Below are 72,089 nucleotides of genomic sequence, written 5' to 3'. Positions count from 1 at the left end.
TTTTTATAGACCTATTAGGGGGTCCGCAAACGCCCCTTATGTATTTTGTTCAGCAAACCGGAAGAGGGTACTTGAATGTATGTAGTAACCCGATCTCCGTATAAACGTGGTTCAACGGATAAGACCGCGTGCTAGTGATTTACGCCTCAAGCGAAGGGGTTCAGGGTCGAACCCCGGAAGAGGTCAAATTTTCTAATTTTATACATTTTTTGCTTTTCTTTTTTTCCATTATATTATTTATTTAATGTGTTTTTCGATATATTAAAGGATCCTATATGTAAAAAATAATTTTTTCTTGATCGAAAAATTTCAAATAATGCTTAAAAACTGGAAAAATCCCGGAAAATTAGTTTATTTATATTATAATATTTTTTTTCGCACCTTTTACAATATTTTCAAGAAAGTTTAGCATCCGAAATGTGTTCTATGTTTAAAATCTAGCGTCTTTCTTTTTGAAAGAACGCATAAAGGAATAAATAATAAAATAAAATAAAAAGGCGGGAAAAAGGTTCAAATTTCAAGTCCGTATAACTCCCTTTAATATGAAGTTATAATTTTCAAATTCGGACGGAAAGTTGTCCTCTATGAGCCGCACCACCCTACAAAGAAAATTTTTTATAGACCTATTAGGGGGTCCGCAAACGCCCCTTATGTATTTTGTTTAGCAAACCGGAAGAGGGTACTCTAATCTATGTAGTAACCCGATCCCCGTATAAACGTGGTTCAACGGATAAGACCGCGTGCTGGTGATTAACGCCTCAAGCGAAGGGGTTCAGGGTCGAACCCCGGAAGAGGTCAAATTTTCTAATTTTTTACATTTTTTGCTTTTCTTTTTTTCCATTATATTATTTATTTAATGTGTTTTTCGATATATTAAAGGATCCTATATGTAAAAAATAATTTTTTCTTGATCGAAAAATTTCAAATAATGCTTAAAAACTGGAAAAATCCCGGAAAATTAGTTTATTTATATTATAATATTTTTTTTTCGCACCTTTTACAATATTTTCACGAAAGTTTAGCATCCGAAATGTGTTCTATGTTTAAAATCTAGCGTCTTTCTTTTTGAAAGAACGCATAAAGGAATAAATAATAAAATAAAATAAAATGGCGGGAAAAAGGTTCAAATTTCAAGTCCGTATAACTCCCTTTAATATGAAGTTATAATTTTCAAATTCGGACGGAAAGTTGTCCTCTATTAGCCGCACCACCCTACAAAGAAAATTTTTTATAGACCTATTAGGGGGTCCGCAAACGCCCCTTATGTATTTTGTTCAGCAAACCGGAAGAGGGTACTTGAATCTATGTAGTAACCCGATCCCCGTATAAACGTGGTTCAACGGATAAGACCGCGTGCTAGTGACTTACGCCTCAAGCGAAGGGGTGCATGTTCGAACCCCGGCAGAGGTCTATTTTTCTAATTTTTTACATTTTTTGCTTTTCTTTTTTTCCATTATATTATTTATTTAATGTGTTTTTCGATATAATAAAGGATCCTATATGTAAAAAATAATTTTTTCTTATTCGAAAAATTTCAAATAATGCTTAAAAACTGGAAAAATACTGTATAATTAGTTTATTTATATTATAATATTTTTTTTACACCTTTTACAATATTTTCTCGAAAGTTTAGCATCCGAAATGTGTTCTATGTTTAAAACCTAGCGTCTTTCTTTTTGAAAGAACGCATAAAGGATAAAATAATAAAATAAAATAAAAAGGCGGGAAAAAGGTTCAAATTTCAAGTCCGTATAACTCCCTTTAATATGAAGTTATAATTTTCAAATTCGGACGGAAGGTTGTCCTCTATGAGCCGCACCACCCTACAAAGAAAATTTTTTATAGACCTATTAGGGGGTCCGCAAACGCCCCTTATGTATTTTGTTCAGCAAACCGGAAGAGGGTACTTGAATGTATGTAGTAACCCGATCTCCGTATAAACGTGGTTCAACGGATAAGACCGCGTGCTAGTGATTTACGCCTCAAGCGAAGGGGTTCAGGGTCGAACCCCGGAAGAGGTCAAATTTTCTAATTTTATACATTTTTTGCTTTTCTTTTTTTCCATTATATTATTTATTTAATGTGTTTTTCGATATATTAAAGGATCCTATATGTAAAAAATAATTTTTTCTTGATCGAAAAATTTCAAATAATGCTTAAAAACTGGAAAAATCCCGGAAAATTAGTTTATTTATATTATAATATTTTTTTTCGCACCTTTTACAATATTTTCAAGAAAGTTTAGCATCCGAAATGTGTTCTATGTTTAAAATCTAGCGTCTTTCTTTTTGAAAGAACGCATAAAGGAATAAATAATAAAATAAAATAAAAAGGCGGGAAAAAGGTTCAAATTTCAAGTCCGTATAACTCCCTTTAATATGAAGTTATAATTTTCAAATTCGGACGGAAAGTTGTCCTCTATGAGCCGCACCACCCTACAAAGAAAATTTTTTATAGACCTATTAGGGGGTCCGCAAACGCCCCTTATGTATTTTGTTCAGCAAACCGGAAGAGGGTACTTGAATGTATGTAGTAACCCGATCTCCGTATAAACGTGGTTCAACGGATAAGACCGCGTGCTAGTGATTTACGCCTCAAGCGAAGGGGTTCAGGGTCGAACCCCGGAAGAGGTCAAATTTTCTAATTTTATACATTTTTTGCTTTTCTTTTTTTCCATTATATTATTTATTTAATGTGTTTTTCGATATATTAAAGGATCCTATATGTAAAAAATAATTTTTTCTTGATCGAAAAATTTCAAATAATGCTTAAAAACTGGAAAAATCCCGGAAAATTAGTTTATTTATATTATAATATTTTTTTTCGCACCTTTTACAATATTTTCAAGAAAGTTTAGCATCCGAAATGTGTTCTATGTTTAAAATCTAGCGTCTTTCTTTTTGAAAGAACGCATAAAGGAATAAATAATAAAATAAAATAAAAAGGCGGGAAAAAGGTTCAAATTTCAAGTCCGTATAACTCCCTTTAATATGAAGTTATAATTTTCAAATTCGGACGGAAAGTTGTCCTCTATGAGCCGCACCACCCTACAAAGAAAATTTTTTATAGACCTATTAGGGGGTCCGCAAACGCCCCTTATGTATTTTGTTTAGCAAACCGGAAGAGGGTACTCTAATCTATGTAGTAACCCGATCCCCGTATAAACGTGGTTCAACGGATAAGACCGCGTGCTGGTGATTAACGCCTCAAGCGAAGGGGTTCAGGGTCGAACCCCGGAAGAGGTCAAATTTTCTAATTTTTTACATTTTTTGCTTTTCTTTTTTTCCATTATATTATTTATTTAATGTGTTTTTCGATATATTAAAGGATCCTATATGTAAAAAATAATTTTTTCTTGATCGAAAAATTTCAAATAATGCTTAAAAACTGGAAAAATCCCGGAAAATTAGTTTATTTATATTATAATATTTTTTTTCGCACCTTTTACAATATTTTCACGAAAGTTTAGCATCCGAAATGTGTTCTATGTTTAAAATCTAGCGTCTTTCTTTTTGAAAGAACGCATAAAGGAATAAATAATAAAATAAAATAAAATGGCGGGAAAAATGTTCAAATTTCAAGACCGTATAACTCCCTTTAATATGAAGTTATAATTTTCAAATTCGGTCGGAAATTTGTCCTCAATGAGCCGCACCACCCTACAAAGAAAATTTTTTATAGACCTATTAGGGGGTCCGCAAACGCCCCTTATGTATTTTGTTCAGCAAACCGGAAGAGGGTACTTGAATCTATGTAGTAACCCGATCCTCGTATAAACGTGGTTCAACGGATAAGACCGCGTGCTAGTGACTTACGCCTCAAGCGAAGGGGTGCATGTTCAAACCCCGGCAGAGGTCTATTTTTCTAATTTTTTACGTTGTTTGCTTTTCTTTTTTTCCATTATATTATTTATTTAATGTGTTTTTCGATATAATAAAGGATCCTATATGTAAAAAATAATTTTTTCTTATTCGAAAAATTTCAAATAATGCTTAAAAACTGGAAAAATACTGTATAATTAGTTTATTTATATTATAATATTTTTTTTACACCTTTTACAATATTTTCTCGAAAGTTTAGCATCCGAAATGTGTTCTATGTTTAAAACCTAGCGTCTTTCTTTTTGAAAGAACGCATAAAGGAATAAATAATAAAATAAAATAAAAAGGCGGGAAAAAGGTTCAAATTTCAAGTCCGTATAACTCCCTTTAATATGAAGTTATAATTTTCAAATTCGGACGGAAAGTTGTCCTCTATGAGCCGCACCACCCTACAAAGAAAATTTTATTATAGACCTATTAGGGGGTCCGCAAACGCCCCTTATGTATTTTGTTTAGCAAACCGGAAGAGGGTACTCTAATCTATGTAGTAACCCGATCCCCGTATAAACGTGGTTCAATGGATAAGACCGTGTGCTAGTGATTTACGCCTCAAGCGAAGGGGTTCAGGGTCGAACCCCGGAAGAGGCCAAATTTTCTAATTTTTTAGATTTTTTGCTTTTCTTTTTTTCCATTATATTATTTATTTAATGTGTTTTTCGATATATTAAAGGATCCTATATGTAAAAAATAATTTTTTCTTGATCGAAAAATTTCAAATAATGCTTAAAAACTGGAAAAATCCCGGAAAATTAGTTTATTTATATTATAATATTTTTCTTTCGCACCTTTTACAATATTTTCTCGAAAGTTTAGCATCCGAAATGTGTTCTATGTTTAAAATCTAGCGTCTTTCTTTTTGAAAGAACGCATAAAGGAATAAATAATAAAATAAAATAAAATGGCGGGAAAAATGTTCAAATTTCAAGACCGTATAACTCCCTTTAATATGAAGTTATAATTTTCAAATTCGGTCGAAAATTTGTCCTCTATGAGCCGCACCACCCTACAAAGAAAATTTTTTATAGACCTAATAGGGGGTCCGCAAACGCCCCTTATGTATTTTGTTCAGCAAACCGGAAGAGGGTACTTGAATGTATGTAGTATCCCGATCTACGTATAAACGTGGTTCAACGGATAAGACCGCGAGCTAGTGACTTACGCCTCAAGCGAAGGGGTGCAGGTTCGAACCCCGGCGGAGGTCTATTTTTCTAATTTTTTACATTTTTTTCTTTTCTTTTTTTCCATTATATTATTTATTTAATGTGTTTTTCGATATAATAAAGGATCCTATATGTAAAAAATAATTTTTTCTTATTCGAAAAATTTCAAATAATGCTTAAAAACTGGAAAAATACTGTATAATTAGTTTATTTATATTATAATATTTTTTTACACCTTTTACAATATTTTCTCGAAAGTTTAGCATCCGAAATGTGTTCTATGTTTAAAACCTAGCGTCTTTCTTTTTGAAAAAACGCATAAAGGAATAAATAATAAAATAAAATAAAAAGGCGGGAAAAAGGTTCAAATTTCAAGTCCGTATAACTCCCTTTAATATGAAGTTATAATTTTCAAATTCGGACGGAAAGTTGTCCTCTATGAGCCGCACCACCCTACAAAGAAAATTTTTTATAGACCTATTAGGGGGTCCGCAAACGCCCCTTATGTATTTTTTTTAGCAAACCGGAAGAGGGTACTCTAATCTATGTAGTAACCCGATCCCCGTATAAACGTGGTTCAACGGATAAACCCGCGAGCTAGTGACTTACGCCTCAAGCGAAGGGGTGCAGGTTCGAACCCCGGCAGAGGTCTATTTTTCTAATTTTTTACATTTTTTTCTTTTCTTTTTTTCCATTATATTATTTATTTAATGTGTTTTTCGATATAATAAAGGATCCTATATGTAAAAAATAATTTTTTCTTGATCGAAAAATTTCAAATAATGCTTAAAAACTGGAAAAATCCCGTAAAATTAGTTTATTTATATTATAATATTTTTTTTTCGCTCCTTTTACAATATTTTCACGAAAGTTTAGCATCCGAAATGTGTTCTATGTTTAAAATCTAGTGTCTTTCTTTTTGAAAGAACGCATAAAGGAATAAATAATAAAATAAAATAAAATGGCGGGAAAAATGTTCAAATTTCAAGACCGTATAACTCCCTTTAATATGAAGTTATAATTTTCAAATTCGGTCGAAAATTTGTCCTCTATGAGCCGCACCACCCTACAAAGAAAATTTTTTATAGACCTATTAGGGGGTCCGCAAACGCCCCTTATGTATTTTGTTCAGCAAACCGGTAGAGGGTACTTGAATCTATGTAGTAACCCGATCCCCGTATAAACGTGGTTCAACGGACAAGACCGCGTGCTAGTGACTTACGCCTCAAGCGAAGGGGTGCATGTTCGAACCCCGGCAGAGGTCTATTTTTCTAATTTTTTACATTTTTTTCTTTTCTTTTTCTCCATTATATTATTTATTTAATGTGTTTTTCGATATAATAAATGATCCTATATGTAAAAAATAATTTTTTCTTATTCGAAAAATTTCAAATAATGCTTAAAAACTGGAAAAATACTGTATAATTAGTTTATTTATATTATAATATTTTTTTTACACCTTTTACAATATTTTCTCGAAAGTTTAGCATCCGAAATGTGTTCTATGTTTAAAACCTAGCGTCTTTCTTTTTGAGAGAACGCATAAAGGAATAAATAATAAATTAAAATAAAAAGGCGGGAAAAAGGTTCAAATTTCAAGTCCGTATAACTCCCTTTAATATGAAGTTATAATTTTCAAATTCGGACGGAAAGTTGTCCTCTATGAGCCGCACCACCCTACAAAGAAAATTTTTTATAGACCTATTAGGGGGTCCGCAAACGCCCCTTATGTATTTTGTTTAGCAAACCGGAAGAGGGTACTCTAATCTATGTAGTAACCCGATCTCCGTATAAACGTGGTTCAACGGATAAGACCGCGAGCTAGTGACTTACGCCTCAAGCGAAGGGGTGCAGGTTCGAACCCCGGCGGAGGTCTATTTTTCTAATTTTTTACATTTTTTTCTTTTCTTTTTTTCCATTATATTATTTATTTAATGTGTTTTTCGATATAATAAAGGATCCTATATGTAAAAAATAATTTTTTCTTATTCGAAAAATTTCAAATAATGCTTAAAAACTGGAAAAATACTGTATAATTAGTTTATTTATATTATAATATTTTTTTTACACCTTTTACAATATTTTCTCGAAAGTTTAGCATCCGAAATGTGTTCTATGTTTAAAACCTAGCGTCTTTCTTTTTGAAAGAACGCATAAAGGAATAAATAATAAAATAAAATAAAAAGGCGGGGAAAAGGTTCAAATTTCAAGTCCGTATAACTCCCTTTAATATAAAGTTATAATTTTCAAATTCGGACGGAAAGTTGTCCTCTATGAGCCGCACCACCCTACAAAGAAAATATTTTATAGACCTATTAGGGGGTCCGCAAACGCCCCTTATGTATTTTGTTTAGCAAACCGGAAGAGGGTACTCTAATCTATGTAGTAACCCGATCCCCGTATAAACGTGGTTCAACGGATAAGACCTCGTGCTAGTGATTTGCGCCTCAAGCGAAGGGGTTCAGGGTCGAACCCCGGAAGAGGTCAAATTTTCTAATTTTTTACATTTTTTGCTTTTCTTTTTTTCCATTATATTATTTATTTAATGTGTTTTTCGATATATTAAAGGATCCTATATGTAAAAAATAATTTTTTTTTGATCGAAAAATTTCAAATAATGCTTAAAAACTGGAAAAATCCCGGAAAAATAGTTTATTTATATTATAATATTTTTTTTCGCACCTTTTACAATATTTTCACGAAAGTTTAGCATCCGAAATGTGTTCTATGTTTAAAATCTAGAGTCTTTCTTTTTGAAAGAACGCATAAAGGAATAATTAATAAAATAAAATAAAATGGCGGGGAAAATGTTCAAATTTCAAGACCGTATAACTCCCTTTAATATGAAGTTATAATTTTCAAATTCGGTCGAAAATTTGTCCTCTATGAGCCGCACCACCCTACAAAGAAAATTTTTATAGACCTATTAGGGGGTCCGCAAACGCCCCTTATGTATTTTGTTCAGCAAACCGGAAGAGGGTACTTGAATCTATGTAGTAACCCGATCCCCGTATAAACGTGGTTCAACGGATAAGACCGCGTGCTAGTGATTTAAGCCTCAAGCGAAGGGGTTCAGGGTCGAACCCCGGAAGAGGTCAAATTTTCTAATTTTAAACATTTTTTGCTTTTCTTTTTTTCCATTATATTATTTATTTAATGTGTTTTTCGATATATTAAAGGATCCTATATGTAAAAAATAATTTTTTCTTGATCGAAAAATTTCAAATAATGCTTAAAAACTGGAAAAATCCCGGAAAATTAGTTTATTTATATTATAATATTTTTTTTCGCACCTTTTACAATATTTTCACGAAAGTTTAGCATCCGAAATGTGTTCTATGTTTTAAATCTAGCGTCTTTCTTTTTGAAAGAACGCATAAAGGAATAAATAATAAAATAAAATAAAATGGCGGGAAAAATGTTCAAATTTCAAGACCGTCTAACTCCCTTTAATATGAAGTTATAATTTTCAAATTCGGTCGAAAATTTGTCCTCTATGAGCCGCACCACCCTACAAAGAAAGTTTTTTATAGACCTATTAAGGGGTCCGCAAACGCCCCTTATGTATTTTGTTCAGCAAACCGGAAGAGGGTACTTGAATCTATGTAGTAACCCGATCCTCGTATAAACGTGGTTCAACGGATAAGACCGCGTGCTAGTGACTTACGCCTCAAGCGAAGGGTTGCATGTTCGAACCCCGGCAGAGGTCTATTTTTCTAATTTTTTACATTTTTTTCTTTTCTTTTTTTCCATTATATTATTTATTTAATGTGTTTTTCGATATAATAAAGGATCCTATATGTAAAAAATAATTTTTTCTTATTCGAAAAATTTCAAATAATGCTTAAAAACTGGAAAAATACTGTATAATTAATTTATTTATATTATAATATTTTTTTTACACCTTTTACAATATTTTCTCGAAAGTTTAGCATCCGAAATGTGTTCTATGTTTAAAACCTAGCGTCTTTCTTTTTGAAAGAACGCATAAAGGAATAAATAATAAAATAAAATAAAAAGGCGGGAAAAAGGTTCAAATTTCAAGTCCGTATAACTCCCTTTAATATGAAGTTATAATTTTCAAATTCGGACGGAAAGTTGTCCTCGATGAGCCGAACCACCCTACAAAGAAAATTTTTTATAGACCTATTAGGGGGTCCGCAAACGCCCCTTATGTATTTTGTTTAGCCAACCGGAAGAGGGTACTCTAATCTATGTAGTAACCCAATCTCCGTATAAACGTGGTTCAACGGATAAGACCGCGTGCTAGTGATTTACGCCTCAAGCGAAGGGGTTCAGGGTCGAACCCCGGAAGAGGTCAAATTTTCTAATTTTATACATTTTTTGCTTTTCTTTTTTTCCATTCTATTATTTATTTAATGTGTTTTTCGATATATTAAAGGATCCTATATGTAAAAAATAATTTTTTCTTGATCGAAAAATTTCAAATAATGCTTAAAAACTGGAAAAATCCCGGAAAATTAGTTTATTTATATTATAATATTTTTTTTTCGCACCATTTACAATATTTTCACGAAAGTTTAGCATCCGAAATGTGTTCTATGTTTAAAATCTAGCGTCTTTCTTTTTGAAAGAACGCATAAAGGAATAAATAATAAAATAAAATAAAATGGCGGGAAAAATGTTCAAATTTCAAGACCGTCTAACTCCCTTTAATATGAAGTTATAATTTTCAAATTCGGTCGGAAATTTGTCCTCTATGAGCCGCACCACCCTACAAAGAAAATTTTTTATAGACCTATTAGGGGGTCCGCAAACGCCCCTTATGTATTTTGTTCAGCAAACCGGAAGAGGGTACTTGAATCTATGTAGTAACCCGATCCCCGTATAAACGTGGTTCAACGGATAAGACCGCGTGCTAGTGACTTACGCCTCAAGCGAAGGGGTTCAGGGTCGAACCCCGGAGGAGGTCAAATTTTTTACATTTTTTGCTTTTCTTTTTTTCCATTATATTATTTATTTAATGTGTTTTTCGATATATTAAAGGATCCTATATGTAAAAAATAATTTTTTCTTGATCGAAAAATTTCAAATAATGCTTAAAAACTGGAAAAATCCCGGAAAATTAGTTTATTTATATTATAATATTTTTTTTTCGCACCTTTTACAATATTTTCACGAAAGTTTAGCATCCGAAATGTGTTCTATGTTTAAAATCTAGCGTCTTTCTTTTTGAAAGAACGCATAAAGGAATAAATAATAAAATAAAATAAAATGGCGGGAAAAATGTTCAAATTTCAAGACCGTATAACTCCCTTTAATATGAAGTTATAATTTTCAAATTCGGTCGAAAATTTGTCCTCTATGAGCCGCACCACCCTACAAAGAAAATTTTTTATAGACCTATTAGGGGGTCCGCAAACGCCCCTTATGTATTTTGTTCAGCAAACCGGAAGAGGGTACTTGAATCTATGTAGTAACCCGATCTCCGTATAAACGTGGTTCAACTGATAAGACTGCGAGCTAGTGACTTAAGCCTCAAGCGAAGGGGTGCAGGTTCGAACCCCGGCGGAGGTCTATTTTTCTAATTTTTTTTTTCTTTTTTTCCATTATATTATTTATTTAATGTGTTTTTCGATATATTAAAGGATCCTATATGTAAAAAATAATTTTTTCTTATTCGAAAAATTTCAAATAATGCTTAAAAACTGGAAAAATCCCGTATAATTAGTATATTTATATTATAATATTTTTTTTACACCTTTTACAATATTTTCACGAAAGTTTAGCATCCGAAATGTGTTCTATGTTTAAAATCTAGAGTCTTTCTTTTTGAAAGAATGCATAAAGGAATAAATATTAAAATAAAATAAAATGGCGGGAAAAATGTTCAAATTTCAAGACCGTCTAACTCCCTTTAATATGAAGTTATAATTTTCAAATTCGGTCGGAAAGTAGTCCTCTATGAGCCGCACCACCCTACAAACAAAATTTTTTATAGACCTATTTGGGGGTCCGCAAACGCCCCCTTATGTATTTTGTTTAGCAAACCGGAAGAGGTTACTTGAATCTATGTAGTATCCCGATCCCCGTATAAACGTAGTTCAACGGATAAGACCGCGTGCTAGTGATTTACGCCTCAAGCGAAGGGGTGCAGGGTCGAACCCCGGAAGAGGTCAAATTTTCTAATTTTTTACATTTTTTTCTTTTCTTTTTTTCCATTATATTATTTATTTAATGTGTTTTTCGATATATTAAAGGATCCTATATGTAAAAAATAATTTTTTCTTATTCGAAAAATTTCAAATAATGCTTAAAAACTGGAAAAATCCCGTATAATTAGTTTATTTATATTATAATATTTTTTTTACACCTTTTACAATATTTTCACGAAAGTTTAGCATCCGAAATGTGTTCTATGTTTAAAAAATAGCGTCTTTCTTTTTGAAAGAATGCATAAAGGAATAAATAATAAAATAAAATAAAAAGGCGGGAAAAAGGTTCAAATTTGAAGTCCGTCCAACTCCCTTTAATATGAAGTTATAATTTTCAAATTCGGACGGAAAGTTGTCCTCGATGAGCCGAACCACCCTACAAAGAAAATTTTTGTAGACCTATTAGGGGGTCCGCAAACGCCCCTTATGTATTTTGTTTAGCTAACCGGAAGAGGGTACTTGAATCTATGTAGTAACCCGATCCCCGTATAAACGTGGTTCAACGGATAAGAACGCGTGCTAGTGATTTACGCTTCAAGCGAAGGGGTGCAGGGTCGAACCCCGGAAGAGGTCAAATTTTCTAATATTTTACATTTTTTGCTTTTCTTTTTTTCCATTATATTATTTATTTAATGTGTTTTTCGATATATTAAAGGATCCTATATGTAAAAAATAATTTTTTCTTGTTCGAAAAATTTCAAATAATGCTTAAAAACTGGAAAAATCCCGGAAAATTAGTTTATTTATATTATTTTTTTTTCGCACCTTTTACAGTATTTTCACGAAAGTTTAGCATCCGAAATGTGTTCTATGTTTAAAATCTAGCGTCTTTCTTTTTGAAAGAACGCATAAAAGAATAAATAATAAAATAAAATAAAATGGCGGGAAAAATGTTCAAATTTCAAGACCGTCTAACTCCCTTTAATATGAAGTTATAATTTTCAAATTCGGTTGGAAATTTTTCCTCTATGAGCCGCACCACCCTACAAAGAAAATTTTTTATAGACCTATTAGGGGGTCCGCAAGCGCCCCTTATGTATTTTGTTCAGCAAACCGGAAGAGGGTACTTGAATCTATGTAGTAACCCGATCTCCGTATAAACGTGGTTCAACGGATAAGACCGCGAGCTAGTGACTTACGCCTCAAGCGAAGGGGTGCAGGTTCGAACCCCAGCGGAGGTCTATTTTTCTAATTTTTTACATTTTTTTCTTTTCTTTTTTTCCATTATATTATTTATTTAATGTGTTTTTCGATATATTAAAGGATCCTATATGTAAAAAATAATTTTTTCTTATTCGAAAAATTTCAAATAATGCTTAAAAACTGGAAAAATCCCGTATAATTAGTTTATTTATAATATAATTTTTTTTTTACACCTTTTACAATATTTTCACGAAAGTTTAGCATCCGAAATGTGTTCCATGTTTAAAATCTAGAGTCTTTCTTTTTGAAAGAATGCATAAAGGAATAAATAATAAAATAAAATAAAATGGCAGGAAAAATGTTCAAATTTCAAGTCCATCTAACTCCCTTTAATATGAAGTTATAATTTTCAAATTCGGACGGAAAGTTGTCCTCTATGAGCCGCTCCACCCTACAAAGAAAATTTTTAATAAACCTATTAGGGGGTCCGCAAACGCCCTTTATGTATTTTGTTTAGCAAACCGGAAGAGGGTACTTGAATCTATGTAGTAACCCGATCCCCGTATAAACGTGGTTCAACGGATAAGACCGCGTGCTAGTGATTTACGCCTCAAGCGAAGAGGTTCAGGGTCGAACCCCGGAGGAGGTCAAATTTTTTACATTTTTTGCTTTTCTTTTTTTCCATTATATTATTTATTTAATGTGTTTTTCGATATATTAAAGGATCCTATATGTAAAAAATAATTTTTTCTTGATCGAAAAATTTCAAATAATGCTTAAAAACTGGAAAAATCCCGGAAAATTAGTTTATTTGTATTATAATATTTTTTTTCGCTCCTTTTACAATATTTTCACGAAAGTTTAGCATCCGAAATGTGTTCTATGTTTAAAATCTAGCGTCTTTCTTTTTGAAAGAACGCATAAAGGAATAAATAATAAAATAAAATAAAATGGCGGGAAAAATGTTCAAATTTCAAGACCGTCTAACTCCCTTTAATATGAAGTTATAATTTTCAAATTCGGTCGGAAATTTGTCCTCTATGAGCCGCACCACCCTACAAAGAAAATTTTTTATAGACCTATTAGGGGGTCCGCAAACGCCCCTTATGTATTTTGTTCAGCAAACCGGAAGAGGGTACTTGAATCTATGTAGTAACCCGATCCCCGTATAAACGTGGTTCAACGGATAAGACCGCGTGCTAGTGACTTACGCCTCAAGCGAAGGGGTGCAGGTTCGAACCCCGGCAGAGGTCTATTTTTCTAATTTTTTACATTTTTTTCTTTTCTTTTTTTCCATTATATTATTTATTTAATGTGCTTTTCGATATATTAAAGGATCCTATATGAAAAAAATAATTTTTTCTTATTCGAAAAATTTCAAATAATGCTTAAAAACTGGAAAAATCCCGTATAATTAGTTTATTTATAATATAATTTTTTTTTTTACACCTTTTACAATATTTTCACGAAAGTTTAGCATCCGAAATGTGTTCCATGTTTAAAATCTAGAGTCTTTCTTTTTGAAAGAATGCATAAAGGAATAAATAATAAAATAAAATAAAATGGCAGGAAAAATGTTCAAATTTCAAGTCCATCTAACTCCCTTTAATATGAAGTTATAATTTTCAAATTCGGACGGAAAGTTGTCCTCTATGAGCCGCTCCACCCTACAAAGAAAATTTTTAATAAACCTATTAGGGGGTCCGCAAACGCCCTATATGTATTTTGTTTAGCAAACCGGAAGAGGGTACTTGAATCTATGTAGTAACCCGATCCCCGTATAAACGTGGTTCAACGGATAAGACCGCGTGCTAGTGATTTACGCCTCAAGCGAAGAGGTTCAGGGTCGAACCCCGGAGGAGGTCAAATTTTTTACATTTTTTGCTTTTCTTTTTTTCCATTATATTATTTATTTAATGTGTTTTTCGATATATTAAAGGATCCTATATGTAAAAAATAATTTTTTCTTGATCGAAAAATTTCAAATAATGCTTAAAAACTGGAAAAATCCCGGAAAATTAGTTTATTTGTATTATAATATTTTTTTTCGCTCCTTTTACAATATTTTCACGAAAGTTTAGCATCCGAAATGTGTTCTATGTTTAAAATCTAGCGTCTTTCTTTTTGAAAGAACGCATAAAGGAATAAATAATAAAATAAAATAAAATGGCGGGAAAAATGTTCAAATTTCAAGACCGTCTAACTCCCTTTAATATGAAGTTATAATTTTCAAATTCGGTCGGAAATTTGTCCTCTATGAGCCGCACCACCCTACAAAGAAAATTTTTTATAGACCTATTAGGGGGTCCGCAAACGCCCCTTATGTATTTTGTTCAGCAAACCGGAAGAGGGTACTTGAATCTATGTAGTAACCCGATCCCCGTATAAACGTGGTTCAACGGATAAGACCGCGTGCTAGTGACTTACGCCTCAAGCGAAGGGGTGCAGGTTCGAACCCCGGCAGAGGTCTATTTTTCTAATTTTTTACATTTTTTTCTTTTCTTTTTTTCCATTATATTATTTATTTAATGTGCTTTTCGATATATTAAAGGATCCTATATGAAAAAAATAATTTTTTCTTATTCGAAAAATTTCAAATAATGCTTAAAAACTGGAAAAATCCCGTATAATTAGTTTATTTATAATATAATTTTTTTTTTACACCTTTTACAATATTTTCACGAAAGTTTAGCATCCGAAATGTGTTCCATGTTTAAAATCTAGAGTCTTTCTTTTTGAAAGAATGCATAAAGGAATAAATAATAAAATAAAATAAAATGGCAGGAAAAATGTTCAAATTTCAAGTCCATCTAACTCCCTTTAATATGAAGTTATAATTTTCAAATTCGGACGGAAAGTTGTCCTCTATGAGCCGCTCCACCCTACAAAGAAAATTTTTAATAAACCTATTAGGGGGTCCGCAAACGCCCTTTATGTATTTTGTTTAGCAAACCGGAAGAGGGTACTTGAATCTATGTAGTAACCCGATCCCCGTATAAACGTGGTTCAACGGATAAGACCGCGTGCTAGTGATTTACGCCTCAAGCGAAGAGGTTCAGGGTCGAACCCCGGAGGAGGTCAAATTTTTTAAATTTTTTGCTTTTCTTTTTTTCCATTATATTATTTATTTAATGTGTTTTTCGATATATTAAAGGATCCTATATGTAAAAAATAATTTTTTCTTGATCGAAAAATTTCAAATAATGCTTAAAAACTGGAAAAATCCCGGAAAATTAGTTTATTTGTATTATAATATTTTTTTTTCGCTCCTTTTACAATATTTTCACGAAAGTTTAGCATCCGAAATGTGTTCTATGTTTAAAATCTAGCGTCTTTCTTTTTGAAAGAACGCATAAAGGAATAAATAATAAAATAAAATAAAATGGCGGGAAAAATGTTCAAATTTCAAGACCGTCTAACTCCCTTTAATATGAAGTTATAATTTTCAAATTCGGTCGGAAATTTGTCCTCTATGAGCCGCACCACCCTACAAAGAAAATTTTTTATAGACATATTAGGGGGTCCGCAAACGCCCCTTATGTATTTTGTTCAGCAAACCGGAAGAGGGTACTTGAATCTATGTAGTAACCCGATCCCCGTATAAACGTGGTTCAACGGATAAGACCGCGTGCTAGTGACTTACGCCTCAAGCGAAGGGGTGCAGGTTCGAACCCCGGCAGAGGTCTATTTTTCTAATTTTTTACATTTTTTGCTTTTCTTTTTTTCCATTATATTATTTATTTAATGTGCTTTTCGATATATATTAAAGGATCCTATATGTAAAAAATAATTTTTTCTTATTCGAAAATCTTCAAATAATGCTTAAAAACTGGAAAAATCCCGTATAATAAGTTTATTTATATTATAAAATTTTTTTTACACCTTTTACAATATTTTCACGAAAGTTTAGCATCCGAAATGTGTTCTATGTTTAAAATCTAGCGTCTTTCTTTTTGAAAGAATGCATAAAGGAATAAATAATAAAATAAAATAAAAAGGCGGGAAAAAGGTTCAAATTTCAAGTCCGTATAACTCCCTTTAATATGAAGTTATAATTTTCAAATTCGGACGGAAAGTTGTCCTCTATGAGCCGCACCACCCTACAAAGAAAATTTTTTATAGACCTATTAGGGGGTCCGCAAACGCCCCTTATGTATTTTGTTTAGCAAACTGGAAGAGGGTACTTGAATCTATGTAGTAACCCGATCCCCGTATAAACGTGGTTCAACGGATAAGACCGCGTGCTAGTGATTTACGCCTCAAGCGAAGGGGTTCAGGGTCGAACCCCGGAAGAGGTAAAATTTTCTAATTTTTTACATTTTTTGCTTTTCCTTTTTTCAATTATATTATTTATTTAATGTGTTTTTCGATATATTAAAGGATCCTATATGTAAAAAATAATTTTTTCTTGATCGAAAAATTTCAAATAATGCTTAAAAACAGGAAAAATCCCGGAAAATTAGTTTATTTATATTATAATATTTTTTTTTCGCACCTTTTACAATATTTTCACGAAAGTTTAGCATCCGAAATGTGTTCTATGTTTAAAAAACAGCGTCTTTCTTTTTGAAAGAATGCATAAAGGAATAAATAATAAAATAAAATAAAAAGGCGGGAAAAAGGTTCAAATTTGAAGTCCGTCCAACTCCCTTTAATATGAAGTTATAATTTTCAAATTCGGACGGAAAGTTGTCCTCGATGAGCCGAACCACCCTACAAAGAAAATTTTTTATAGACCTATTAGGGGGTCCGCAAACGCCCCTTATGTATTTTGTTTAGCTAACCGGAAGAGGGTACTTGAATCTATGTAGTAACCCGATCCCCGTATAAACGTGGTTCAACGGATAAGAACGCGTGCTAGTGATTTACGCTTCAAGCGAAGGGGTGCAGGGTCGAACCCCGGAAGAGGTCAAATTTTCTAATATTTTACATTTTTTGCTTTTCTTTTTTTCCATTATATTATTTATTTAATGTGTTTTTCGATATATTAAAGGATCCTATATGTAAAAAATAATTTTTTCTTGTTCGAAAAATTTCAAATAATGCTTAAAAACTGGAAAAATCCCGGAAAATTAGTTTATTTATATTATTTTTTTTTCGCACCTTTTACAGTATTTTCACGAAAGTTTAGCATCCGAAATGTGTTCTATGTTTAAAATCTAGCGTCTTTCTTTTTGAAAGAACGCATAAAAGAATAAATAATAAAATAAAATAAAATGGCGGGAAAAATGTTCAAATTTCAAGACCGTCTAACTCCCTTTAATATGAAGTTATAATTTTCAAATTCGGTTGGAAATTTTTCCTCTATGAGCCGCACCACCCTACAAAGAAAATTTTTTATAGACCTATTAGGGGGTCCGCAAGCGCCCCTTATGTATTTTGTTCAGCAAACCGGAAGAGGGTACTTGAATCTATGTAGTAACCCGATCTCCGTATAAACGTGGTTCAACGGATAAGACCGCGAGCTAGTGACTTACGCCTCAAGCGAAGGGGTGCAGGTTCGAACCCCAGCGGAGGTCTATTTTTCTAATTTTTTACATTTTTTTCTTTTCTTTTTTTCCATTATATTATTTATTTAATGTGTTTTTCGATATATTAAAGGATCCTATATGTAAAAAATAATTTTTTCTTATTCGAAAAATTTCAAATAATGCTTAAAAACTGGAAAAATCCCGTATAATTAGTTTATTTATAATATAATTTTTTTTTTACACCTTTTACAATATTTTCACGAAAGTTTAGCATCCGAAATGTGTTCCATGTTTAAAATCTAGAGTCTTTCTTTTTGAAAGAATGCATAAAGGAATAAATAATAAAATAAAATAAAATGGCAGGAAAAATGTTCAAATTTCAAGTCCATCTAACTCCCTTTAAAATGAAGTTATAATTTTCAAATTCGGACGGAAAGTTGTCCTCTATGAGCCGCTCCACCCTACAAAGAAAATTTTTAATAAACCTATTAGGGGGTCCGCAAACGCCCTTTATGTATTTTGTTTAGCAAACCGGAAGAGGGTACTTGAATCTATGTAGTAACCCGATCCCCGTATAAACGTGGTTCAACGGATAAGACCGCGTGCTAGTGATTTACGCCTCAAGCGAAGAGGTTCAGGGTCGAACCCCGGAGGAGGTCAAATTTTTTACATTTTTTGCTTTTCTTTTTTTCCATTATATTATTTATTTAATGTGTTTTTCGATATATTAAAGGATCCTATATGTAAAAAATAATTTTTTCTTGATCGAAAAATTTCAAATAATGCTTAAAAACTGGAAAAATCCCGGAAAATTAGTTTATTTGTATTATAATATTTTTTTTCGCTCCTTTTACAATATTTTCACGAAAGTTTAGCATCCGAAATGTGTTCTATGTTTAAAATCTAGCGTCTTTCTTTTTGAAAGAACGCATAAAGGAATAAATAATAAAATAAAATAAAATGGCGGGAAAAATGTTCAAATTTCAAGACCGTCTAACTCCCTTTAATATGAAGTTATAATTTTCAAATTCGGTCGGAAATTTGTCCTCTATGAGCCGCACCACCCTACAAAGAAAATTTTTTATAGACATATTAGGGGGTCCGCAAACGCCCCTTATGTATTTTGTTCAGCAAACCGGAAGAGGGTACTTGAATCTATGTAGTAACCCGATCCCCGTATAAACGTGGTTCAACGGATAAGACCGCGTGCTAGTGACTTACGCCTCAAGCGAAGGGGTGCAGGTTCGAACCCCGGCAGAGGTCTATTTTTCTAATTTTTTACATTTTTTGCTTTTCTTTTTTTCCATTATATTATTTATTTAATGTGCTTTTCGATATATATTAAAGGATCCTATATGTAAAAAATAATTTTTTCTTATTCGAAAATCTTCAAATAATGCTTAAAAACTGGAAAAATCCCGTATAATAAGTTTATTAATATTATAAAATTTTTTTTACACCTTTTACAATATTTTCACGAAAGTTTAGCATCCGAAATGTGTTCTATGTTTAAAATCTAGCGTCTTTCTTTTTGAAAGAATGCATAAAGGAATAAATAATAAAATAAAATAAAAAGGCGGGAAAAAGGTTCAAATTTCAAGTCCGTATAACTCCCTTTAATATGAAGTTATAATTTTCAAATTCGGACGGAAAGTTGTCCTCTATGAGCCGCACCACCCTACAAAGAAAATTTTTTATAGACCTATTAGGGGGTCCGCAAACGCCCCTTATGTATTTTGTTTAGCAAACTGGAAGAGGGTACTTGAATCTATGTAGTAACCCGATCCCCGTATAAACGTGGTTCAACGGATAAGACCGCGTGCTAGTGATTTACGCCTCAAGCGAAGGGGTTCAGGGTCGAACCCCGGAAGAGGTAAAATTTTCTAATTTTTTACATTTTTTGCTTTTCCTTTTTTCAATTATATTATTTATTTAATGTGTTTTTCGATATATTAAAGGATCCTATATGTAAAAAATAATTTTTTCTTGATCGAAAAATTTCAAATAATGCTTAAAAACAGGAAAAATCCCGGAAAATTAGTTTATTTATATTATAATATTTTTTTTTCGCACCTTTTACAATATTTTCACGAAAGTTTAGCATCCGAAATGTGTTCTATGTTTAAAAAATAGCGTCTTTCTTTTTGAAAGAATGCATAAAGGAATAAATAATAAAATAAAATAAAAAGGCGGGAAAAAGGTTCAAATTTGAAGTCCGTCCAACTCCCTTTAATATGAAGTTATAATTTTCAAATTCGGACGGAAAGTTGTCCTCGATGAGCCGAACCACCCTACAAAGAAAATTTTTTATAGACCTATTAGGGGGTCCGCAAACGCCCCTTATGTATTTTGTTTAGCTAACCGGAAGAGGGTACTTGAATCTATGTAGTAACCCGATCCCCGTATAAACGTGGTTCAACGGATAAGAACGCGTGCTAGTGATTTACGCTTCAAGCGAAGGGGTGCAGGGTCGAACCCCGGAAGAGGTCAAATTTTCTAATATTTTACATTTTTTGCTTTTCTTTTTTTCCATTATATTATTTATTTAATGTGTTTTTCGATATATTAAAGGATCCTATATGTAAAAAATAATTTTTTCTTGTTCGAAAAATTTCAAATAATGCTTAAAAACTGGAAAAATCCCGGAAAATTAGTTTATTTATATTATTTTTTTTTCGCACCTTTTACAGTATTTTCACGAAAGTTTAGCATCCGAAATGTGTTCTATGTTTAAAATCTAGCGTCTTTCTTTTTGAAAGAACGCATAAAAGAATAAATAATAAAATAAAATAAAATGGCGGGAAAAATGTTCAAATTTCAAGACCGTCTAACTCCCTTTAATATGAAGTTATAATTTTCAAATTCGGTTGGAAATTTTTCCTCTATGAGCCGCACCACCCTACAAAGAAAATTTTTTATAGACCTATTAGGGGGTCCGCAAGCGCCCCTTATGTATTTTGTTCAGCAAACCGGAAGAGGGTACTTGAATCTATGTAGTAACCCGATCTCCGTATAAACGTGGTTCAACGGATAAGACCGCGAGCTAGTGACTTACGCCTCAAGCGAAGGGGTGCAGGTTCGAACCCCAGCGGAGGTCTATTTTTCTAATTTTTTACATTTTTTTCTTTTCTTTTTTTCCATTATATTATTTATTTAATGTGTTTTTCGATATATTAAAGGATCCTATATGTAAAAAATAATTTTTTCTTATTCGAAAAATTTCAAATAATGCTTAAAAACTGGAAAAATCCCGTATAATTAGTTTATTTATAATATAATTTTTTTTTTACACCTTTTACAATATTTTCACGAAAGTTTAGCATCCGAAATGTGTTCCATGTTTAAAATCTAGAGTCTTTCTTTTTGAAAGAATGCATAAAGGAATAAATAATAAAATAAAATAAAATGGCAGGAAAAATGTTCAAATTTCAAGTCCATCTAACTCCCTTTAAAATGAAGTTATAATTTTCAAATTCGGACGGAAAGTTGTCCTCTATGAGCCGCTCCACCCTACAAAGAAAATTTTTAATAAACCTATTAGGGGGTCCGCAAACGCCCTTTATGTATTTTGTTTAGCAAACCGGAAGAGGGTACTTGAATCTATGTAGTAACCCGATCCCCGTATAAACGTGGTTCAACGGATAAGACCGCGTGCTAGTGATTTACGCCTCAAGCGAAGAGGTTCAGGGTCGAACCCCGGAGGAGGTCAAATTTTTTACATTTTTTGCTTTTCTTTTTTTCCATTATATTATTTATTTAATGTGTTTTTCGATATATTAAAGGATCCTATATGTAAAAAATAATTTTTTCTTGATCGAAAAATTTCAAATAATGCTTAAAAACTGGAAAAATCCCGGAAAATTAGTTTATTTGTATTATAATATTTTTTTTCGCTCCTTTTACAATATTTTCACGAAAGTTTAGCATCCGAAATGTGTTCTATGTTTAAAATCTAGCGTCTTTCTTTTTGAAAGAACGCATAAAGGAATAAATAATAAAATAAAATAAAATGGCGGGAAAAATGTTCAAATTTCAAGACCGTCTAACTCCCTTTAATATGAAGTTATAATTTTCAAATTCGGTCGGAAATTTGTCCTCTATGAGCCGCACCACCCTACAAAGAAAATTTTTTATAGACCTATTAGGGGGTCCGCAAACGCCCCTTATGTATTTTGTTCAGCAAACCGGAAGAGGGTACTTGAATCTATGTAGTAACCCGATCCCCGTATAAACGTGGTTCAACGGATAAGACCGCGTGCTAGTGACTTACGCCTCAAGCGAAGGGGTGCAGGTTCGAACCCCGGCAGAGGTCTATTTTTCTAATTTTTTACATTTTTTTCTTTTCTTTTTTTCCATTATATTATTTATTTAATGTGCTTTTCGATATATTAAAGGATCCTATATGAAAAAAATAATTTTTTCTTATTCGAAAAATTTCAAATAATGCTTAAAAACTGGAAAAATCCCGTATAATTAGTTTATTTATAATATAATTTTTTTTTTACACCTTTTACAATATTTTCACGAAAGTTTAGCATCCGAAATGTGTTCCATGTTTAAAATCTAGAGTCTTTCTTTTTGAAAGAATGCATAAAGGAATAAATAATAAAATAAAATAAAATGGCAGGAAAAATGTTCAAATTTCAAGTCCATCTAACTCCCTTTAATATGAAGTTATAATTTTCAAATTCGGACGGAAAGTTGTCCTCTATGAGCCGCTCCACCCTACAAAGAAAATTTTTAATAAACCTATTAGGGGGTCCGCAAACGCCCTTTATGTATTTTGTTTAGCAAACCGGAAGAGGGTACTTGAATCTATGTAGTAACCCGATCCCCGTATAAACGTGGTTCAACGGATAAGACCGCGTGCTAGTGATTTACGCCTCAAGCGAAGAGGTTCAGGGTCGAACCCCGGAGGAGGTCAAATTTTTTACATTTTTTGCTTTTCTTTTTTTCCATTATATTATTTATTTAATGTGTTTTTCGATATATTAAAGGATCCTATATGTAAAAAATAATTTTTTCTTGATCGAAAAATTTCAAATAATGCTTAAAAACTGGAAAAATCCCGGAAAATTAGTTTATTTGTATTATAATATTTTTTTTCGCTCCTTTTACAATATTTTCACGAAAGTTTAGCATCCGAAATGTGTTCTATGTTTAAAATCTAGCGTCTTTCTTTTTGAAAGAACGCATAAAGGAATAAATAATAAAATAAAATAAAATGGCGGGAAAAATGTTCAAATTTCAAGACCGTCTAACTCCCTTTAATATGAAGTTATAATTTTCAAATTCGGTCGGAAATTTGTCCTCTATGAGCCGCACCACCCTACAAAGAAAATTTTTTATAGACCTATTAGGGGGTCCGCAAACGCCCCTTATGTATTTTGTTCAGCAAACCGGAAGAGGGTACTTGAATCTATGTAGTAACCCGATCCCCGTATAAACGTGGTTCAACGGATAAGACCGCGTGCTAGTGACTTACGCCTCAAGCGAAGGGGTGCAGGTTCGAACCCCGGCAGAGGTCTATTTTTCTAATTTTTTACATTTTTTTCTTTTCTTTTTTTCCATTATATTATTTATTTAATGTGCTTTTCGATATATTAAAGGATCCTATATGAAAAAAATAATTTTTTCTTATTCGAAAAATTTCAAATAATGCTTAAAAACTGGAAAAATCCCGGAAAATTAGTTTATTTATATTATAATATTTTTTTTTCGCACCTTTTACAATATTTTCACGAAAGTTTAGCATCCGAAATGTGTTCTATGTTTAAAATCTAGCGTCTTTCTTTTTGAAAGAACGCGTAAAGGAATAAATAATAAAATAAAATAAAATGGCGGGAAAAAGGTTCAAATTTCAAGTCCGTCTAACTCCCTTTAATATGAAGTTATAATTTTCAAATTCGGACGGAAAGTTGTCCTCTATGAGCCGCACCACCCTACAAAGAAAATTTTTTATTAGGGGATCCGCAAACGCCCCTTATGTATTTTGCTTAGTAAACAGGAAGAGGGTACTTGAATCTATGTAGTAACCCGATCCCCGTATAAACGTGGTTCAACGGATAAGACCCCGTGCTAGTGATTTACGTTTCAAGCGAAGGGATGCAGGGTCGAACCCCGGAAGAGGTCAAATTTTCTAATTTTTTACATTTTTTGCTTTTCTTTTTTTCCATTATATTATTTATTTAATGTGTTTTTCGATATATTAAAGGATCCTATATGTAAAAAATAATTCTTTCCTGTTCGAAAAATTTCAAATAGTGCTTAAAAACTGGAAAAATACTGTATAATTAGTTTATTTAAATTATAATATTTTTTTACACCTTTTACAATATTTTCACGAAAGTGTAGCATCCGAAATGTGTTCTATGTTTAAAACCTAGCGTCTATCTTTTTGAAAGAACACATAAAGGAATAAATAATAATATAAAATAAAAAGGCGGGAAAAAGGTTCAAATTTCAAGTCCGTCTAACTCCCTTTAATATGAAGTTATAATTTTCAAATTCGGACGGAAAGTTGTCCTCTATGAGCCGCACCTTCCTACAAAGAAAATTCTTTATAGACCTATTAGGGGGTCCGCAAACGCCCCTTGTGTATTTTGTTTAGAAAACCGGAAGAAGGTACTTGAATCTATGTAGTAACCCGATCCCCGTATAAACGTGGTTCAACGGATAAGACCGCGTGCTACTGATTTACGCCTCAAGCGAAGGGGTGCAGGTTCGAACCCCGGCAGAGGTCTATTTTTCTAATTTTTTACATTTTTTTCTTTTCTTTTTTTCCATTATATTATTTATTTAATGTGCTTTTCGATATATATTAAAGGATCCTATATGTAAAAAATAATTTTTTCTTCATCGAAAAATTTCAAATAATGCTTAAAAACAGGAAAAATCCCGGAAAATTAGTTTATTTATATTATAATATTTTTTTTTCGCACCTTTTACAATATTTTCACGAAAGTTTAGCATCCGAAATGTGTTCTATGTTTAAAATCTAGCGTCTTTCTTTTTGAAAGAACGCATAAAGGAATAAATAATAAAATAAAATAAAATGGCGGGAAAAATGTTCAAATTTCAAGACCGTCTAACTCCCTTTAATATGAAGTTATAATTTTCAAATTCGGTCGGAAATTTGTCCTCTATGAGCCGCACCACCCTACAAAGAAAATTTTTTATAGACCTATTAGGGGGTCCGCAAACGCCCCTTATGTATTTTGTTCAGCAAACCGGAAGAGGGTACTTGAATCTATGTAGTAACCCGATCCCCGTATAAACGTGGTTCAACGGATAAGACCGCGTGCTAGGGACTTACGCCTCAAGCGAAGGGGTGCAGGGTCGAACCCCGGAAGAGGTCAAATTTTCTAATTTTTTACTTTTCTTTTTTTTCCATTATATTATTTATTTAATGTGTTTTTCGATATATTAAAGGATCCTATATGTAAAAAATAATTTTTTCTTGTTCGAAAAATTTCAAATAATGCTTAAAAACTGGAAAAATCCCGGAAAATTAGTTTATTTATATTATAATATTTTTTTTTTCGCACCTTTTACACTATTTTCACGAAAGTTTAGCATCCGAAATGTGTTCTATGTTTAAAATCTAGCGTCTTTCTTTTTGAAAGTACGCATAAAAGAATAAATAATAAAATAAAATAAAATGGCGGGAAAAATGTTCAAATTTCAAGACCGTATAACTCCCTTTAATATGAAGTTATAATTTTCAAATTCGGACGAAAATTTGTCCTCTATGAGCCGCACCACCCTACAAAGAAAATATTTTATAGACCTATTAGGGGGTCCGCAAACGCCCCTTATGTATTTTGTTCAGCGAACCGGAAGAAGGTACTTGAATCTATGTAGTATCCCGGTCCCCGTATAAACGTGGTTCAACGGATAAGACCGCGTGCTAGTGATTTACGCCTCGAACGAAGGGGTGCAGGTTCGAACCCCGGCAGAGGTCTATTTTTCTAATTTTTTACATTTTTTTCTTTTCTTTTTTTCTATTATATTATTTATTTAATGTGCTTTTCGATATATATTAAAGGATCCTATATGTAAAAAATAAATTTTTCTTGTTCGAAAAATTTCAAATAATGCTTAAAAACTGGAAAAATCCCGGAAAATTAGTTTATTTACGTTACAATGTTTTTTTCGCACCTTTTACAATATTTTCACGAAAGTTTAGCATCCGAAATGTGTTCTATGTTTAAAATCTAGCGTCTTTCTTTTTGAAAGAACGCATAAAGGAATAAATAATAAAATAAAATAAAATGGCGGGAAAAATGTTCAAATTTCAAGACCGTATAACTCCCTTTAATATGAAGTTATAATTTTCAAATTCGGACGGAAAGTTGTCCTCTATGAGCCGCACCTCCCTACAAAGAAAATTCTTTATAGACCTATTAGGGGGTCCGCAAACGCCCCTTATGTATTTTGTTTAGCAAACCGGAAGAAGGTACTTGAATCTATGTAGTAAACCGATCCCCGTATAAACGTGGTTCAACGGATAAGACCGCGTGCTACTGATTTACGACTCAAGCAAAGGGGTGCAGGTTCGAACCCCGGCAGAGGTCTATTTTTCTAATTTTTTACATTTTTTTCTTTTCTTTTTTTCCATTATATTATTTATTTAATGTGCTTTTCGATATATATTAAAGGATCCTATATGTAAAAAATAATTTTTTCTTCATCGAAAAATTTCAAATAATGCTTAAAAACTGGAAAAAATCCCGGAAAATTAGTTTATTTATATTATAATATTTTTTTTTCGCACCTTTTACAATATTTTCACGAAACTTTAGCATCCGAAATGTGTTCTATGTTTAGAATTTAGCGTCTTTCTTTTTTAAAAAACGCATAAAGGAATAGATAATAAAATAAAATAAAATGGCGGGAAAAATGTTCAAATTTCAAGACCGTCTAACTCCCTTTAATATGAAGTTATAATTTTCAAATTCGATCTGAAATTTGTCCTCTATGAGCCGCACCACCCTACAAAGAAAATTTTTTATAGACCTATTAGGGGGTCCGCAAACGCCCCTTATGTATTTTGTTCAGCAAACCGGAAGAGGGTACTTGAATCTGTGTAGTAACCCGATTCCCGTATAAACGTGGTTCAACGGATAAGACCGCGTGCTACTGATTTACGCCTCAAGCGAAGGGGTGCAGGTTCGAACCCCGGCAGAGGTCTATTTTTCTAATTTTTTACATTTTTTTCTTTTCTTTTTTTCCATTATATTATTTATTTAATGTGCTTTTCGATATATATTAAAGGATCCTATATGTAAAAAATAATTTTTTCTTGATCGAAAAATTTCAAATAATGCTTAAAAACTGGAAAAATCCCGGAAAATTAGTTTATTTATATTATAATATTTTTTTTTCGCACCTTTTACAATATTTTCACGAAACTTTAGCATCCGAAATGTGTTCTATGTTTAAAATCTAGCGTCTTTCTTTTTTAAAAAATGCATAAAGGAATAGATAATAAAATAAAATAAAATGGCGGGAAAAATGTTCAAATTTCAAGACCGTATAACTCCCTTTAATATGAAGTTATAATTTTCAAAATTCGGTCGAAAATTTGTACTCTATGAGCCGCTCCACCCTACAAAGAAAATTTTTTATAGACCTATTAGGGGGTCCGCAAACGCCCCTTATGTATTTTGTTCAGCAAACCGGAAGAGGGTACTTGAATCTATGTAGTATCCCGATCCCCGTATAAACGTGGTTCAACGGATAAGACCGCGTGCTAGTGATTTACGCCTGGAACGAAGGGATGCAGGGTCGAACCCCAGAAGAGGTCAAATTTTCTAATTTTTTACATTTTTTGCTTTTCTTTTTTTCCATTATATTATTTATTTAATGTGTTTTTCGATATATTAAAGGATCCTATATGTAAAAAATAATTTTTTCTTGTTCGAAAAATTTCAAATAATGCTTAAAAACTGGAAAAATCCCGGAAAATTAGTTTATTTATATTATAATATTTTTTTTCGCACCTTTTACAATATTTTCACGAAAGTTTAGCATCCGAAATGTGTTCTATGTTTAAAATCTAGCGTCTTTCTTTTTGAAAGAACGCATAAAGGAATAAATAATAAAATAAAATAAAATGGCGGGAAAAATGTTCAAATTTCAAGACCGTCTAACTCCCTTTAATATGAAGTTATAATTTTCAAATTAGGTCGGAAATTTGTCCTCTATGAGCCGCACCTCCCTGCAAAGAAAATTTTTTATAGACCTATTGGGGGGTCCGCAAACGCCCCTTATGTATTTTGTTCAGCAAACCGGAAGAGGGTACTTGAATCTATGTAGTAACCCGATCCCCGTATAAACGTGGTTCAACGGGTAAGACCGCGTGCTAGTGACTTACGCCTCAAGCGAAGGGGTGCAGGTTCGAACTCCGGCAGAGGTCTATTTTTCTAATTTTTTACATTTTTTGCTTTTCTTTTTTTCCATTATATTATTTATTTAATGTGTATTTCGATATATTAAAGGATCCTATATGTAAAAAATAATTTTTTCTTGTTCGAAAAATTTCAAATAATGCTTAAAAACTGGAAAAATCCCGGAAAATTAGTTTATTTATATTATAATATTTTTTCTTCGCACCTTTTACAGTATTTTCACGAAAGTTTAGCATCCGAAATGTGTTCTATGTTTAAAATCTAGCGTTTTTCTTTTTGAAAGAACGCATAAAAGAATAAATAATAAAATAAAATAAAATGGCGGGAAAAATGCTCAAATTTCAAGACCGTATAACTCCCTTTAATATGAAGTTATAATTTTAAAATTCGGTCGAAAATTTGTCCTCTATGAGCCGCACCACCCTACAAAGAAAATTTTTTATAGACCTATTAGGGGGTCCGCAAACGCCCTTTATGTATTTTGTTCAGCAAACCGGAAGAGGGTACTTGAATCTATGTAGTAACCCGATCCTCGTATAAACGTGGTTCAACGGATAAGACCGCGTGCTAGTGACTTACGCCTCAAGCGAAGGGGTGCAGGGTCGAACCCCGGAAGAGGTCAAATTTTCTAATTTTTTACATTTTTTGCTTTTTTTTTTCCATTATATTATTTATTTAATGTGTTTTTCGATATATTAAAGGATCCTATATGTAAAAAATAATTATTTCTTATTCGAAAAATTTCAAATAATGCTTAAAAATTGGAAAAATCCCGTATAATTAGTTTATTTATATTATAACATTTTTTTTTACTCGTTTTACAATATTGTCAAGAAAGTTTAGCATCCGAAATGTGTTCTATGTTTAAAATCTAGCGTCTTTCTTTTTGAAAGAACGCATAAAAGAATAAATAATAAAATAAAATAAAATGGCGGGAAAAATGTTCAAATTTCAAGACCGTCTAACTCCCTTTAATATGAAGTTATAATTTTCAAATTCGATCTGAAATTTGTCCTCTATGAGCCGCACCACCCTACAAAGAAAATTTTTTATAGACCTATTAGGGGGTCCGCAAACGCCCCTTATGTATTTTGTTCAGCAAACCGGAAGAGGGTACTTGAATCTGTGTAGTAACCCGATTCCCGTATAAACGTGGTTCAACGGATAAGATCGCGTGCTAGTGACTTACGCCTCAAGCGAAGGGGTGCAGATTCGAACCCCGGCAGAGGGCAATTTTTCTAATTTTTTACATTTTTTTCTTTTCTTTTTTTCCATTATATTATTTATTTAATGTGTTTTTCGATATATTAAAGGATGCTATATGTAAAAAATAATTTTTTCCTATTCGAAAAATTTCAAATAATGCTTAAAAACTGGAAAAATCCCGTATAATCAGTTTATTTATATTATAATATTTTTTTTGCACCTTTTACAATATTTTCACGAAAGTTTAGCATCCGAAATGTGTTCTATGTTTAAAATCTAGCGTCTTTCTTTTTTAAAAAATGCATAAAGGAATAGATAATAAAATAAAATAAAATGGCGGGAAAAATGTTCAAATTTCAAGACCGTATAACTCCCTTTAATATGAAGTTATAATTTTCAAATTCGGTCGAAAATTTGTCCTCTATGAGCCGCACCACCCTACAAAGAAAATTTTTTATAGACCTATTAGGGGGTCCGCAAACGCCCCTTATGTATTTTGTTCAGCAAACCGGAAGAGGGTACTTGAATCTATGTAGTATCCCGATCCCCGTATAAACGTGGTTCAACGGATAAGACCGCGTGCTAGTGATTTACGCCTCGAACGAAGGGATGCAGGGTCGAACCCCAGAAGAGGTCAAATTTTCTAATTTTTTGCATTTTTTTCTTTTCTTTTTTTCCATTATATTATTTATTTAATGTGTTTTTCGATATATTAAAGGATGCTATATGTAAAAAATAATTTTTTCCTATTCGAAAAATTTCAAATAATGCTTAAAAACTGGAAAAATCCCGTATAATTAGTTTATTTATATTATAATATTTTTTTTTGCACCTTTTACAATATTTTCACGAAAGTTTAGCATCCGAAATGTGTTCTATGTTTAAAATCTAGCGTCTTTCTTTTTGAAAGAACGCATAAAGGAATAAATAATAAAATAAAATAAAATGGCGGGAAAAATGTTCAAATTTCAAGACCGTCTAACTCCCTTTAATATGAAGTTATAATTTTCAAATTCGGTCGGAAATTTGTCCTCTATGAGCCGCACCACCCTGCAAAGAAAATTTTTTATAGACCTATTGGGGGGTCCGCAAACGCCCCTTATGTATTTTGTTCAGCAAACCGGAAGAGGGTACTTGAATCTATGTAGTAACCCGATCCCCGTATAAACGTGGTTCAACGGGTAAGACCGCGTGCTAGTGACTTACGCCTCAAGCGAAGGGGTGCAGGTTCGAACTCCGGCAGAGGTCTATTTTTCTAATTTTTTACATTTTTTGCTTTTCTTTTTTTCCATTATATTATTTATTTAATGTGTATTTCGATATATTAAAGGATCCTATATGTAAAAAATAATTTTTTCTTGTTCGAAAAATTTCAAATAATGCTTAAAAACTGGATAAATCCCGGAAAATTAGTTTATTTATATTATAATATTTTTTCTTCGCACCTTTTACAGTATTTTCACGAAAGTTTAGCATCCGAAATGTGTTCTATGTTTAAAATCTAGCGTCTTTCTTTTTGAAAGAACGCATAAAAGAATAAATAATAAAATAAAATAAAATGGCGGGAAAAATGTTCAAATTTCAAGACCGTCTAACTCTCTTTAATATGAAGTTATAATTTTCAAATTCGATCTGAAATTTGTCCTCTATGAGCAGCACCACCCTACAAAGAAAATTTTTTATAGACCTATTAGGGGGTCCGCAAACGCCCCTTATGTATTTTGTTCAGCAAACCGGAAGAGGGTACTTGAATCTATGTAGTAACCCGATTCCCGTATAAACGTGGTTCAACGGATAAGATCGCGTGCTAGTGACTTACGCCTCAAGCGAAGGGGTGCAGGTTCGAACCCCGGCAGAGGGCAATTTTTCTAATTTTATACATTTTTTTCTTTTCTTTTTTTTCATTATATTATTTATTTAATGTGTTTTTCGATATATTAAAGGTTGCTATATGTAAAAAATAATTTTTTCCTATTCGAAAAATTTCAAATAATGCTTAAAAACTGTAAGAATCCCGTATAATCAGTTTATTTATATTATAATATTTTTTTTGCACCTTTTACAATATTTTCACGAAAGTTTAGCATCCGAAATGTGTTCTATGTTTAAAATCTAGCGTCTTTCTTTTTGAAAGAACGCATAAAGGAATAAATAATAAAATAAAATAAAATGGCGGGAAAAATGTTCAAATTTCAAGACCGTCTAACTCCCTTTAATATGAAGTTATAATTTTCAAATTCGGTCGGAAATTTGTCCTCTATGAGCCGCACCACCCTGCAAAGAAAATTTTTTATAGACCTATTGGGGGGTCCGCAAACGCCCCTTATGTATTTTGTTCAGCAAACCGGAAGAGGGTACTTGAATCTATGTAGTAACCCGATCCCCGTATAAACGTGGTTCAACGGGTAAGACCGCGTGCTAGTGACTTACGCCTCAAGCGAAGGGGTGCTGGTTCGAACTGCGGCAGAGGTCTATTTTTCTAATTTTTTACATTTTTTGCTTTTCTTTTTTTCCATTATATTATTTATTTAATGTGTATTTCGACCCAGTAAGCACACACCTCACGGCAAACGTAAGGCCGTAAGCTGGCATTCTAGGTAGGATAACGGCAAAAGGCAAGTACAATAGGGTCCTTTATCGTTTGTTTTGAGGCATTTCAGGAAGCGGCGGAATAACTCCTCACTTATACAGGCCCGAAAAATAAAACCGTTGTTTGGCCTCTTACACTAAATTAGTTACAGGACCTTTATTGTATACCGCTGTTTGGCCTCTTACACTTAATTAGTTACTGGACCTTTATTGTATACCGTTAATTAAATGTAATGTTACAATTGATTAATAATGAATAGATGCAGAGTTGGTAAAAAATGTGCTTTTAACTCAAAACTTTCAAAAAAATCATTAGAGAAAGGAAAAAAATTCATAAAACATTAACCGTATTTTTTGAGAGTAAAAAAACAGTTTTCATTATTCTTTGAAAACTGCTAATTTTTGAAATAGAATATTAAAAACTAGAATTTTATTATTTTATTATAATCTAAATATACTTTCTGTGGCATTACCTATTATATTTATAAAAAAAGTAATTTTAATAAAAATAATCATTTTAAATTTGATTACAATTTTTAAATAAATATATATAATTATTTTTTTTTTAATTTTTTCTTTTTGAAATCATTTTCTGAAGTATAATTTTTAACTCGAAATATAATATATTTGTTACTTTCAAGAAAAATTGAATACATATTCCCTTAAAAATAAGAATAAATATTAATACTTATAACTAGAACAATGAAATTAACCAAATGAAATTAACATGAATTTTTTCCAGACTATGATTCTTTTTTTAAACATTCTTTAAAACAAAAATGAATTGGTAAGTTCAAAATTCATGTAAATAAAAAAATCCATTTATAGAAAATAAATAGAAAAAAAATATTGTAAATTGCTTATATCCTCCTTGAAATTATAAATATCTTGAATTTAGAGCAAGGATTTTTAATGAAATATGCTTTTTTATTACATTAATTTACTAATTTTTATTACAATTTAAGTATTTTGTAATAATGAATGTATACCATTTAAAATAGTAAACTTTTCATTTATATAAACGGTTTTTTATTTTTTTTTATTTTAATGTTCATTTTAAACTTAATATCTTAGTTTAATCACTTACTTCTTAAAAACTGGATTCAAAATAGTTTAAATGGTCTTAGGAATTTTGAATTTTAAAAAAATCGTGTTTAAATTTTCTGATTGGTTATAGCAAACGTCTGGTCCAATAAAGTAAGTAACTTTTTTTCCGTAAACTTTTAAGCAATACTTGAAGGTAATAATTGCTTAGGAAATTTTATTCTTCAAAATACGTTTTTAAATAATAAAAATACATTTGGATATTTTTATTAATTAAACTTCAAAATATTAAGCAAATAATTTTTTCTCTAAGCTTATAATACAGAATATAGATAAAAATAAAAATTATACTTTCAAAATGTTAATTATATTTATTTTTTATTCGCATAACAAAAATATTTTTTCATGCAGTATTATATTTATTTTTAAAATAGTTTATATACAGTAAGGAAAAAAAAACTGTTTTGAATGCAATTCATAGATGGCGCTGTTTTTTTATTTTTTACTTTAGACGTGTTTTCGATTCCTGCCGATAGATGGCAGAAAATATAAAGTGTCGGGTCTTGTAGGGTTGCCTTTCTTTTAACTTTGATAGAATTTCGCCAATTTACACAGAATTACAGTCGGTACGGCTTCTGTCCAGCGAATGAGTCGAGGCATAACCCCCCGCGGACTCTGCGGAAACCATATCCCTCCCCCACCCAAGGACAACCCTCCAACAAAAGTTTCTGCTTACTAAAAAAAAGCAAATCTATCATTCATGTGTGGCAAGGGTCTGCACTATTTATTCTAGCATAAAATGTGACATAAATAAAAAAATGTTCTACTGCATATTGCCTTTACCAATTAAATAGCGGAATAGTTATTAAAAACCAGAATTGCGTTATTGAGTTTTATTTTAAAACTCAATTCTCTTAATAGCAAATTAGACAAAATTAAACATTAAATTTCTCTGTTTCAATCTTTCTTTACACTTACATTCATCACATACTTCAATTCAAGTGTTAATCAAAATAGCATCGTATTTAAAGCTGGAAAAAATACAAAAGTTATAGCATGATTTAAAAAAAGTTACCGATTTTTTCTTCTATGAAGTCGATATAAGATTTAAATAAAAATGCATTGTGTGAAAAATTACTCATTCTCCAATAATGTTCCCCAGTTGTAGAAAAATGAAAGAAACATAACAATACAAAATAATAAACGCACATTTATCCATTTTCAAACGTCATTTGCAAAATGTTTCCTATACATGAATTAAAAGCATTGTTTTTTCTCACAAGGGGTTTTGGGGTTAACAAATTTTAAAATTGTGCTGTGTTTTAAATCTTAGGAAACAATAGCAGAAATATGGCTGAAATATGAAAATAACGGTAAGAGAACCGAAATTTTATCTGTTTGCCCAATTAAACTGTTGGTATAGTTTTAAATTTACGGTCAATTTGCAAATCAATATTTTAGAAAAGGCATAACTATTTAGACAAAATTGAATGATTATGTAATTAGAACTAAGTGGAGCTCTTTTAACTTTTAACCATAAACTGGCGAAAAATGAAATAGTATTTCATGCTGCCGAATCGACTTGGCAATTTTCATAGTACAAAACGAATCCAATTTTCATACCTACTTTTTAAAGAGTGCAGTTCTTTTAGAATTAATTTATTAAAATCCGGCTAAAGTTTGACGTTAATTTTAAAAAAAATCAAAAACAGATCATAGTTCGTAAACATGCAAATATTTAAATATATTAAATGTTTTTCAGATTGTGACGATAATTTATACCTTGACTGCAGCAGATAAATTTTTATCAATTGATCAGCTTCTACAGTCCCTTTTTAGAGGCGATTTTAAATATTAATCATACGCTTACTGATAATAGTTGTTCGACACAATTTATTTCTATGTATCCTTGTTTTTTACATGGAGGCACCGTCACCTGTTCGCTACGCTCGATAATCCCTGTAGTTGATTCTCGTTCATCAAGTTTGAAATAATTGAAGATCAAGTACAAATCGTTTTCTTCTACTTTTTTAAATAAAAATTACGATTGGATTGCCAGCAGTTGTATTTTAAGGATTACTAAGTTTTGACAAATGAAAAATAAGGAAAAACGGTCTCGCCGAGAGTTATTACGCATTGAAGATGTTCTATGGAAAAAGCAGTTTATGCCCACGTGCAAAATCGTTTTTTTCTTCTCTCAGAACTAGAGGCATTGGGTACAAACCTTTCTCAAGAATGTTCTTAAAAGTTTTTTTTCCTGAAAAGTCGATTAAAAATTTTTTGTTTAATACAAAATTATTATACTTTTATTTAAGTTCATTATATTAACTTGTTAATTTTAACAAAATAAAAAGGATAGCTGGATTTGAATAATAAATAACTGTGCTTAAAAATATTACATTTAGAAAGGCAGAATGCGCGACACAATAAGAATTAATAAATTAGAAGTAATTTTTTCTTGTTAACAGATCATATAGGAAACAATTCTTATTTCTCTTTATTCTACATATATTTTCAAATGTCGGTATGAAATGTCGAAGTTTTATATTTGGCAACACCTAATCTTTTTCTATATATATATTTTTTTCTTTATTTTTATTATTTTTAATAAAGTCAAGAGGGATATTATGAAAATCGCGTAAATGAAAAATTTTTCCACAACAATCGATAAATATTTATCAGTTAAAGAAAAAATTAAAAAGAACCTTTTAAATTGTAATAACTTTCAAACAAATAAGAGTTTCTAAGAGGAAATAATGACTCTATGTTACGGTTATAAACTAAATTTGACTCTTTCAGCATACCAAATTTAACTTCTGCAACTGAATTCTTGCAGCCATAGAGCGGCCCACGTGTTATTTTTCTAACAAGTTTAAGAGTAAAAATAATCTTGACTTAATTTTAGAATTATTTTTTAATTCCATTGTAATCTCCGTTCAATCTCCTACATATCTTCGTAACGTGAAGTTTCTAAATCTAACAGTGTTTGATAAAATGTAACGTTAAGTTGTAAACCCCAAAACAGTGGCGGTGTCAGGGACCTTTTCAGTTTTCTGACAGAGAAGGAAATTTATTAATATCTGCTCGTTTCACGTTAATTTAGCAATGCAGTTTATTTTTCCAACTTCATATAAAAAGAAATTTTTAGGAATGGTCAGTGTTAATGTCATTATTCTAGGTTCTCATGCGTTCGCACTTTTCGATTAGACCAATTTAATCGAAAACTTCAACACTATTATCTTAAGTAAAGAATTCTAAGAGTCATGAAAAAAGTCATGATAGCATCTCGAAAATCAAAAAGCATCTCGAAATGATATAATAAAAAATAAAGAAGATAATTTTTGAAATTCTTATAATTCATTGCTTTACAGACTGAGTTTTTTCTTTTTATTTTCACCAGAGCGTATTTTTAATAGTGTTACATTAAATTACTTTAAAGCATTTTATAATCTTTTTATAGTTAACTTATACACAACTATTATTCTCCTTTTTGGCAGCAATTATTATATAAACATTAATACTGAAGGAAGAAAAGAATTTTGTATTGTTCTACGAAACGTATATTGGCTGGAATTAAATATCAATTTGGCCCATTGACTGACATAAGGATAAAAATTAATTTAGACACCTTTTGTAAATTATGACGACCTTATAAAAAATCTATCCAAGAAAAAAAAATGATCAATGGGTATCCAGTGATTGGAAAAGTGCATTTGCAATTCTCTCATGTTATTAAACTTATAGTATTCTTTAACTTTCATTAATTATTTTATTAACAAAATTGTAATTGTATAGTATATTTTTTTTCTCTTAATAACACATACTTTTTTTAATTTTTTATTTTAATAATCTTTTTTATTTGGATTAATTCTGTTTTTAGAAAACAGTTCAAACCAATCTTTCAATAAAATTTCATATCAATAATATCTGATATCTAGTAACTTATTCTTAGTTTATTTACAGTTAAATATAATAAATTTCGCAATTATAGTAGGAATAAAGAAGTTTAACTAATAGGACATAGTTAAATTAAATTTTTACTCTTTATTTTGTGAAAAAAAAAATGTTTTGATATTCATATTTTTTGTTGAATATTAATTTTGAAGAACTTGTAATTCAACGTTGAGTAATTTACGCTGAGTAATTTTTTTGCCGTATTAACTTATTCATTCTTTATTTGACTTAGCTCAAATAAATTTCCCCATATAATCAATTTCGAACAGTCCAGTAAACATATCTTAATAGAAAATTAAAGGATTTAAGTTTCCTACTCAGAATTTTAACACTTTAATCTTTACACTACTATAACAAACCATGAATGAAAATATTGTTTCGAATTATTTTCGTAAAAAATTAAAACAAAGTTTACTCACTGTCCCTTCCTTGCACAGGGGGGTTGCTCTCCCAGGAGCGACCCATCATAATAATTAATTATCGATTTAGTGCTGTTTTAAATAGTTTTCGATAAAATTATAATAATTTGAATTATTATTAGTAATGATTGCCCTAAAATTAGCAGTTTGTAATGCAAGCACTTTTGCACGTTGTAAGAACTAGCGTTTTTTTTTTTTTTTTTTACTGCATGTATTAAATGTAAAGTCAATATCAAAAAGAGAATCATTAGAATTTTAATGGTCAATTTTATGCAATAAAATTTCAGGAATAAAAAGGAGTTTGTAAGTGTATTTGTGTGCCCTTCATGATATTAAAATATTTGTTAGTAAAAGAAGTAAAGACCTTTATTTTAGAATTAAGAAGTTAAAGTTTGCTTTGAGGGTGACGAGTAGGTGATGGAATGTAGCTGTTTCAAAAAAAGATCCCTTTCCTCTCTTTGTTAGTGTATGGTAACTTGAGAAGTTAACGATGTCCGGTTATGCGTTTCTCACATCCCACCCTGTTGGGGGTCAGTTCTTGAGAACTTCAGACTTTTCCAATATTTTGTTATTTTTTTATGTTTTGAATCGATCTCCCCTATCATCAATTTCAGTTTTAATTTCTTTCCTTATATTGCTGACGATTATTATTATTTAACATTTTCATAAAACCACTATTATGTTCAATTGTTCGTAATAAGTTTTTCATTGAACTGTTTATTTTTTTTTTCTAAAAAAATAAATAAGCAAAAATATAACAGAAAAACGCAAAATTCTCATATTTCGCAGATTACGAAAAGCAATACACCGTAAAAGTCATTTACAGATCAAAATTCTGTTTCTAAAATGTATCTAACAAAAATCTTTCAACCAGATGTGGGAAATTACAAAAGTAAATGAAAAATAAATATATAAATAAACTCTAATTTTTAAAGAAAAATATTTTTTGATTTAATATCAAGGTCTTATTTGATAAGTAATATAACTTGTTACAAAATGGAGAGAGTCTCGCTTTTTATGCTTTTTAAGTACAACAAAGCATCATAATTCTTTGCACTTTTTTGGATTTTTGAACTCCTTGCATCTGAACAGTCCAGAGCTTGTAAATGATTCAAATAAATCAAATTCATTCTCATTCATGTGTTTTAAAATTAACATTATTTAAATTAAAATTAACATTAAAATATTATAAAGCGAGAAATCAGTTTCAACCTGTCATAATTTTAACAATTGATATAATAAATCGGTAACTTACTTAATTAACTATATTTCGTGGTTCGTGCAATAATGAAGAAAGCTAAAATATAAAAAGAAAACTATAAAAGAAAAATTAACGGTAATTAAATTGTTAAATCTTCTTATTTCGCATCTTCATAAATTATTAAAATTCAATTCTTCTCTCATCTGGACACAAATGCATTTAAAGTTAGATCTTTTGTAATTCATGCATTTAAATTTTTTAGTGTCTTAATATTTATGAGTTAACTCAGAAACCTCTAACCGTATTTCATTTCTTAAATTAGCAAAAAAGTTCAGAAGGAAAAGATAATTAATGTACTCAGTTTTTATTTAATTTTGAACTAATACAGAAAAATTTATGAACGGGCAATGTTTAGGGAGGAAAACTCCTTAATTCTTTGAGTAGAGAAATAATAATACGTTACCATACCATGCGTTTCTTTCCAAATTAAAAAATCGTTAGGGCGTAGCCAACGGAGTTAAATTAATGCCGTATGCGCCATTGCCAACTTCAATCTACGTTTTATTATCTGTATTTTGTTTTGTAGAGCAAAAACTACAAGATTTAGAAAAATCAAATTACAATGGACTGTAGAGAAGTGTACAGGGATTACGATGGAATGAAGAAAATGTATGATCGATAATTTGTTTGAGAACTATTAACTCCTACACTTAGTGATAAAAAATATCGTATGAGCCGCTCTGCAGGACACAAAAATTCCGCTACAGAATTGAAATTTTCTTTTTCTGAGCAAAAACAACAAGATTTTAAAATTTGAAATTACTATGGTTTATAGAAAAAAATACAGAGAAAATTTAACATTCGATAATAAGTATTATTAACTCTTATACTTGTAAGAAAAAATACTATATTTGGATGATCTGTAAGATGAGAAAATGTATGATAAAAAATACCAAAATACTGCTAAATTTGCCATAATTCTAGCTCTATGGAAACACCAAAAAACTCGATAATTTTTACCAAAGAGTTTTGGTAATGTTTTAGGTTAACAATAAAATAAAATTTTATAATGTTTGTTAAATTTTGGTAAAATATGGTAAATAATCATGTTAGCTAAGAGCATTTTCTTCTTATAGGCCTTTATTCAATAAAATTAACTGCTCAGTTATGTATTTTCTACTAAATGTGTGGTAATAAGAACTATATTTGTGAAAACCAGAATTTCTGTTAAACCCTTACAATTTGAATAGAAAATTTATCAAATAAATGGTTTAAATACAGGATATATTTTAATTTTATTACCCAAGTTTTTTTTTTTAATTTTGTAAGCTCGCACTGAATTGTCAATTAAGAGTAGCGAAAGAGAGAGAGAGAGAGGAATTTGCATGTTGCAAGATATAAATCTTAACAGTTAAATTGACATTTTTAAAAATAAATAAACCTAACGATAAAAAGTATCCTCAGTTTAAACTGTTAAAATTCTCGTCAACAAATAAAATAATTTCTCAGCAATTTTTCTTGTTTTATTGTTGTAATACACAATCTGTATTCCTTAGGTCAAATCTTCTTTAAAGTGCAGATGATAATTTTCAAGTTGAGGTAGTCCTCGAATTCGTTACGATTAGCATTTTAACAAAACATTCTTATATAACGCTACTTCACTTGTACATTTTAAAAGCAAAATGTTCAGCGTTTCAGTTTAAAATATTGCTTTTTAAGGGAAAAAAATAAAACAAGGATTTAAGTGAAACAATTACGCGGGTAGGTGATCGGAAACGGGGGGAGTCAGAGACTCCCTGTTTTTCTTTTTTTAATTTTCGCATGGAACAATTCCTTAATAGAAAGAGTTAATAATATATATTAATAATACATATTAATCTTATAGAGAAACAGGATTTTATTTTTCTGCACAGCAAGTCAAAACATTTATGTAAGCATTATTTCCAAGTGTAGAAGTATTAAAGTTTTTCTGAAGAAAAAAAAAGCATACAAATAAGTTTTGACCTAATGCAATTATTTAATTTCGAGAGTTCGTTTATCGTTGGTAGTTAACTAAATGTTTTTGTTATTTAATTTATTTTTCCTTTATAACACCAGAAATTGTTTTTAATAATTTAAAAATAAATATTGATCTTAATTTGAGGACATTTTACTGTCTGAAATCACAGGACACGTATTTTTAAAAAGAATCATTTAAGTGACCTTGTTTCCAATCCTTCAAGTTAAGGGAAAAAGAGAGGGGAAAGCGAACGCTTAGCACTTTAAACCCCCTCCCCCGATTCTAAGAAAAAGTCTCTTCAACCAGGTGGTCCACTTACCCCAGACGCCAAAAGATTCAATGGTCGCCAAAAAATTTGAAAAAAAAGGGGATAAATAATGGAAATGGTCAACTTCAAAAGAGGTCTCTTTTCTGTTTTATTGCAGGAATGCGATACACAACAGACTAAGTAAGTAAACTTTTATTCTTTAGCTCATGTTATATTTTCAGTACACTATTATTTATTAATTTTTCACAAATAGTTTGTTTTTATTTTCTTTATTTAGTTTTTAGTAATTATATTTTTTAATCTTTATATTCTACAAGAATGTTTCTTCGTATGATTAGCATGTAAGTTACCATTTTAGTTTTAAAATGAATTATAAGTTCCATTAATCCTAACAATAGAAAAATGATTTTCTATAGCTATTTAAATCAAATGCTTCTTTATTTTTTTAAAAAGTTTTTAATTTAATAATTATTTAAATTAATTTACTTACTTAGTTTAATTACCTTATTTAATTTATTAAAAAAATCGGTAGTCATTTTCGGCCAAAACATGAAAAAAAATCTTGCAATATACCTCAAATAAAATTCACTCTAAAATTCACGTTAACACTATGTAGCCAATGAGGTTAAAAGTAATTAAGATAAAAATCTACTTTATTATCCCATAAAGAAATCTACTGTAACATATTTGCATTTTTTAAAATTATTTAAAATAAGAATATTTTTTTGTGGAAATAAATTTAAAGTTCTTTTTAAGTATAGAAATATTTGCAGCATAATATTTTTTCTTTCTTCATAGAATTAAGTTTTCTGTTTCTAGCTCTTTTTCCAGTTCTTGTGCAAATTTTACTATTTATCTAAACTTATTTATCTTTTTCTTAATATATTATATCATTCTCTATCTTAAGATTTATAGAGTTGTTTATTTTGAATCTCTTCCTGTTGAACTTTCACCTATTGAAATTTTATTTTTAGAAAAGCATATTTTCCGTAAAAAAAAGTAACTTTAATTGACGGTTGAATGTATATATATTTCTGATGATTACTATGTAGTGCAAAAAATTTATCTAAATATTTTTTGAAATTATAATGGAAAAGGCAAGGAATTTTATTTCTAAAATTAAGGGTAACCCGGACAAAAGTAATATATTGGTCTATTTTAGTATCTATAATTTGAATAGACTTCTATGTCTGTTATGCCGGATTTTTTTTTCCATTCATATCTTATTCCTTTTCTAAATTTGAATTAGAGAACAAAATTTAAAAAAGAAAAATTTTCACTTTAATACTACGTCATGTTATAAAAGAACTATAACTTATTATTTTCTTAATGATTGTCATTTATAATATTTGATTGATTTGATAATGTAATTTAATTATAAATATTAGGCAGCATTTATTAAAACACACATTTTACCCCATTTTAGAAAAAGATGCATAATAAGTTAAGACTTTAAATTCGATTTTTTACTTTAGATATAAACTTGTCCTCTAATTTTACCCTTTCAATTCTGAACTATATTTTATAGCATTAGCCTAGTGTAATTATTTTAAAGGCAAGATAATCAGTAGTTAATACTAGTTTACGATAAGCATTGAGCGTATACAAAATAGATGGTAAACATTAAACTTATTGTTAGATATATTGTATAGAAAATAGTTAGAAGCAGTTTTTTATTTTTTTTCACAATTCATTGTTCTTACTTTGTTGATTTTTTTACTGTTTTTTCTATGGTTATATTCTTATTATTTTCTTTTTCTTTCATGAAAAGTCTGGAGAGACTGAAAATAGCAGTCAACAGAAAAGAAGGTAAGAACATGCTAAAACTACATTTTAACTTAGTGGCATCCATTTTATATTCTATAATTTGTGGTATTCTTTGTATTATTGAAATATTTTATGATTATTAGTAAATAACTGTTTAATTTTAAGGAAAATTTTTTTTTAAATCATTAACATTTTTTAATCAAAATACTTATTTCTGATTAGCAAAAGTACTTTCCTAAAAAATTTGACTTTTGTAAATATTGACCACATACTAGACTAACAAACATACCATACACATACTAGACTGAAATTGAAAATTTTAAAGGTACTAGAATTTTTTATGAGGGGGGGGGGAAGAATTTTTTTAGTCAAATGATTTAATTTTATCCTAACTTATCTAATTTTACCTAATTCTAAATTAAGTAATCTAAATTTCCCATTTAGATTCTGAACTATATTTTATAGTATTTGCCAATGGTAATTATTTTATAAGAAAGATCTTCAGTAGTTAATAATAATTTCCGATAAGCATTACGCATGTACAAGATAGCTGGTAAACATAAACTTATTGCATAGAAATGAGTTCTAAGCAGTTTTTTTCCCTTCAATTTAATGTTTTTATTTTGTTGATTTTTAACAGTTTTTTCCATGTTCATATTCTAATTATTTTTCTTCCTTTCATGATAACTCCGGAAATTCTGACAGTGTGAATCAACTAGAATGGCTGAGTACTAGAACTAGAATGAACGAGAACCAACAGAAAAGGTAAGAACATGATAAAACTACATTTTAACTCAGTAGTACCCATTCTATAATTTGTGGAATCTATTTTACAAATTCATAGCAAAATTAGAAAATCTACTTCATATTCTATATGTAGAACTGCAATTTTAATAATTTATTCGACTGTAATTTGTATTAAAATATTTTCAGATTATTAGTAAATAATTTTTATGATTTTAAAGGAAAAATTTTATAAGGAAATATATTTTTTTTTAAATCTAAAATTTTTTTAATCAAAATACCTGTTTTTGATTTTCAAAAGTACTTTCCTAAAATCTTAGCTGTTTAGTCGCCTAAATTTATTACTTTCTTAAAAAAGTTGCAGCTTGTTTTTTTAAAAATTATGCCTATACTAGAATTTCTTGATTTGTTAGAGGGAAATTTCTTTTTTAGTCAAATGATTTGATTTTATCATAGCTTACATGTCATTTTAATGTAAATTTCTTTTCATAATTTTTAAATATTAAAAATTTAAAAGTAAAAATTTATTATAAAAAAAATTTAAAAATTATTGCATAGCTGTTATTAAGTGCTATGTACTGTTATAATGCTTAATATATATATATATATATATATATATATATATATATATATATATATATATATATATATATATATATATATATATATATATATATATATATATATATATCACTGGTTTTCAACTTTTATTTTCAACTGGTTCTCTTCAAATTAAAATTTTTTATGTATAAAAAAATTTAAATATTTTAAAAAACCGTTTAGTTTAAACCAACCTATCTTGATGGCATAAAATTTATATTCTGTAGTTAGTTTGTAAATTCATTACAAATGTAGAAAATCATTCCTCTTTATCGCATATTTTAATAACTTATGCTTATGCTTATGACTTTTAATACTTAATGGAGTATAGTTTTGAAGGATCATATATTTTTTTAATTGATAGAAATTTTAATCAAATAACATATTTTCAGATTTTAAAAGTACTATCTTAAAAAAAATTTCTTATATTTTTTACATGTTTAAAAACTTTTAGTTTGTTTATTTCCTTGAGGTTAAAATTTCTTTTAATTAAATAATTTAATTTTATATAAACTTAAAATATTTTCACATATTAAAGTAAAAAATTCGTTCATAGTTCTTAATCGTAAAAAAGTTCAATTTTGTTTAAATATTAAAAATATTAACATTACATAACATATTAATAGCTACAAACTATTTTGGTGAGAATGTATTCTTTCTAATTTAAAAAATATTAAAGTTTTGCTATCAAATTCTTTATTTAAAATGCATTTTTATGTTCAATTATTAAACAGATTGATCTGTAGTTACAAAATGCAATATATAAGCATTGTTAAGCGATATATACCGCTTCAATTAGTTTTCTAACTTATGCATTGGAAGCATAAGGTTGGGAAGCATTTTAAAAATTAATAGTTTATAACAGGTGAGTTTAAAGTAATGAAGTTTGGTCACCACTTTTAACATTTTTAAAGTCAATTATAGTTCTCTCTATTTTTAAACTAATTAATTGTTTCATAATACTGTAAAGAGAAGTTTTATCCAGGTTGTTTCGTTAATTCATAGGATATTATTCATAGCTGTTTTAATATTTGATGCTGCAATTTTTTCAATCCAAATGAATCCGCTACTTTACACATTTGCAATAGATGTTACAAAGTACAATGGAATTTTATAAAATTAATACTTAGTTTTATTACAAGCTGGAATATTCATTTTGTGCTGTTATTACCTTTTGTTACAATTAGCTAAAATTTATTTTTGTGACAATCAATGCTCGCTAGTAAATAATAAAAAAACCCAGGTGGTTTGAGCAACTTTATTAAATTCTATAACGTATGATATTTATAAGAGAAAAACTAAATTGTTGAAAATTATTGGATAGAATTTTTCTTCGAATATTTCCCTGGGATCAATAAAAGTATTTTTTAATTGTTAGAATTAATTGATATTATAACTTAACCCAGAATTAAAATGCGTCAAAAATTAATTAGATATTTTGTTTCTGTACATATTATTTAATAAATCTGTTGTAAAATAAATTGGTTACTTTTTTGCAGGAAAACTAGATTCATTCTGAAATAGGATGTTATAAAGAAGTTATTGTACAGTTATGTACTTGTTTGTATTTTGATTTGTTATATTGAAATAAAATAATATTCTTTTCTTAAGGTCATGTTTTATTTTAAATTTTATGCATTTTATTCTTATTAAAATTCCAGCTTTATTTACTTCAAATCATAGAAATTGATGTGTTATTTACAGGTACCCAGTATATATATATTTTAAAAAAATATTTATGATATGTCTTGTTTATCTATTATTGAATATGAATAATATTGAATGGAAAGTTAGCCAATATTAAATATGAATAATATTGAAAATAAGAATAATGACTGGGCTGTGGCTTTCGCTTTGTTTCTATCAAGAAAAGTTAATTGTAGGTGTAATATACATAATTATTTTCATTTTTTTTCATAACTTAAATAACTTATACATTAAGTCGCAATATGTTTTATCTTAGAATAAAATTTTTATTTAATTTTACCTCATAATGTGTAAAAAAATGTGAACACTCAATTAAACACACAATGTTTTTATATGATTCTACTTTTAACTTATTGCATTTATAATTGATTGAAATGAAATAGAAAAGAAATTTATTTTATTATGTAAGAAGATTCATTGGATGATAATTTATTATAAATTAAACAATTTTTTCCAATTAAATTAAATAAAAATATAGTAATAATAAATAGGTAAAATTAAATAAAATTTTTATTTAATTTTACCTCATAATGTGTAAAAAAATGTGAACACTCAATTAAACACACAATGTTTTTATATGATTCTACTTTTAACTTATTGCATTTATAATTGATTGAAATGAAATAGAAAAGAAATTTATTTTATTATGTAAGAAGATTCATTGGATGATAATTTATTATAAATTAAACAATTTTTTCCAATTAAATTAAATAAAAATATAGTAATAATAAATAGGTAAAATTAAATAAAATTTTTATTTAATTTTACCTCATAATGTGTAAAAAAATGTGAACACTCAATTAAACACACAATGTTTTTATATGATTCTACTTTTAACTTATTGCATTTATAATTGATTCAAATGAAATAGAAAAGAAATTTATTTTATTATGTAAGAAGATTCATTGGATGATAATTTATTATAAATTAAACAATTTTTTCCACCATTTCGCTTTTTATATTAGCATAAAATTTTTTGCATGTAATGGCAGTTATTGTTTTATTACAATATAAAAAGTTAAAATACAATAAATTACTAGAGATGATATCAGCAGAGTAAGAGAAAACAATTTATGTTCCTTAAATAAGAATTATTATCAACAACATGCAGCAAAAAGTCTTTGAAATTTAAGGAGAGCTCTAATAAATAAGTAAGTGACAAAAGAATTGCCGCGACACCTAACATAAAGGTGTGATACCGGCAAGGAAGGCATTAAAGTTTTCTATCGAACCAAGTGTGAGGTGAGTTAAGGGTGGTATATCAGCAAATAAGGCAAAGAAGTTCGCCTAAACATCTGATATAAAGGTGTGATACCGGCAAGGACGGCATTAAAACTTTCTATTGAACCGAGTTTGAGGTGAGTTAAGGGTGATACACCGGCAAATAAGGCAAAGAAGTTCGCCTAAGCACCTGAAATAAAGGTGCGATACGGGCAAAAACGTCATAGACGTTTTCTAATCAGCCAACAGTTAAGGTGCCTTAACGGCAAGCGAGGCAACGACGTGTGCCAGTGATCATATTCAGCTTTTGATAAAAAGGCAAAAAAGACATCATAAAGGTACAATAAAAGCCTTTACGGCAATTTTCTCTTCATTATGTGAAAAAAAAATTTTCCCCCGGTATTAAACAGGCAAAAATGGCCAAGCAATCCAGAGGCAACAAAATAGTCCCGGACCTTCAACGATTGCCGTCGCTTTGCCTGAAATGCCATGCACTGGCCCTCATTCTGGCCCAGATTTCACTTTATTAACGGAACCGATACGGCGATGAAAAGCCCGCCGTAATGGCACTTTAGGTGTGCCGACATTGTCCCTTCACTAGCCCAAAAGTCGTGTGCTTGTTGGGGATATATTAAAGGATCCTATATGTAAAAAATAATTTTTTCTTGTTCGAAAAATTTCAAATAATGCTTAAAAACTGGAAAAATCCCGGAAAATTAGTTTATTTATATTATAATATTTTTTCTTCGCACCTTTTACAGTATTTTCACGAAAGTTTAGCATCCGAAATGTGTTCTATGTTTAAAATCTAGCGTCTTTCTTTTTGAAAGAACGCATAAAAGAATAAATAATAAAATAAAATAAAATGACGGGAAAAATGTTCAAATTTCAAGACCGTCTAACTCTCTTTAATATGAAGTTATAATTTTCAAATTCGATCTGAAATTTGTCCTCTATGAGCAGCACCACCCTACAAAGAAAATTTTTTATAGACCTATTAGGGGGTCCGCAAACGCCCCTTATGTATTTTGTTCAGCAAACCGGAAGAGGGTACTTGAATCTATGTAGTAACCCGATTCCCGTATAAACGTGGTTCAACGGATAAGATCGCGTGCTAGTGACTTACGCCTCAAGCGAAGGGGTGCAGGTTCGAACCCCGGCAGAGGGCAATTTTTCTAATTTTTTACATTTTTTTCTTTTCTTTTTTTCCATTATATTATTTATTTAATGTGTTTTTCGATATATTAAAGGTTGCTATATGTAAAAAATAATTTTTTCTTGTTCGAAAAATTTCAAATAATGCTTAAAAACTGGAAAAATCCCGGAAAATTAGTTTATTTATATTATAATATTTTTTCTTCGCACCTTTTACAGTATTTTCACGAAAGTTTAGCATCCGAAATGTGTTCTATGTTTAAAATCTAGCGTCTTTCTTTTTGAAAGAACGCATAAAAGAATAAATAATAAAATAAAATAAAATGGCGGGAAAAATGTTCAAATTTCAAGACCGTCTAACTCCCTTTAATATGAAGTTATAATTTTCAAATTCGATCTGAAATTTGTCCTCTATGAGCCGCACCACCCTACAAAGAAAATTTTTTATAGACCTATTAGGGGGTCCGCAAACGCCCCTTATGTATTTTGTTCAGCAAACCGGAAGAGGGTACTTGAATCTGTGTAGTAACCCGATTCCCGTATAAACGTGGTTCAACGGATAAGATCGCGTGCTAGTGACTTACGCCTCAAGCGAAGGGGTGCAAGTTCGAACCCCGGCAGAGGGCAATTTTTCTAATTTTTTACATTTTTTTCTTTTCTTTTTTTCCATTATATTATTTATTTAATGTGTTTTTCGATATATTAAAGGATGCTATATGTAAAAAATAATTTTTTCCTATTCGAAAAATTTCAAATAATGCTTAAAAACTGGAAAAATCCCGTATAATTAGTTTATTTATATTATAATATTTTTTTTTGCACCTTTTACAATATTTTCACGAAAGTTTAGCATCCGAAATGTGTTCTATGTTTAAAATCTAGCGTCTTTCTTTTTGAAAGAACGCATAAAGGAATAAATAATAAAATAAAATAAAATGGCGGGAAAAATAATCAAATTTCAAGACCGTCCAACTTCCTTTAATATGAAGTTATAATTTTCAAATTCGGTCGGAAATTTGTCCTCTATGAGCCGCACCACCCTACAAAGAAAATTTTTTATAGACCTATTAGGGGGTCCGCAAACGCCCCTTATGTATTTTGTTTAGCAAACCGGAAGAGGGTACTTGAATCTGTGTAGTAACCCGATTCCCGTATAAACGTGGTTCAACGGATAAGATCGCGTGCTAGTGACTTACGCCTCAAGCGAGGGGTGCAAGTTCGAACCCCGGCAGAGGTCTATTTTTCTAATTTTTTACATTTATTTCTTTTCTTTTTTTCCATTATATTATTTATTTAATGTGCTTTTCGATATATATTAAAGGATCCTATATGTAAAAGATAATTTTTTCTTGATCGAAAAATTTCAAATAATGCTTAAAAACTGGAAAAATCCCGGAAAATTAGTTTATTTATATTATAATATTTTTTTTCGCACCTTTTACAATATTTTCACGAAACGTTAGCATCCGAAATGTGTTCTATGTTTAAAATCTAGCGTCTTTCTTTTTTAAAAAATGCATAAAGGAATAGATAATAAAATAAAATAAAATGGCGGGAAAAATGTTCAAATTTCAAGACCGTATAACTCCCTTTAATATGAAGTTATAATTTTCAAATTCGGTCGAAAATTTGTCCTCTATGAGCCGCACCACCCTACAAAGAAAATTTTTTATAGACCTATTAGGGGGTCCGCAAACGCCCCCTTATGTATTTTGTTCAGCAAACCGGAAGAGGGTACTTGAATCTATGTAGTATCCCGATCCCCGTATAAACGTGGTTCAACGGATAAGACCGCGTGCTAGTGATTTACGCCTCGAACGAAGGGATGCAGGGTCGAACCCCAGAAGAGGTCAAATTTTCTAATTTTTTACATTTTTTGCTTTTCTTTTTTTCCATTATATTATTTATTTAATGTGTTTTTCGATATATTAAAGGTTGCTATATGTAAAAAATAATTTTTTCCTATTCGAAAAATTTCAAATAATGCTTAAAAACTGGAAAAATCCCGTATAATCAGTTTATTTATATTATAATATTTTTTTTGCACCTTTTACAATATTTTCACGAAAGTTTAGCATCCGAAATGTGTTCTATGTTTAAAATTTAGCGTCTTTCTTTTTGAAAGAACGCATAAAGGATTAAATAATAAAATAAAATAAAATGGCGGGAAAAATGTTCAAATTTCAAGACCGTATAACTCCCTTTAATATGAAGTTATAATTTTCAAATTCGGTCGAAAATTTGTCCTCTATGAGCCGCACCACCCTACAAAGGAAATTTTTTATAGACCTATTAGGGGGTCCGAAAACGCCCCTTATGTATTTTGTTCAGCAAACCGGAAGAGGGTACTTGAATCTATGTAGTATCCCGATCCCCGTATAAACGTGGTTCAACGGATAAGACCGCGTGCTAGTGATTTACGCCTCGAACGAAGGGAGGCAGGGTCGAACCCCAGAAGAGGTCAAATTTTCTAATTTTTTACATTTTTTGCTTTTCTTTTTTTCCATTATATTATTTATTTAATGTGTATTTCGATATATTAAAGGATCCTATATGTAAAAAATAATTTTTTCTTGTTCGAAAAATTTCAAATAATGCTTAAAAACTGGAAAAATCCCGGAAAATTAGTTTATTTATATTATAATATTTTTTTTTCGCACCTTTTACACTATTTTCACGAAAGTTTAGCATCCGAAATGTGTTCTATGTTTAAAATCTAGCGTCTTTCTTTTTGAAAGAACGCATAAAAGAATAAATAATAAAATAAAATAAAATGGCGGGAAAAATGTTCAAATTTCAAGACCGTCTAACTCCCTTTAATATGAAGTTATAATTTTCAAATTCGATCTGAAATTTGTCCTCTATGAGCCGCACCACCCTACAAAGAAAATTTTTTATAGACCTATTAGGGGGTCCGCAAACGCCCCTTATGTATTTTGTTCAGCAAACCGGAAGAGGGTACTTGAATCTATGTAGTAACCCGATTCCCGTATAAACGTGGTTCAACGGATAAGATCGCGTGCTAGTGACTTACGCCTCAAGCGAAGGGGTGCAGGTTCGAACCCCAGCAGAGGGCAATTTTTCTAATTTTTTACATTTTTTGCTTTTCTTTTTTTCCATTATATTATTTATTTAATGTGTTTTTCGATATATTAAAGGATCCTATATGTAAAAAATAATTTTTTCTTGATCGAAAAATTTCAAATAATGCTTAAAAACTGGAAAAATCCCGGAAAATTAGTTTATTTATATTATAATATTTTTTTTTCGCACCTTTTACAATATTTTCACGAAACTTTAGCATCCGAAATGTGTTCTATGTTTAAAATCTAGCGTCTTTCTTTTTTAAAAAACGCATAAAGGAATAGATAATAAAATAAAATAAAATGGCGGGAAAAATGTTCAAATTTCTAGACCGTATAACTCCCTTTAATATGAAGTTATAATTTTCAAATTCGATCTGAAATTTGTCCTCTATGAGCCGCACCACCCTACAAAGAAAATTTTTTATAGACCTATTAGGGGGTCCGCAAACGCCCCTTATGTATTTTGTTCAGCAAACCGGAAGAGGGTACTTGAATCTGTGTAGTAACCCGATTCCCGTATAAACGTGGTTCAACGGATAAGATCGCGTGCTAGTGACTTACGCCTCAAGCGAAGGGGTGCAGGTTCGAACCCCGGCAGAGGGCAATTTTTCTAATTTTTTACATTTTTTTCTTTTCTTTTTTTCCATTATATTATTTATTTAATGTGTTTTTCGATATATTAAAGGATGCTATATGTAAAAAATAATTTTTTCCTATTCGAAAAATTTCAAATAATGCTTAAAAACTGGAAAAATCCCGTATAATTAGTTTATTTATATTATAATATTTTTTTTTGCACCTTTTACAATATTTTCACGAAAGTTTAGCATCCGAAATGTGTTCTATGTTTAAAATCTAGCGTCTTTCTTTTTGAAAGAACGCATAAAGGAATAAATAATAAAATAAAATAAAATGGCGGGAAAAATAATCAAATTTCAAGACCGTCCAACTTCCTTTAATATGAAGTTATAATTTTCAAATTCGGTCGGAAATTTGTCCTCTATGAGCCGCACCACCCTACAAAGAAAATTTTTTATAGACCTATTAGGGGGTCCGCAAACGTCCCTTATGTATTTTGTTCAGCAAACCGGAAGAGGGTACTTGAATCTATGTAGTATCCCGAACCCCGTATAAACGTGGTTCAACGGATAAGACCGCGTGCTAGTGATTTACGCCTCGAACGAAGGGATGCATGGTCGAACCCCAGAAGAGGTCAAATTTTCTAATTGTTTACATTTTTTGCTTTTCTTTTTTTCCATTATATTATTTATTTAATGTGTATTTCGATATATTAAAGGATCCTATATGTAAAAAATAATTTTTTCTTGTTCGAAAAATTTCAAATAATGCTTAAAAACTGGAAAAATCCCGGAAAAATAGTTTATTTATATTATAATATTTTTTTTTCGCACCTTTTACACTATTTTCACGAAAGTTTAGCATCCGAAATGTGTTCTATGTTTAAAATCTAGCGTCTTTCTTTTTGAAAGAACGCATAAAAGAATAAATAATAAAATAAAATAAAATGGCGGGAAAAATGTTCAAATTTCAAGACCGTCTAACTCCCTTTAATATGAAGTTATAATTTTCAAATTCGATCTGAAATTTGTCCTCTATGAGCCGCACCACCCTACAAAGAAAATTTTTTATAGACCTATTAGGGGGTCCGCAAACGCCCCTTATGTATTTTGTTCAGCAAACCGAAAGAGGGTACTTGAATCTGTGTAGTAACCCGATTCCCGTATAAACATGGTTCAACGGATAAGATCGCGTGCTAGTAACTTACGCCTCAAGCGAAGGGGTGCAGGTTCGAACCCCGGCAGAGGGCAATTTTTCTAATTTTTTACATTTTTTTCTTTTCTTTTTTTCCATTATATTATTTATTTAATGTGTTTTTCGATATATTAAAGGATGCTATATGTAAAAAATAATTTTTTCCTATTCGAAAAATTTCAAATAATGCTTAAAAACTGGAAAAATCCCGTATAATTAGTTTATTTATATTATAATATTTTTTTTGCACCTTTTACAATATTTTCACGAAAGTTTAGCATCCGAAATGTGTTCTATGTTTAAAATCTAGCGTCTTTCTTTTTGAAAGAACGCATAAAGGAATAAATAAAAAAATAAAATAAAATGGCGGGAAAAATAATCAAATTTCAAGAACGTCCAACTTCCTTTAATATGAATTATAATTTTCAAATTCGGTCGGAAATTTGTCCTCTATGAGCCGCACCACCCTACAAAGAAAATTTTTTATAGACCTATTAGGGGGTCCGCAAACGCCCCTTATGTATTTTGTTCAGCAAACCGGAAGAGGGTACTTGAATCTATGTAGTATCCCGATCCCCGTATAAACGTGGTTCAACGGATAAGACCGCGTGCTAGTGATTTACGCCTCGAACGAAGGGATGCATGGTCGAACCCCAGAAGAGGTCAAATTTTCTAATTGTTTACATTTTTTGCTTTTCTTTTTTTCCATTATATTATTTATTTAATGTGTTTTTCGATATATTAAAGGATTCTATATGTAAAAAATAATTTTTTCTTGTTCGAAAAATTTCAAATAATGCTTAAAAACTGGAAAAATCCCGGAAAATTAGTTTATTTGTATTACAATGTTTTTTTCGCACCTTTTACAATATTTTCACGAAAGTTTAGCATCCGAAAAGTGTTCTATGTTTAAAATCTAGCGTCTTTCTTTTTGAAAGAACGCATAAAGGAATAAATAATAAAATAAAATAAAATGGCGGGAAAAATGTTCAAATTTCAAGACCGTCTAACTCCCTTTAATATGAAGTTATAATTTTCAAATTCGGTCGGAGATTTGTCCTCTATGAGCCGCACCACCCTGCAAAGAAAATTTTTTATAGACCTATTGGGGGGTCCGCAAACGCCCCTTATGTATTTTGTTCAGCAAACCGGAAGAGGGTACTTGAATCTATGTAGTAACCCGATCCCCGTATAAACGTGGTTCAACGGATAAGACCGCGTGCTAGTGACTTACGCCTCAAGCGAAGGGGTGCAGGTTCGAACTCCGGCAGAGGTCTATTTTTCTAATTTTTTACATTTTTTGCTTTTCTTTTTTTCCATTATATTATTTATTTAATGTGTATTTCGATATATTAAAGGATCCTATATGTAAAAAATAATTTTTTCTTGTTCGAAAAATTTCAAATAATGCTTAAAAACTGGAAAAATCCCGGAAAATTAGTTTATTTATATTATAATATTTTTTTTTCGCACCTTTTACAGTATTTTCACGAAAGTTTAGCATCCGAAATGTGTTCTATGTTTAAAATCTAGCGTCTTTCTTTTTGAAAGAACGCATAAAAGAATAAATAATAAAATAAAATAAAATGGCGGGAAAAATGTTCAAATTTCAAGACCGTATAACTCCCTTTAATATGAAGTTATAATTTTCAAATTCGATCTGAAATTTGTCCTCTATGAGCCGCACCACCCTACAAAGAAAATTTTTTATAGACCTATTAGGGGGTCCGCAAACGCCCCTTATGTATTTTGTTCAGCAAACCGGAAGAGGGTACTTGAATCTGTGTAGTAACCCGATTCCCGTATAAACGTGGTTCAACGGATAAGATCGCGTGCTAGTTACTTACGCCTCAAGCGAAGGGGTGCAGGTTCGAACCCCGGCAGAGGGCAATTTTTCTAATTTTTTACATTTTTTTCTTTTCTTTTTTTCCATTATATTATTTATTTAATGTGTTTTTCGATATATTAAAGGATGCTATATGTAAAAAATAATTTTTTCCTATTCGAAAAATTTCAAATAATGCTTAAAAACTGGAAAAATCCCGTATAATTAGTTTATTTATATTATAATATTTTTTTTTGCACCTTTTACAATATTTTCACGAAAGTTTAGCATCCGAAATGTGTTCTATGTTTAAAATCTAGCGTCTTTCTTTTTGAAAGAACGCATAAAGGAATAAATAATAAAATAAAATAAAATGGCGGGAAAAATAATCAAATTTCAAGACCGTCCAACTTCCTTTAATATGAAGTTATAATTTTCAAATTCGGTCGGAAATTTGTCCTCTATGAGCCGCACCACCCTACAAAGAAAATTTTTTATAGACCTATTAGGGGGTCCGCAAACGTCCCTTATGTATTTTGTTCAGCAAACCGGAAGAGGGTACTTGAATCTATGTAGTATCCCGATCCCCGTATAAACGTGGTTCAACGGATAAGACCGCGTGCTAGTGATTTACGCCTCGAACGAAGGGATGCATGGTCGAACCCCAGAAGAGGTCAAATTTTCTAATTGTTTACATTTTTTGCTTTTCTTTTTTTCCATTATATTATTTATTTAATGTGTATTTCGATATATTAAAGGATCCTATATGTAAAAAATAATTTTTTCTTGTTCGAAAAATTTCAAATAATGCTTAAAAACTGGAAAAATCCCGGAAAAATAGTTTATTTATATTATAATATTTTTTTTTCGCACCTTTTACACTATTTTCACGAAAGTTTAGCATCCGAAATGTGTTCTATGTTTAAAATCTAGCGTCTTTCTTTTTGAAAGAACGCATAAAAGAATAAATAATAAAATAAAATAAAATGGCGGGAAAAATGTTCAAATTTCAAGACCGTCTAACTCCCTTTAATATGAAGTTATAATTTTCAAATTCGATCTGAAATTTGTCCTCTATGAGCCGCACCACCCTACAAAGAAAATTTTTTATAGACCTATTAGGGGGTCCGCAAACGCCCCTTATGTATTTTGTTCAGCAAACCGAAAGAGGGTACTTGAATCTGTGTAGTAACCCGATTCCCGTATAAACATGGTTCAACGGATAAGATCGCGTGCTAGTAACTTACGCCTCAAGCGAAGGGGTGCAGGTTCGAACCCCGGCAGAGGGCAATTTTTCTAATTTTTTACATTTTTTTCTTTTCTTTTTTTCCATTATATTATTTATTTAATGTGTTTTTCGATATATTAAAGGATGCTATATGTAAAAAATAATTTTTTCCTATTCGAAAAATTTCAAATAATGCTTAAAAACTGGAAAAATCCCGTATAATTAGTTTATTTATATTATAATATTTTTTTTGCACCTTTTACAATATTTTCACGAAAGTTTAGCATCCGAAATGTGTTCTATGTTTAAAATCTAGCGTCTTTCTTTTTGAAAGAACGCATAAAGGAATAAATAAAAAAATAAAATAAAATGGCGGGAAAAATAATCAAATTTCAAGAACGTCCAACTTCCTTTAATATGAATTATAATTTTCAAATTCGGTCGGAAATTTGTCCTCTATGAGCCGCACCACCCTACAAAGAAAATTTTTTATAGACCTATTAGGGGGTCCGCAAACGCCCCTTATGTATTTTGTTCAGCAAACCGGAAGAGGGTACTTGAATCTATGTAGTATCCCGATCCCCGTATAAACGTGGTTCAACGGATAAGACCGCGTGCTAGTGATTTACGCCTCGAACGAAGGGATGCATGGTCGAACCCCAGAAGAGGTCAAATTTTCTAATTGTTTACATTTTTTGCTTTTCTTTTTTTCCATTATATTATTTATTTAATGTGTTTTTCGATATATTAAAGGATTCTATATGTAAAAAATAATTTTTTCTTGTTCGAAAAATTTCAAATAATGCTTAAAAACTGGAAAAATCCCGGAAAATTAGTTTATTTGTATTACAATGTTTTTTTCGCACCTTTTACAATATTTTCACGAAAGTTTAGCATCCGAAAAGTGTTCTATGTTTAAAATCTAGCGTCTTTCTTTTTGAAAGAACGCATAAAGGAATAAATAATAAAATAAAATAAAATGGCGGGAAAAATGTTCAAATTTCAAGACCGTCTAACTCCCTTTAATATGAAGTTATAATTTTCAAATTCGGTCGGAGATTTGTCCTCTATGAGCCGCACCACCCTGCAAAGAAAATTTTTTATAGACCTATTGGGGGGTCCGCAAACGCCCCTTATGTATTTTGTTCAGCAAACCGGAAGAGGGTACTTGAATCTATGTAGTAACCCGATCCCCGTATAAACGTGGTTCAACGGATAAGACCGCGTGCTAGTGACTTACGCCTCAAGCGAAGGGGTGCAGGTTCGAACTCCGGCAGAGGTCTATTTTTCTAATTTTTTACATTTTTTGCTTTTCTTTTTTTCCATTATATTATTTATCTAATGTGTATTTCGATATATTAAAGGATCCTATATGTAAAAAATAATTTTTTCTTGTTCGAAAAATTTCAAATAATGCTTAAAAACTGGAAAAATCCCGGAAAATTAGTTTATTTATATTATAATATTTTTTTTTCGCACCTTTTACAGTATTTTCACGAAAGTTTAGCATCCGAAATGTGTTCTATGTTTAAAATCTAGCGTCTTTCTTTTTGAAAGAACGCATAAAAGAATAAATAATAAAATAAAATAAAATGGCGGGAAAAATGTTCAAATTTCAAGACCGTCTAACTCCCTTTAATATGAAGTTATAATTTTCAAATTCGATCTGAAATTTGTCCTCTATGAGCCGCACCACCCTACAAAGAAAATTTTTTATAGACCTATTAGGGGGTCCGCAAACGCCCCTTATGTATTTTGTTCAGCAAACCGGAAGAGGGTACTAGAATCTGTGTAGTAACCCGATTCCCGTATAAACGTGGTTCAACGGATAAGATCGCGTGCTAGTGACTTACTCCTCAAGCGAAGGGGACCAGGTTCGAACTCCGGCAGAGGGCAATTTTTCTAATTTTTTACATTTTTTTCTTTTCTTTTTTTCCATTATATTATTTATTTAATGTGTTTTTCGATATATTAAAGGATGCTATATGTAAAAAATAATTTTTTCCTATTCGAAAAATTTCAAATAATGCTTAAAAACTGGAAAAATCCCGTATAATTAGTTTATTTATATTATAATATTTTTTTTTGCACCTTTTACAATATTTTCACGAAAGTTTAGCATCCGAAATGTGTTCTATGTTTAAAATCTAGCGTCTTTCTTTTTGAAAGAACGCATAAAGGAATAAATAATAAAATAAAATAAAATGGCGGGAAAAATAATCAAATTTCAAGACCGTATAACTCCCTTTAATATGAAGTTATAATTTTCAAATTCGGTCGAAAATTTGTCCTCTATGAGCCGCACCACCCTACAAAGAAAATTTTTTATAGACCTATTAGGGGGTCCGCAAACGCCCCTTATGTATTTTGTTCAGCAAACCGGAAGAGGGTACTTGAATCTATGTAGTATCCCGATCCCCGTATAAACGTGGTTCAACGGATAAGACCGCGTGCTAGTGATTTACGCCTCGAACGAAGGGATGCAGGGTCGAACCCCAGAAGAGGTCAAATTTTCTAATTTTTTACATTTTTTGCTTTTCTTTTTTTCCATTATATTATTTATTTAATGTGTTTTTCGATATATTAAAGGATCCTATATGTAAAAAATAATTTTTTCTTGTTCGAAAAATTTCAAATAATGCTTAAAAACTGGAAAAATCCCGGAAAATTAGTTTATTTATATTATAATATTTTTTTTCGCACCTTTTACAATATTTTCACGAAAGTTTAGCATCCGAAATGTGTTCTATGTTTAAAATCTAGCGTCTTTCTTTTTGAAAGAACGCATAAAGGAATAAATAATAAAATAAAATAAAATGGCGGGAAAAATAATCAAATTTCAAGACCGTCCAACTTCCTTTAATATGAAGTTATAATTTTCAAATTCGGTCGGAAATTTGTCCTCTATGAGCCGCACCACCCTACAAAGAAAATTTTTTATAGACCTATTAGGGGGTCCGCAAACGCCCCTTATGTATTTTGTTTAGCAAACCGGAAGAGGGTACTTGAATCTATGTAGTAACCCGATCCCCGTATAAACGTGGTTCAACGGATAAGACCGCGTGCTACTGATTTACGCCTCAAGCGAAGGGGTGCAGGTTCGAACCCCGGCAGAGGTCTATTTTTCTAATTTTTTACATTTTTTTCTTTTCTTTTTTTCCATTATATTATTTATTTAATGTGCTTTTCGATATATATTAAGGGATCCTATATGTAAAAAATAATTTTTTCTTGATCGAAAAATTTCAAATAATGCTTAAAAACTGGAAAAATCCCGGAAAATTAGTTTATTTATATTATAATATTTTTTTTTCGCACCTTTTACAATATTTTCACGAAACTTTAGCATCCGAAATGTGTTCTATGTTTAAAATCTAGCGTCTTTCTTTTTTAAAAAATGCATAAAGGAATAGATAATAAAATAAAATAAAATGGCGGGAAAAATGTTCAAATTTCAAGACCGTATAACTCCCTTTAATATGAAGTTATAATTTTCAAATTCGGTCGAAAATTTGTCCTCTATGAGCCGCACCACCCTACAAAGAAAATTTTTTATAGACCTATTAGGGGGTCCGCAAACGCCCCTTATGTATTTTGTTCAGCAAACCGGAAGAGGGTACTTGAATCTATGTAGTATCCCGATCCCCGTATAAACGTGGTTCAACGGATAAGACCGCGTGCTAGTGATTTACGCCTCGAACGAAGGGATGCAGGGTCGAACCCCAGAAGAGGTCAAATTTCCTAATTTTTACATTTTTTGCTTTTCTTTTTTTCCATTATATTATTTATTTAATGTGTTTTTCGATATATTAAAGGATCCTATATGTAAAAAATAATTTTTTCTTGTTCGAAAAATTTCAAATAATGCTTAAAAACTGGAAAAATCCCGGAAAATTAGTTTATTTATATTATAATATTTTTTTTCGCACCTTTTACAATATTTTCACGAAAGTTTAGCATCCGAAATGTGTTCTATGTTTAAAATCTAGCGTCTTTCTTTTTGAAAGAACGCATAAAGGAATAAATAATAAAATAAAATAAAATGGCGGGAAAAATGTTCAAATTTCAAGACCGTCTAACTCCCTTTAATATGAAGTTATAATTTTCAAATTCGGTCGGAAATTTGTCCTCTATGAGCCGCACCACCCTGCAAAGAAAATTTTTTATAGACCTATTGGGGGGTCCGCAAACGCCCTTTATGTATTTTGTTCAGCAAACCGGAAGAGGGTACTTGAATCTATGTAGTAACCCGATCCCCGTATAAACGTGGTTCAACGGGTAAGACCGCGTGCTAGTGACTTACGCCTCAAGCGAAGGGGTGCAGGTTCGAACTCGGGCAGAGGTCTATTTTTCTAATTTTTTACATTTTTTGCTTTTCTTTTTTTCCATTATATTATTTATTTAATGTGTATTTCGATATATTAAAGGATCCTATTTGTAAAAAATAATTTTTTCTTGTTCGAAAAATTTCAAATAATGCTTAAAAACTGGAAAAATCCCGGAAAATTAGTTTATTTATATTATAATATTTTTTTTTCGCACCTTTTACAGTATTTTCACGAAAGTTTAGGATCCGAAATGTGTTCTATGTTTAAAATCTAGCGTCTTTCTTTTTGAAAGAACGCATAAAAGAATAAATAATAAAATAAAATAAAATGGCGGGAAAAATGTTCAAATTTCAAGACCGTCTAACTCCCTTTAATATGAAGTTATAATTTTCAAATTCGATCTGAAATTTGTCCTCTATGAGCCGCACCACCCTACAAAGAAAATTTTTTATAGACCTATTAGGGGGTCCGCAAACGCCCCTTATGTATTTTGTTCAGCAAACCGGAAGAGGGTACTTGAATCTATGTAGTAACCCGATTCCCGTATAAACGTGGTTCAACGGATAAGATCGCGTGCTAGTGACTTACGCCTCAAGCGAAGGGGTGCAGGTTCGAACCCCGGCAGAGGGCAATTTTTCTAATTTTTTACATTTTTTTCTTTTCTTTTTTTCCATTATATTATTTATTTAATGTGTTTTTCGATATATTAAAGGATGCTATATGTAAAAAATAATTTTTTCCTATTCGAAAAATTTCAAATAATGCTTAAAAACTGGAAAAATCCCGTATAATTAGTTTATTTATATTATAATATTTTTTTTGCACCTTTTACAATATTTTCACGAAAGTTTAGCATCCGAAATGTGTTCTATGTTTAAAATCTAGCGTCTTTCTTTTTGAAAGAACGCATAAAGGAATAAATAATAAAATAAAATAAAATGGCGGGAAAAATAATCAAATTTCAAGACCGTTCAACTTCCTTTAATATGAAGTTATAATTTTCAAATTCGGTCGGAAATTTGTCCTCTATGAGCCGCACCACCCTACAAAGAAAATTTTTTATAGACCTATTAGGGGGTCCGCAAACGCCCCTTATGTATTTTGTTCAGCAAACCGGAAGAGGGTACTTGAATCTGTGTAGTAACCCGATTCCCGTATAAACGTGGTTCAACGGATAAGATCGCGTGCTAGTGACTTATGCCTCAAGCGAAGGGGTGCAGGTTCGAACCCCGGCTGAGGGCAATTTTTCTAATTTTTTACATTTTTTTCTTTTCTTTTTTTCCATTATATTATTTATTTAATGTGTTTTTCGATATATTAAAGGATGCTATATGTAAAAAATAATTTTTTCCTATTCGAAAAATTTCAAATAATGCTTAAAAACTGGAAAAATCCCGTATAATTAGTTTATTTATATTATAATATTTTTTTTTGCACCTTTTACAATATTTTCACGAAAGTTTAGCATCCGAAATGTGTTCTATGTTTAAAATCTAGCGTCTTTCTTTTTGAAAGAACGCATAAAGGAATAAATAATAAAATAAAATAAAATGGCGGGAAAAATAATCAAATTTCAAGACCGTCCAACTTCCTTTAATATGAAGTTATAATTTTCAAATTCGGTCGGAAATTTGTCCTCTATGAGCCGCACCACCCTACAAAGAAACTTTTTTATAGACCTATTAGGGGGTCCGCAAACGCCCCTTATGTGTTTTGTTTAGCAAACCGGAAGAGGGTACTTGAATCTATGTAGTAACCCGATCCCCGTTTAAACGTGTTTCAACGGATAAGATCGCGTGCTAGTGACTTACGCCTCAAGCGAAGGGGTGCAGGTTCGAACCCAGGCAGAGGTCTATTTTTCTAATTTTTTACATTTTTTTCTTTTCTTTTTTTCCATTATATTATTTATTTAATGTGCTTTTCGATATATATTAAAGGATCCTATATGTAAAAAATAATTTTTTCTTGATCGAAAAATTTCAAATAATGCTTAAAAACTGGAAAAATCCCGGAAAATTAGTTTATTTATATTATAATATTTTTTTTCGCACCTTTTACAATATTTTCACGAAACTTTAGCATCCGAAATGTGTTCTATGTTTAAAATCTAGCGTCTTTCTTTTTTAAAAAACGCATAAAGGAATAGATAATAAAATAAAATAAAATGGCGGGAAAAATGTTCAAATTTCAAGACCGTCTAACTCCCTTTAATATGAAGTTATAATTTTCAAATTCGATCTGAAACTTGTCCTCTATGAGCCGCACCACCCTACAAAGAAAATTTTTTATAGACCTATTAGGGGGTCCGCAAACGCCCCTTATGTATTTTGTTCAGCAAACCGGAAGAGGGTACTTGAATCTATGTAGTAACCCGATTCCCGTATAAACGTGGTTCAACGGATAAGATCGCGTGCTAGTGACTTACGCCTCAAGCGAAGGGGTGCAGGTTCGAACCCCGGCAGAGGGCAATTTTTTACATTTTTTTCTTTTCTTTTTTTCCATTATATTATTTATTTAATGTGTTTTTCGATATATTAAAGGATGCTATATGTAAAAAATAATTTTTTCCTATTCGAAAAATTTCAAATAATGCTTAAAAACTGGAAAAATCCCGTATAATTAGTTTATTTATATTATAATATTTTTTTTTGCACCTTTTACAATATTTTCACGAAAGTTTAGCATCCGAAATGTGTTCTATGTTTAAAATCTAGCGTCTTTCTTTTTGAAAGAACGCATAAAGGAATAGATAATAAAATAAAATAAAATGGCGGGAAAAATGTTCAAATTTCAAGACCGTATAACTCCCTTTAATATGAAGTTATAATTTTCAAATTCGGTCGAAAATTTGTCCTCTATGAGCCGCACCACCCTACAAAGAAAATTTTTTATAGACCTATTAGGGGGTCCGCAAACGCCCCTTATGTATTTTGTTCAGCAAACCGGAAGAGGGTACTTGAATCTATGTAGTATCCCGATCCCCGTATAAACGTGGTTCAACGGATAAGACCGCGTGCTAGTGATTTACGCCTCGAACGAAGGGATGCAGGGTCGAACCCCAGAAGAGGTCAAATTTTCTAATTTTTTACATTTTTTGCTTTTCTTTTTTTCCATTATATTATTTATTTAATGTGTTTCTCGATATATTAAAGGATCCTATATGTAAAAAATAATTTTTTCTTGTTCGAAAAATTTCAAATAATGCTTAAAAACTGGAAAAATCCCGGAAAATTAGTTTATTTATATTATAATATTTTTTTTCGCACCTTTTACAATATTTTCACGAAAGTTTAGCATCCGAAATTTGTTCTATGTTTAAAATCTAGCGTCTTTCTTTTTGAAAGAACGCATAAAGGAATAAATAATAAAATAAAATAAAATGGCGGGAAAAATGTTCAAATTTCAAGACCGTCTAACTCCCTTTAATATGAAGTTATAATTTTCAAATTCGGTCGGAAATTTGTCCTCTATGAGCCGCACCACCCTGCAAAGAAAATTTTTTATAGACCTATTGGGGGGTCCGCAAACGCCCCTTATGTATTTTGTTCAGCAAACCGGAAGAGGGTACTTGAATCTATGTAGTAACCCGATTCCCGTATAAACGTGGTTCAACGGATAAGATCGCGTGCTAGTGACTTACGCCTCAAGCGAAGGGGTGCAGGTTCGAACCCCGGCAGAGGGCAATTTTTCTAATTTTTTACATTTTTTTCTTTTCTTTTTTTCCATTATATTATTTATTTAATGTGTTTTTCGATATATTAAAGGATGCTATATGTAAAAAATAATTTTTTCCTATTCGAAAAATTTCAAATAATGCATAAAAACTGGAAAAATCCCGTATAATTAGTTTATTTATATTATAATATTTTTTTTGCACCTTTTACAATATTTTCACGAAAGTTTAGCATCCGAAATGTGTTCTATGTTTAAAATCTAGCGTCTTTCTTTTTGAAAGAACGCATAAAGGAATAAATAATAAAATAAAATAAAATGGCGGGAAAAATAATCAAATTTCAAGACCGTCCAACTTCCTTTAATATGAAGTTATAATTTTCAAATTCGGTCGGAAATTTGTCCTCTATGAGCCGCACCACCCTACAAAGAAAATTTTTTATAGACCTATTAGGGGGTCCGCAAACGCCCCTTATGTATTTTGTTCAGCAAACCGGAAGAGGGTACTTGAATCTGTGTAGTAACCCGATTCCCGTATAAACGTGGTTCAACGGTTAAGATCGCGTGCTAGTGACTTACGCCTGAAGCGAAGGGGTGCAGGTTCGAACCCCGGCAGAGGGCAATTTTTCTAATTTTTTACATTTTTTTCTTTTCTTTTTTTCCATTATATTATTTATTTAATGTGTTTTTCGATATATTAAAGGATGCTATATGTAAAAAATAATTTTTTCCTATTCGAAAAATTTCAAATAATGCTTAAAAACTGGAAAAATCCCGTATAATTCGTTTATTTATATTATAATATTTTTTTTTGCACCTTTTACAATATTTTCACGAAAGTTTAGCATCCGAAATGTGTTCTATGTTTAAAATCTAGCGTCTTTCTTTTTGAAAGAACGCATAAAGGAATAAATAATAAAATAAAATAAAATGGCGGGAAAAATAATCAAATTTCAAGACCGTCCAACTTCCTTTAATATGAAGTTATAATTTTCAAATTCGGTCGGAAATTTGTCCTCTATGAGCCGCACCACCCTACAAAGAAAATTTTTTATAGACCTATTAGGGGGTCCGCAAACGCCCCTTATGTATTTTGTTTAGCAAACCGGAAGAGGGTACTTGAATCTATGTAGTAACCCGATCCCCGTATAAACGTGGTTCAACGGATAAGACCGCGTGCTACTGATTTACGCCTCAAGCGAAGGGGTGCAGGTTCGAACCCCGGCAGAGGTCTATTTTTCTAATTTTTTACATTTTTTTCTTTTCTTTTTTTCCATTATATTATTTATTTAATGTGCTTTTCGATATATATTAAAGGATCCTATATGTAAAAAATAATTTTTTCTTGATCGAAAAATTTCAAATAATGCTTAAAAACTGGAAAAATCCCGGAAAATTAGTTTATTTATATTATAATATTTTTTTTTCACACCTTTTACAATATTTTCACGAAACTTTAGCATCCGAAATGTTTCTATGTTTAAAATCTAGCGTCTTTCTTTTTTAAAAAACGCATAAAGGAATAGATAATAAAATAAAATAAAATGGCGGGAAAAATGTTCAAATTTCAAGACCGTATAACTCCCTTTAATATGAAGTTATAATTTTCAAATTCGGTCGAAAATTTGTCCTCTATGAGCCGCACCACCCTACAAAGAAAATTTTTTATAGACCTATTAGGGGGTCCGCAAACGCCCCTTATGTATTTTGTTCAGCAAACCGGAAGAGGGTACTTGAATCTATGTAGTATCCCGATCCCCGTATAAACGTGGTTCAACGGATAAGACCGCGTGCTAGTGATTTACGCCTCGAACGAAGGGATGCAGGGTCGAACCCCAGAAGAGGTCAAATTTTCTAATTTTTTACATTTTTTGCTTTTCTTTTTTTCCATTATATTATTTATTTAATGTGTTTTTCGATATATTAAAGGATCCTATATGTAAAAAATAATTTTTTCTTGTTCGAAAAATTTCAAATAATGCTTAAAAACTGGAAAAATCCCGGAAAATTAGTTTATTTATATTATAATATTTTTTTTCGCACCTTTTACAATATTTTCACGAAAGTTTAGCATCCGAAATGTGTTCTATGTTTAAAATCTAGCGTCTTTCTTTTTGAAAGAACGCATAAAGGAATAAATAATAAAATAAAATAAAATGGCGGGAAAAATGTTCAAATTTCAAGACCGTCTAACTCCCTTTAATATGAAGTTATAATTTTCAAATTCGGTCGGAAATTTGTCCTCTATGAGCCGCACCACCCTGCAAAGAAAATTTTTTATAGACCTATTGGGGGGTCCGCAAACGCCCCTTATGTATTTTGTTCAGCAAACCGGAAGAGGGTATACTTGAATCTATGTAGTAACCCGATCCCCGTATAAACGTGGTTCAACGGGTAAGACCGCGTGCTAGTGACTTACGCCTCAAGCGAAGGGGTGCAGGTTCGAACTCCGGCAGAGGTCTATTTTTCTAATTTCTTACATTTTTTGCTTTTCTTTTTTTCCATTATATTATTTATTTAATGTGTATTTCGATATATTAAAGGATCCTATATGTAAAAAATAATTTTTTCTTGTTCGAAAAATTTCAAATAATGCTTAAAAACTGGAAAAATCCCGGAAAATTAGTTTATTTATATTATAATATTTTTTTTTCGCACCTTTTACAGTATTTTCACGAAAGTTTAGCATCCGAAATGTGTTCTATGTTTAAAATCTAGCGTCTTTCTTTTTGAAAGAACGCATAAAAGAATAAATAATAAAATAAAATAAAATGGCGGGAAAAATGTTCAAATTTCAAGACCGTCTAACTCCCTTTAATATGAAGTTATAATTTTCAAATTCGATCTGAAATTTGTCCTCTATGAGCCGCACCACCCTACAAAGAAAATTTTTTATAGACCTATTAGGGTGTCCGCAAACGCCCCTTATGTATTTTGTTCAGCAAACCGGAAGAGGGTACTTGAATCTATGTAGTAACCCGATTCCCGTATAAACGTGGTTCAACGGATAAGATCGCGTGCTAGTGACTTACGCCTCAAGCGAAGGGGTGCAGGTTCGAACCCCGGCAGAGGGCAATTTTTCTAATTTTTTACATTTTTTTCTTTTCTTTTTTTCCATTATATTATTTATTTAATGTGTTTTTCGATATATTAAAGGATGCTATATGTAAAAAATAATTTTTTCCTATTCGAAAAATTTCAAATAATGCTTAAAAACAGGAAAAATCCCGTATAATTAGTTTTTTTATATTATAATATTTTTTTTGCACCTTTTACAATATTTTCACGAAAGTTTAGCATCCGAAATGTGTTCTATGTTTAAAATCTAGCGTCTTTCTTTTTGAAAGAACGCATAAAGGAATAAATAATAAAATAAAATAAAATGGCGGGAAAAATAATCAAATTTCAAGACCGTCCAACTTCCTTTAATATGAAGTTATAATTTTCAAATTCGGTCGGAAATTTGTCCTCTATGAGCCGCACCACCCTACAAAGAAAATTTTTTATAGACCTATTAGGGGGTCCGCAAACGCCCCTTATGTATTTTGTTCAGCAAACCGGAAGAGGGTACTTGAATCTGTGTAGTAACCCGATTCCCGTATAAACGTGGTTCAACGGAATAAGATCGCGTGCTAGTGACTTACGCCTGAAGCGAAGGGGTGCAGGTTCGAACCCCGGCAGAGGGCAATTTTTCTAATTTTTTACATTTTTTTCTTTTCTTTTTTTCCATTATATTATTTATTTAATGTGTTTTTCGATATATTAAAGGATGCTATATGTAAAAAATAATTTTTTCCTATTCGAAAAATTTCAAATAATGCTTAAAAACTGGAAAAATCCCGTATAATTAGTTTATTTATATTATAATATTTTTTTTTGCACCTTTTACAATATTTTCACGAAAGTTTAGCATCCGAAATGTGTTCTATGTTTAAAATCTAGCGTCTTTCTTTTTGAAAGAACGCATAAAGGAATAAATAATAAAATAAAATAAAATGGCGGGAAAAATAATCAAATTTCAAGACCGTCCAACTTCCTTTAATATGAAGTTATAATTTTCAAATTCGGTCTGAAATTTGTCCTCTATGAGCCGCACCACCCTACAAAGAAAATTTTTTATAGACCTATTAGGGGGTCCGCAAACGCCCCTTATGTATTTTGTTTAGCAAACCGGAAGAGGGTACTTGAATCTATGTAGTAACCCGATCCCCGTATAAACGTGGTTCAACGGATAAGACCGCGTGCTACTGATTTACGCCTCAAGCGAAGGGGTGCAGGTTCGAACCCCGGCAGAGGTCTACTTTTCTAATTTTTTACATTTTTTTCTTTTCTTTTTTTCCATTATATTATTTATTTAATGTGCTTTTCGATATATATTAAAGGATCCTATATGTAAAAAATAATTTTTTCTTGATCGAAAAATTTCAAATAATGCTTAAAAACTGGAAAAATCCCGGAAAATTAGTTTATTTATATTATAATATTTTTTTTTCGCACCTTTTACAGTATTTTCACGAAAGTTTAGCATCCGAAATGTGTTCTATGTTTAAAATCTAGCGTCTTTCTTTTTGAAAGAACGCATAAAAGAATAAATAATAAAATAAAATAAAATGGCGGGAAAAATGTTCAAATTTCAAGACCGTCTAACTCCCTTTAATATGAAGTTATAATTTTCAAATTCGATCTGAAATTTGTCCTCTATGAGCCGCACAACCCTACAAAGAAAATTTTTATAGACCTATTAGGGGGTCCGCAAACGCCCCTTATGTATTTTGTTCAGCAAACCGGAAGAGGGTACTTGAATCTATGTAGTAACCCGATTCCCGTATAAACGTGGTTCAACGGATAAGATCGCGTGCTAGTGACTTACGCCTCAAGCGAAGGGGTGCAGGTTCGAACCCCGGCAGAGGGCAATTTTTCTAATTTTTTACATTTTTTTCTTTTCTTTTTTTCCATTATATTATTTATTTAATGTGTTTTTCGATATATTAAAGGATGCTATATGTAAAAAATAATTTTTTCCTATTCGAAAAATTTCAAATAATGCTTAAAAACAGGAAAAATCCCGTATAATTAGTTTATTTATATTATAATATTTTTTTTGCACCTTTTACAATATTTTCACGAAAGTTTAGCATCCGAAATGTGTTCTATGTTTAAAATCTAGCGTCTTTCTTTTTGAAAGAACGCATAAAGGAATAAATAATAAAATAAAATAAAATGGCGGGAAAAATAATCAAATTTCAAGACCGTCCAACTTCCTTTAATATGAAGTTATAATTTTCAAATTCGGTCGGAAATTTGTCCTCTATGAGCCGCACCACCCTACAAAGAAAATTTTTTATAGACCTATTAGGGGGTCCGCAAACGCCCCTTATGTATTTTGTTCAGCAAACCGGAAGAGGGTACTTGAATCTGTGTAGTAACCCGATTCCCGTATAAACGTGGTTCAACGGATAAGATCGCGTGCTAGTGACTTACGCCTGAAGCGAAGGGGTGCAGGTTCGAACCCCGGCAGAGGGCAATTTTTCTAATTTTTTACATTTTTTTCTTTTTTTTTCCCATTATATTATTTATTTAATGTGTTTTTCGATATATTAAAGGATGCTATATGTAAAAAATAATTTTTTCCTATTCGAAAAATTTCAAATAATGCTTAAAAACTGGAAAAATCCCGTATAATTAGTTTATTTATATTATAATATTTTTTTTTGCACCTTTTACAATATTTTCACGAAAGTTTAGCATCCGAAATGTGTTCTATGTTTAAAATCTAGCGTCTTTCTGTTTGAAAGAACGCATAAAGGAATAAATAATAAAATAAAATAAAATGGCGGGAAAAATAATCAAATTTCAAGACCGTCCAACTTCCTTTAATATGAAGTTATAATTTTCAAATTCGGTCGGAAATTTGTCCTCTATGAGCCGCACCACCCTAGAAAGAAAATTTTTTATAGACCTATTAGGGGGTCCGCAAACGCCCCTTATGTATTTTGTTTAGCAAACCGGAAGAGGGTACTTGAATCTATGTAGTAACCCGATCCCCGTATAAACGTGGTTCAACGGGTAAGACCGCGTGCTAGTGATTTACGCCTCAAGCGAAGGGGTGCAGGTTCGAACTCCGGCAGAGGTCTATTTTTCTAATTTTTTACATTTTTTTCTTTTCTTTTTTTCCATTATATTATTTATTTAATGTGCTTTTCGATATATATTAAAGGATCCTATATGTAAAAAATAATTTTTTCTTGATCGAAAAATTTCAAATAATGCTTAAAAACTGGAAAAATCCCGGAAAATTAGTTTATTTATATTATAATATTTTTTTTCGCACCTTTTACAATATTTTCACGAAAGTTTAGCATCCGAAATGTGTTCTATGCTTAAAATCTAGCGTCTTTCTTTTTGAAAGAACGCATAAAGGAATAAATAATAAAATAAAATAAAATGGCGGGAAAAATGTTCAAATTTCAAGACCGTCTAACTCCCTTTAATATGAAGTTATAATTTTCAAATTCGGTCGGAAATTTGTCCTCTATGAGCCGCACCACCCTGCAAAGAAAATTTTTTATAGACCTATTGGGGGGTCCGCAAACGCCCCTTATGTATTTTGTTCAGCAAACCGGAAGAGGGTACTTGAATCTATGTAGTAACCCGATCCCCGTATAAACGTGGTTCAACGGGTAAGACCGCGTGCTAGTGACTTACGCCTCAAGCGAAGGGGTGCAGGTTCGAACTCCGGCAGAGGTCTATTTTTCTAATTTCTTACATTTTTTGCTTTTCTTTTTTTCCATTATATTATTTATTTAATGTGTATTTCGATATATTAAAGGATCCTATATGTAAAAAATAATTTTTTCTTGTTCGAAAAATTTCAAATAATGCTTAAAAACTGGAAAAATCCCGGAAAATTAGTTTATTTATATTATAATATTTTTTTTCCGCACCTTTTACAGTATTTTCACGAAAGTTTAGCATCCGAAATGTGTTCTATGTTTAAAATCTAGCGTCTTTCTTTTTGAAAGAACGCATAAAAGAATAAATAATAAAATAAAATAAAATGGCGGGAAAAATGTTCAAATTTCAAGACCGTCTAACTCCCTTTAATATGAAGTTATAATTTTCAAATTCGATCTGAAATTTGTCCTCTATGAGCCGCACCACCCTACAAAGAAAATTTTTATAGACCTATTAGGGGGTCCGCAAACGCCCCTTATGTATTTTGTTCAGCAAACCGGAAGAGGGTACTTGAATCTATGTAGTAACCCGATTCCCGTATAAACGTGGTTCAACGGATAAGATCGCGTGCTAGTGACTTACGCCTCAAGCGAAGGGGTGCAGGTTCGAACCCCGGCAGAGGGCAATTTTTCTAATTTTTTACATTTTTTTCTTTTCTTTTTTTCCATTATATTATTTATTTAATGTGTTTTTCGATATATTAAAGGATGCTATATGTAAAAAATAATTTTTTCCTATTCGAAAAATTTCAAATAATGCTTAAAAACAGGAAAAATCCCGTATAATTAGTTTATTTATATTATAATATTTTTTTTGCACCTTTTACAATATTTTCACGAAAGTTTAGCATCCGAAATGTGTTCTATGTTTAAAATCTAGCGTCTTTCTTTTTGAAAGAACGCATAAAGGAATAAATAATAAAATAAAATAAAATGGCGGGAAAAATAATCAAATTTCAAGACCGTCCAACTTCCTTTAATATGAAGTTATAATTTTCAAATTCGGTCGGAAATTTGTCCTCTATGAGCCGCACCACCCTACAAAGAAAATTTTTTATAGACCTATTAGGGGGTCCGCAAACGCCCCTTATGTATTTTGTTCAGCAAACCGGAAGAGGGTACTTGAATCTGTGTAGTAACCCGATTCCCGTATAAACGTGGTTCAACGGATAAGATCGCGTGCTAGTGACTTACGCCTGAAGCGAAGGGGTGCAGGTTCGAACCCCGGCAGAGGGCAATTTTTCTAATTTTTTACATTTTTTTCTTTTTTTTTCCCATTATATTATTTATTTAATGTGTTTTTCGATATATTAAAGGATGCTATAT

General features: G+C 30.7%; 1 long non-coding RNA gene across 1 annotated transcript; it reads left to right on the top strand.

The window, feature by feature from the left end:
• Positions 1–43,375: 43,375 nt before the first annotated feature.
• Positions 43,376–45,644, top strand: LOC147808292 (uncharacterized). The gene is made up of 2 exons (XR_015434819.1): positions 43,376–43,455; positions 45,534–45,644. It is a non-coding gene; the product is annotated as an uncharacterized LOC147808292 (long non-coding RNA).
• Positions 45,645–72,089: the final 26,445 nt, after the last annotated feature.

Source organism: Parasteatoda tepidariorum, chromosome 6, assembly GCF_982258835.1.
Source record: "Parasteatoda tepidariorum strain Cologne lab strain chromosome 6, Ptep-v5.0, whole genome shotgun sequence".
In the NCBI taxonomy this organism is placed as follows: Eukaryota; Metazoa; Arthropoda; class Arachnida; order Araneae; family Theridiidae; genus Parasteatoda; species Parasteatoda tepidariorum.
The sequence above is the reverse complement of the archived record's forward strand: the minus strand, read 5'-3'. Positions and strand labels throughout refer to the sequence as shown.